Source organism: Akebia trifoliata, chromosome 11 (assembly GCF_017979445.1).
Source record: "Akebia trifoliata isolate Shusen 1 chromosome 11, ASM1797944v1, whole genome shotgun sequence".
In the NCBI taxonomy this organism is placed as follows: domain Eukaryota; kingdom Viridiplantae; phylum Streptophyta; class Magnoliopsida; order Ranunculales; family Lardizabalaceae; genus Akebia; species Akebia trifoliata.
This window is the reverse complement of record NC_141385.1, coordinates 12,009,655-12,081,743: the sequence shown is the minus strand read 5'-3', so window position 1 is coordinate 12,081,743 and position 72,089 is coordinate 12,009,655. Positions and strand designations below refer to the sequence as shown.

At 36.1% G+C, this 72,089-nt stretch overlaps 2 protein-coding genes across 7 annotated transcripts in view; one reads left to right on the top strand and one right to left on the bottom strand.

The window, feature by feature from the left end:
- Positions 1-21,591: 21,591 nt before the first annotated feature.
- Positions 21,592-63,248, top strand: ATO (splicing factor-like protein). Of its 3 annotated transcripts, XR_015182479.1 has the most exons (14): positions 21,593-21,875; positions 22,020-22,133; positions 23,759-23,863; positions 24,480-24,622; positions 24,790-24,886; positions 26,476-26,640; positions 44,380-44,451; positions 55,289-55,447; positions 55,604-55,681; positions 58,786-58,914; positions 59,352-59,498; positions 61,813-61,964; positions 62,067-62,137; positions 62,283-63,248. XR_015182479.1 is itself a non-coding variant. In XM_086457218.1 (13 exons), exons 1-12 carry the CDS (start codon positions 21,702-21,704, stop codon positions 61,957-61,959), a joined length of 1,530 nt encoding a protein of 509 aa, XP_086313344.1. In that variant the 5' UTR covers positions 21,592-21,701; the 3' UTR covers positions 61,960-61,964; positions 62,283-63,248. The 3 variants fall into 3 exon arrangements, 2 of the variants coding, with proteins under 2 accessions (XP_086313344.1, XP_086313343.1); XM_086457218.1 differs by lacking the exon at positions 62,067-62,137 and having other exon boundaries at positions 21,592-21,875; XM_086457217.1 differs by having other exon boundaries at positions 62,067-63,248.
- A 991-nt stretch (positions 63,249-64,239) lies between these two features.
- The window catches only part of ORG1 (OBP3-responsive protein 1), a 7,893-nt gene continuing 43 nt past the window's right edge, over positions 64,240-72,089 (bottom strand). The window contains exons 1-14 of one of the 4 annotated variants that reach the window (XM_086457213.1): positions 71,987-72,089; positions 71,520-71,842; positions 71,390-71,433; positions 71,161-71,239; positions 70,954-71,070; positions 69,175-69,357; positions 68,987-69,073; positions 67,285-67,391; positions 67,106-67,193; positions 66,562-66,642; positions 66,403-66,479; positions 66,053-66,188; positions 65,443-65,505; positions 64,240-65,077 (exon numbers count right to left, since the gene is read on the bottom strand). The exon at positions 71,987-72,089 is cut by the window's right edge and continues 43 nt beyond it. In XM_086457213.1, the coding sequence (XP_086313339.1) occupies positions 64,445-65,077; positions 65,443-65,505; positions 66,053-66,188; positions 66,403-66,479; positions 66,562-66,642; positions 67,106-67,193; positions 67,285-67,391; positions 68,987-69,073; positions 69,175-69,357; positions 70,954-71,070; positions 71,161-71,239; positions 71,390-71,433; positions 71,520-71,831 (2,007 nt within the window). In that variant the 5' untranslated portion in view covers positions 71,832-71,842; positions 71,987-72,089 and the 3' untranslated portion in view covers positions 64,240-64,444. Of the gene's footprint in view, positions 65,078-65,442; positions 65,506-66,052; positions 66,189-66,402; positions 66,480-66,561; positions 66,643-67,105; positions 67,194-67,284; positions 67,392-68,986; positions 69,074-69,174; positions 69,358-70,953; positions 71,071-71,160; positions 71,240-71,389; positions 71,434-71,519; positions 71,951-71,986 lie in introns of those variants that run through there. The other 3 variants (XM_086457214.1, XM_086457216.1, XM_086457215.1) reach the window with 3 other exon arrangements.

The following is a 72,089-nucleotide window of genomic DNA, read 5'->3' as shown; positions in this document are numbered from 1 at the left end:
TTGAAAACCAATTGGTTACAAGATACCAAAGGGATCCATTTTTTATTATCGATAACCTAGTACGGATTGGGGTCCATTTTGGGAGAGGAAGGGGGGCCAATGAGTGCGAATCTATAAAGGAGTTCCTATAAATCACAATGTAAATTCCCTCTGCCAGCTTAGGGTTGTACTTGGGCTTGTAAGATAGGCCAGTCCGGTAGTACACCCATATATACAAATTTGAGAAAAAAATATACTTCAAATCAGGCCTAACTTACCGGGCTTGAAAACAGGCCCGAGTTCCCGTGGGCTGGGCTAGAATTGGACAAACGTGATTTTTCATGTGGTCCAACCCGATGATTAGACAGTCTTGGCTTGGGCTAGATTCTTTTTAGACTAATTAGCATCAGCCCATTAACAGCCCTATTTTATAGACACCCATTTAGGGGTGTCAATGGGTCGGTTCCGGTTTGGTTCCTATGAATATTAGAACCATAACTACTATACTTTATCGGTTCCAGTTTCAGTTTTAAATAAGTGGAATTGGAATCGGAACTGTCATAAATCACGGGTACCCTTCAATTCCGATTCTTAAGAATTGAATGAGAAAAATTATTTTAAAATCATTATATATATATATAATTCCTTCTAAAAAACAACATATCATTTGTAAAGTATCAAGTTAATAATAATTTATTCCACAAAAAAGATGATTTAATAGGTTTTATTTTTAAAAATTAAAATTTATCTCATTTACAAGTAATAAATTTAAAAGGAAATGACCCATGTTAAGATTAAATATTTAGTTTATATGAAATTTGAAGAATATTATATCATATATGTTAATTTTAAAATATAGGGTAACCTTCAATCATGTATAATGTAAAAAATAAATGATAAAATAAATCGGTGATGGGTACCCATCGGATAGAACCTAATGGTTATAATTTCTATCGGTTTGATTACATATTAGACCTAACTTTAATCAGTTCTAATAAAAAGAGAACCGAACCAAGGTATTCGATTTCAGTTTCTGATTTGTTCTAAATGGGTACCCATTGACATCCTTACACACATTCAATCCACCTTTAAACCGAAAAGACCCTGACACAAACAAATAACAGCTCCACTGGTTGAACCTAGCATACCCAAATAGAGAGTTACCATTGCCATACCAACTTTTACCAGCGCCACACCAACCGTGTGCAACTCTTTAGTGATTTAGATAGGAATTGCTGTGGCATTAGTAAAAGTTAGTGTGGCAATAGCAGCTCTCTTAAAATAAAGCTTCATGAATAACAAGTTGGGGTAAGTCAGGTAGAGTGAGGATGATGGAATGTCATCCAAGTCCCTTAGGTTTAGGTGTATATTTAAGATACTCCTAGATTTTTCAAATTAATGGCATGTCCCTTGATGTCACGATGAGAGACTAATGAAAATGATCAAAATACAATTGCCTTCAATTTCTCCAACCCCGAAGCTTAAGAGGTCGGAGAGGCTATGAATCCTCCTTTATTATCCCCTGACCATGGTTTTCTAATTAATAAAAATAATCAAAAATTTAAAATACCCTAATCTTCAATCTCTTCGATCTTGGAGCTCAAGAGGTTGAGAGGTGGTGAATCCTGCAGTATCCTTGCGCTCCTGAGATCTCCAAGAATATGTTGGGATTAATAAACTAATTAATGAGAATGTTTATACCATAGAGCACTTCGTAAAAAAAAAACTCAATATTGTAGTTGATATGTTTTTTTGTTGGGAAAAGAGGTGATGAGGTACTAAAGAGTTGCTAAATAAATCAAAATTGAAGAGGTTCAAGATAGACAGTTTTTGGGGGGAAAAATGAGTTGTTAAAAAGAGGTTGAAGATGGAGGTATTGCAATAATTTTCTACTTATCTCTCAAATAAGACCATAGTCGAGGGGTATGTGATTAATTTTAGAACCCAGGGGTAGGGCTGCAACCTAGGCGGGTTGGAGGTCAACCCAAGCTCAACCCAAGTTATAGAACCCTCAACCTAAACTCAGCTCAACTCGACCATCGGGTTAGAACTCATTAACCCAAGTTTAACCCGAGATTGAGCTTCTAAAATCGGGTTGAGCTTGGGTTAATTAATTTTAGATGGGTTGGGCTCGTTGAAAATGCCTAATTTCATTTTCAAATTAGGCAATTTTGGACGGTTTGAACTTATTTTTTCTCTTCGAGATTTATTTAAAAACAACTCTTCATCTTCAAAAATTTATAAAAGTACTATACTTAAACATATATAGTAATACATTTAAATATATAATAACAAATTCTCAGTTTTACAAATATATTTACGAAGAGAAAACTTTTTTTTTTAAATATATATTTATATGTAAATATATAGCATTGGATTCAAGTTGAGTTGGATTGCCCAGAGGCTCAACCCAAATTGAATTCGGGTTGAGATTTCCCAATCCAAGCTCAACTCATTTTCCATATAACCTAGCAAAGACTCGCCTATCAATCGGGTTGAGCCCGGGTTGAGTTAAGTTAGCCCACCCAAATTATAGCCCTACCCAGGGTATCTAAAATGTACATTAAATTCAAGTCAAAATTACCCAAAGTTGATTAATTAGAGTAACAAAAGTAGAGTTGAGATGGGTTTAAGAATTTTAATTTGTGATCCATGTAAAATGAGATTTTCAACATAAATCATGAAAACATCTGTGGAGGTAATTTTTAAGTTCCTTCATTAATCAATCATACAATCACAAAAAAAAAAAGTAATAAAGAAAACAACGATTTGTTATGGGGTTCATCGTGGAATCCATCAATTATGTCCTTAGTTTCCACAGGAGCCATTTAACTATAATCCAAAGAAAAACAACTTACATGTCCCTCCTCCTCTCTCTCATCCTCATCTTATAATGAAGAATAATACTAAATGGACTCAGAAAATGACGTTCAAATACACCCATTGACTTGGTAGTGTGCTAGTAAATTACCACATGAGTGAATGCATTTGAGTGTCATTTTTTTTTCTTAAGTCAGTTTAGCAAGGCTATGTAATGACTCATATCTCCTTTATATAAACCATAGTTTTAAAATTTGTTGAGTTGACTCGAATCAATTTGATTTTAGGGTGAATCGATTTCAAAACTCAAAAAATCAATTTAGACGATTCAACTCAAAAACTCGATCGAGTCTGAGGCATTGAGTCAATAATAAAATTTCATTTCCCTAAATCTCTATTTTTCTCCCTAAAAACATTTATTTTTCTCCCATATCCACCATCTTCAAGCTCTCTTATCCAACTTCATTTGCAAATCATTGATATAATTTTCTATAAAACAAAAACCCTTGATTTTTCAATTAAAAGATTCATCATCTTCAAGTTCTTTAACTCGGTTCATCTTTGTCTTCAATCCATCAATTTCAACCTCTTGTAGAAAATCCTTTTGTGCACCAAAAATACATCTTCTTCTAAATTCCTCAAAATCATATCTTATTTGTGAATTAATTTAAAAGTCCTGTTGTGCACCAAAACTACATCGTGCACCAAAACTACATCTTCTTCTAAATTCCTCAAAATCATATCTTATTTGTGAGTTAATTTGAAAGGTTGCAAAAGTAGATTTTAAAGTTGGACAGCATAAAAAGATCTTGCATTGACAAGGAGTAGATCTTAAAATGATGGTTTTTAGATATAAAATACAATGGCATTTTACCTAAGGGTATTTTTAGTCATTAAATATTTTAATTTGACTTAACCGAACCAACTCCCGAGTTCTCGACTTATGGAAATTCTAGCTGAGTCAAGTTCTCAAGTTTTAAAACTATGATATTAAAAAAAAAAACAACTATAAAAGAATCATAATCCCCACAAGATGGAAGGTCCGATGAATGCATTACCTATTCATAATAGTAACTCTTAAATTCATGTTTATCCAAATAAAAATACATCACATGGTACTATTGATGACTACAAACATTGAGATACGCATTAATTGGTTTCATTTGAATAATCCAAATGGGACAGATATTTTATTCTTGCACAATATAAACCTTGAATTTTTTTAAAAAAAAATTATTATTTAAATAAAAATTAAGAAGAATAATTAACATTATACTAATAAAAATAGATTAACATAGTGAAAAAAATGGCCTTACTAAGTCTCATCCACCATAGAAAAGACCTCAAGGTCCTCTTGACGATGGATGAGGCTTAATAAAGCCATTTTCCTATATTATGCTAGTAAGGCTAGTCGGATTCTGAAAAATATAAATATGTAGTGATAAAATAATTTTAAATTGATTTAAATGGTTTGATTCCTCCAAGACGAGATGTTTCAAACAAGTTAACTCGAAATCCGAGACGAGATGGCATTCCTGGTTTTAAAATCATGGTTATAAGTTATAACTTCTGATAGGGGGAGGACTATTTGCACACATCGAAATAGTTCAATGCACCCACTTAAGTGATTTTTGCAATTAAAAAAAAAAAGTAAATTACCATTTCACCATTTTATTTTGGCTAATTGCACCCGCCACCACCTATTGAATAAAAACCAAAATCCACTTTCTTTTTCTTCCTTTATTTTTTTTTCCTCTTCTTCTTCTTTTTCATATCCATTTCCTTTTGAATTTTGTAAGAGGTTGAATCAATGGCGATTAGATTTTAAGATTTTCTTTTTTTAAGTTATCTCATTTCTTTTACTTTTTTTTTCTTTTTTTTTTTTTTACATTTAATCATTCAAGAAGATGAAAACTGTTATTAAAACCTTCAAATGATGATTTTGAATCGAAGAACTTGAAGATTTTTTTGGCAATTCTATTTGATAGGTTCATATCTAACTTGTTTTAGCAAATTCGGTAAGTACCTACAAAATATTATTAAATAGATTCGATAGGTACCTATCTGTAGACACCCTATTTTTGTGACCGTCTAATTCCACAACTCGTCATTCGATTGTTGTGTGTTCATAATGATGAATGTAACATACATGTAACAGCCGACGTTTGTGAGAAGTCACCATCTGATGTCTTCTCAGTCCTACTCTTTTTCTTCTCAGTTTCTTCTCTATTCTCTTTCCTCGAAACACGTTACGCACACTTAGGATCGTCACATTTATATTTGATGTAGAAAGTATGTACGATTAGGATCACTACACATTTCAATGACCTAGAAATCTCGCAACGTTAGGAGAATGTGATATTTAAATTTAGAAAGAATCACATTGTGATCAAACAAAAATGTTCGTCAAAATTCAGAAAAATTGACAAAATGATAAAAATACCCCTCATGGTCCTATACCTCTGAAATGCCTCGAAAATAGTGTCATTACTCTCGAAATGTGATTTTGAGTCTAACAAAATTAAAATCGGTGAAAATGAAGAAATTGACTAAGAATTACAAAAACGAATAAAATGCCCATCGATATTCGATTTCATGTAGAAACCTCAATTCCTATGAAAAAGCGATAAAAAAATAAATTTTGATAACATTTTCACATAAAAATTTAGAGATTCCACGCTTAGGAAGAAAGATTTTTTTTTAATACATAAAATGACAAATTTTCTCACATGGAATGACACCCCTCGAATCACTACAAAATTTTAAACATAAAATGATAATTTTCATCACATGAAGTAACATTAATCACCACATGAAATGATAAAATCAAAATAAAAAAATCAAAATAAAATTAAAGCAATTAAAAATTTCATAAATTTATAGTAGATTCAAAATCAAATGAAAAATTAAAATCAATTCGATTCAAAAATTAAAATCTAATCAATTTGACCAGTTAAGCTCATAAGCGAAATCACAAATATTCGAATCAATATATCAAACAAAATAATCTAAAATATTTAAATGGAAGAGACAATTTATTGTGATACATGTGGGATCATTGTCCCATGAATTTGAATTCATTAAGAATAGTCCTGTTTTAGTTCAACTAAGAGGAAACGTGAGAGAAAGGGGAGTTCCATTGGAACTCAACCTCTATAAGGTTCGACCAAAAGAGGGAGTCCCAACGGAACTCAACCTCTTCCTCGTCCCTTTTATATAAACCATTTTCTCCCCCTTATAATGCTTTCTTAGAGAATTGATAGCAAGATCAAAAAAAAAAAAAAAAAAAGAGAAGATAGAGAATGAAATACATGACTCCTTCTTCTCCAGTACAATTGTATCAACTTCCCCAAATGAAACCAACACTTCATCTCCTTCTTTACGTATTTTTCTTCTTGTAGACATGAGAAATGTTCAACTTTGAACCTCAATGCTACGTTGTTTGGAGTCGCCACCATTCTTTTTTGTAAATGGGTGTGAATGGGCACCCGAATCGATTCTTTTGAAAATCATTTTTTTATGGCATTGTAGTGACTCTCAATCATGGAAAAGGTATGGTCTACCTAAGATCTAAGTAAGGGGATTCGGTTAGAGAATGGGGAAGGTGTTAAGCACCCCATTCTCTCCACCTAAGGTGGTTACCTTTAGATTTGGCCATTTTGAAAATGATTAAAATAACAAGTAGAATGCATGAAATACATGAAGTGGGTGGGTGCATATAGTGTGTATGTACCTCATTGGAAGAGATTTTGATGTTGGTGTTGACATAAGAGATATCTTATAGAAAAAGACATTCTATGGAGTCAACACACTTTTGCATGAGTTGAAAAGTTGGTTTATGATTTTAGAAAAATTCCATGAAAGGAATTCTCTTAGATCTATAACATTAATGCATGCATGTTTAGCTAGAAACTTAGTGTTTTAACCCCATCAAGAGAGTTACACATTTCTTCATCATAGCCAACATGTGTAATGTGTGTGTATAGTGTACATTATGATGCATGATATGAGAATGGGTTAAAAAGGGCTTCAACCTCCATCCTTTCGACCAAACCGCCTCAAGCATTCCATGCCCAAGGTTGAGGTTCAATCTACTCGGGATGAAGGAGGGTTCTCCATTACATCCTAGAGGCTTCTAAAATATAAAAGAAAAGAAAGGGATAGAAGAAGAAGATGCAAAAACAAAAGAAAATAAATAACTAACTATTATCCCACCTTGTCCCTTTTGGAAGTCTTGAGAGAACTTGAGCTTGAGAACTTGAAAGTTGAAGGATGTAGTTGATAGTGGGTTGAGAGAGTTGAAGGTTGAGAGATGAGAGATGAGTAGAGAATTTGGTAGAGTTTTAGGTTGAGAGATGGGGGCTTATGAGGTATCAACATGTGTCATCTTATGAAGGGGTGAGAGAATGGACTTGGAGTGGATTTGGTATTGGGCTTAGAGAATGGATTTTATCTTGGGCTTAGGTTGGACTTGCTTTGGATTTAGGATATGGACTTAGGTTTTGGACTTGGCTTTGGATTTAGGATATGGACTTGGGTTAGGTTGGAGAAGGAAATGGACCTTGGTTATGGTTTGGGTATGGACTTGGTGTTGGGTTTGGATATGGACTTGGATTTGGGTTAGGACATGGACTTGAGTTTGGAATATGAACTTGGGTTTGGACTTAGGATATGGGTGATGGTCATAGGTTTAGGGACAAGGTATGGGCATGATATGAGATGCAAATAGTATGCATGTATGCATGAATATGATGCCAAGTGGCAATGTGGGTCCATTGAGAAGTTTAAGTCTAACTCAAAATCAATTCGAGAAAATTTGGATTTTCCTAACGGGTTCGTGCAAATTAGGGTGTCTACACTTCTTACTTAAGTTACACCCACAAATCACACTAATTCAGTCGAACCTTACCTTACCTATCTCCATTAACACCCTTATAATAGCTTTAAACAAATTAGACTTCACTTTTGTTCATCACATTTTCAGACCCAAGAGTAGCCCCACCTCAGCTTCTATTCTTCACGTTTTTCAGACCTCCATAATAGTCGCACCCATAGCCCTCTATCATTACATGTTTGTACCCCCATTAGTAGCCTAAAATATTACATTCGACCACTCTTCTCGACAACACTCTCACCGTAATCGAAACTCCATTAAAATATACCCAACACCCTCATCGAAGTTTCATTAAAATAATCTCGAAACCAAGTTGAAGCAACCCATTTCTATTTGCATTTTGTAGACAGTCCGAGACGTTTTGGCCAAATACAAATAACTTTATCTAAAAAAATTGAATCTGTAGACATGAGAATGTTCAACTTTGAACCTCAATGCTACGTTGTTTGGAGTCGCCACCATTCTTTTTTGTAAATGGGTGTGAATGGGCACCCGAATCGATTCTTTTGAAAATCATTTTTTTATGACATTGTAGTGACTCTCAATCATGGAAAAGGTATGGTCTACCTAAAATCTAAGTAAGGGGATTCGATTAGAGAATGGGGAAGGTGTTAAGTACCCCCATTTTCTCCACCTAAGGTGGTTACCTTTAGATTTGGCCATTTTTGAAAAAGATTAAAATAATAAGTAGAATGCATGAGATGCATGAAGTGGGTGGGTGCACACAGTGTGTATGTACCTCATTAAAAGAGAATTTAATATTAGTGTGGACATAAAAAATATCCTATAGAAAAGGATATCCCATGGAGTCAATACACTTTTGCATTAGTTGAAATGTTGGTTCATGATTTTAGAGAAGTTCCATGAAATGAGTTCTCTTAGATCTATAACCTTAATGCATGCATGTTTAGCTAAAAACTTAGTGTTTTAACCCCATCAAGAGAGTTACACATTTCTTCATCATAGCCAAAATGTGTGATGTGTGTGCATAGTGTACATTATGATGCATGATATGAGAATGGGTTCAAAAAGGGCTTCAACTTCCATCCTTTCGACCAAACCACCTCAAGTATTCCATACCCAAGGTTGAGGTTCAATCTACTCGAAATGAAGGAGGGTTCACCATTACATCCTAAAGGATTTTAAAATAAAAAAAAGAGAGAGATAGAAGAAGAAAATGCAAGTTAAAAGATAAATAAATAACTATTATCCCACCTTGTCCCTTTTGGAAGTTTTGAAATAACTTGAGCTTGAGTAATGAACTTAAGAGTTAAAGGATGTAGTTGAGGGTTGAGAAAGTTGAGGGTTGAGAGATGAGAGATGAGTAGAGAATTTGGTAGAGTTTTAGGTTGAGAGATGGGGGCTTGAGAGCATGAATTGTTCTTAGAAAATGAGGGTATTTATAGAGTTTTTGAAAAACTTTTGGGGATAAAGTGGTCTAACCCTAAAAGTAAAGAAAATTGACACAAAATTTAGGTTATTTCTTTTTAGATTTTTCATTTGTATGAGGGGCAAAGATTACATTTGTGAAGAAATCCTAAAAACATTATTTGATCCTTGATTTTTTGGTAAATAGAGGTGAGAGAACAAAAGTACTTTTGAGATGGTGAATAAGAGAGTGATATGTGTAAATGTGAAATGGTAGGTGAAAAGTAGATCTTGGTTCATTTGTAAATAACAAATAAAGCAAGGGTGGAAGTATAATTTTGAAATGGGTCAATGGGAGAATAAAAGTACTTTTGGGAGGATGAATAGGAGAATGACATGTGTAAAGGTGAAATGATAGGTGAAAAGTAGATCTTGGTTTATTTGTAAATAACAAATAAAAACAAGGGTGAAAGTATAATTTTGAAATGGACCAATGGGAGAACTCTATGTATGTACTTGAAGATTTCCATCTTTTGAGAACATAATGGGAAGTTCTTTCAACTTTATGGATTATTACCAAAGACCAAATAATCTTTTTGATTTGACTAAACCTTTTGAGAAAGGCATTCTTGAGTTTTCACAAAAGGGAAGTTGACCCTCCAATTAGATGATGCATTGGGTATTGAGAGGTTATGAGGTATCAACATGTGTCATCATATGAAGGGGTGAGAGAATGGACTTGGAGTGGGCTTGGTGTTGGGCTTGAGTTTGAGTTAGGATATGGACTTGGGTTTGGCTTAGGACATGGACTTGGGTTTGGGCTTAGAATGGACTTGGTTTTGGGTTTGGAATATGAACTTGGATTTGGACTTAGGATATAAGTGATAGACATAGGTTTAAAGTGGATTAGGGACAATGTATGGGCATGTAATGATATGAGATGCAATAAGTATGCATGTATGCATGACTATGATGCTAAGTGGCAATATGGGTCCATTGAGAAGCTTGAGTCTAACTTAGAATCAATTCGAGGAGATTTGAATTTTTTCAACGGGTTCGTGCAAATTGGGGTGTCTACAGAATCCATAAATCATTTTTTGCATTAAAATCTAGACACGAACAAGTTTCCAATGGCATATCACAATGCACTCAAACCTTCTCCAATTGGTACAGATTTGTCCGTGAAATTAAGGCAAAATTCAATATGCAATCTGAGACAGTTTGACACCTTTCAATCAAACGCGTATATCTTCTACAAAATTTCGGTTCACAAACTGCCTTTTGTGTTAAAAACTAGACACACAGAGCTTTCCAATGATATATCACACACCCACTAACTCCTTCCCAATCAATACAGATTTTTTCATGAAGTTGAGATAAAATCTAACATTTGGTATCGATTTTTATGCTCATTTAAGTCCAATTCGTTCGATAAATTTTCTAAAGGAATTGCGATAATCAAATTTCTGAGGTAGATTTTTTTTATTTTTATTTTTTAAATATAAAAAATAAAAAATAAAAAATAATTTTTAAAATTCAATCGTGTCAACTCGATGCATCACATATTTCAAAAATAAAAAATGTAAATAAAAATTAATTAGAAAATAAATATAAAATAAAAAGATGTTTTCAAAAACAAGTTATTTTTTGTCAAAATTCAAAAAGACTATGTCAACTTGAAGAGTACTACGATTTTTTATAAAATTCTCAGTTCAAGTGTTTTTCCGAACTAAGTTTTATTTGATCCCAAGAACTTGGGGTACGTAGTCAACCTGAGAAATCATCTTAGGCTCGACCACAACAAAAATAAAACTTTTTTTCTTTTCTTTTTCAAATTTTTGCTAGTTGATTTGATAATTTTTAATTTAATTTGATTTTTAAATTTTTTTTCTTAGCTTTGACTTTGACTGTAGTCTTCTAGTTGACCCTATGTTTTACCCTAGGTTTTGCTTTGACTTTAGTCTCCTTAATTTGACCTTAAGTTTAATTTTGACCATAGTTTGATTTTAATTTTCTCCCGTTAACCATATGATAATCTTGGATCGCAGTAGAAACCGATCATCTCGATCTGCGCGGGCTCAGTGTTTAACACCTTTCGATACCCATAATTTGACCTCTTACCCATTATCTCTTTCGTAGACCAATCTGAATTCCATTCCAAGTCATCTTATAGTTCCTAGACCTAAACTAGGTGGCAATTCCAAAATAAGAGTCGGGATCTACATTCCGCACGCGAATCGCTGAGGACGTTTTCACTATCGAACAAAATTTTCTACCAAACATTACAAAATCAATTCAGTAGGTACCTACCGAATCTTACAAAATAGACTTGATAGGTACCTATCGAACAAAACTTTCTCATGTAAATGACTTTGACTCAATTGAAAGTGCTTAGGATAAGAAAAATAAGTTAGATCAAAATTTAAAATCCTCATAGAAACATTTCTATATGCGAAGAAAAAGAAAAAGACAAATGGTTCGATACTTTTAGGCGGGTAAAATAAGCAATTTAGGTTAAAGTATATTTAATAGGTGTGCCTAGGGCTGTCAATGGATAGTCGAAATCCAAATTTGAATTTGAAAAATCATATATTATTTTAAATTTTCAAATATTAGATTTGGTTAATTTTGAACATCCTATAGCGTTTCGAATGTTAATGGATTCGATTCGATGATATCCAGTCCAATTTGATTATAATTTATATATATAAGTAATCGTATTTTAGGAATCTAGTTTTTTTTTTTCAAAATTTTATCTATTTGAAGTGGAACCTTGAAGCCCATGGCCACAACACTACAACAACCCTCTCACTTGGGTGACTTGTCTCTAACGTAGGAATCTATAGGTAAATTTGATCTTCTTCTTGCTCTCTCCTCCTCTCTACTCTCTTTCTTCACTTTATCTTCTCTAGAAATTGGATTTACAATGAGAAAAAGAAGAGAAGAAATTGATTTGTATTTGTGGGTCCACTTAAAACTAAATATGCTTTAGTTTAATGTTTACATTTATCAGAGAAAAAAAGCAAGAGTTTAATCCATTAACTATATTTTTTCCTATTTGAATTTGGAACTAGTTTCTTTCATGTGCATTTGAATCTTCTAACATTGTTTCTCCAAAGAGAATGCATTGCGACTATTTGATGTAGGCCTGTCAATGGACAGCCGAAATCCAAATTCAAATTCGAATCTATATTCGAAAAATTGGATATTATTTGAAAATTTTGGATTCAAATTCAGACACATTTTAATATTCAATAATATTTCGGATACGAATTTGGATATCGGTATATCTGATTCAATAATATCTAATTCGTTTGAAGAAAAATATTTTTTTAATTAAAATATCTAAAGTTCTAAACCATAAGTCTTCCATCTTCTCCACTCGTTACAGTCTTCACGAAAGAGGCGAGCATTCGGCAACTATATATGGAAGTTTAGACAGGAATGGAGAAAATGTTCACACACTTTTCTATTAGAATAGGATGTATAAATACAGATTTGAGAAACTTAAATTACTCTTAAACTTATGCTGACATATAACAGCATATATGAAAATATAGGAAAGTAAGAGTTGTACAGATTTCCTAAATGAACATATAACAGCATATATGAAGATATAGGAAAGTAAGAGCTGTACAGATTTCCTAAATTAGCTAATAATGTGAGTTGTGCATATTTCCTAAACTAGTTGATCACAGACAATTAAAGGGTCTGATTGTGATGCTGATTTTCTACATGAATGATAGCTGTCCTTATATGCCCCCTCAAGATGGAGGTGCCATCTGCAACACCAATCTTGGATCTTAATAGTTGAAAGCGCTGACGTGGTAAGGATTTTGTAAGGAGATCAGCTAATTGATCAATTGTATGGATGTGATGCACACAAATGGTTCCCTTCTTAACAAGATCACGAACAAAGAGAAGATCAATTTCAATGTGTTTCATCCGTGTGTGTTGGACTGGATTTAGACTGAAGTGATTGGCACCAATATTATCACAGAACAGTTGAGGTGCTTCTCTGAGAGTGAGGCCAAGTTCCTTGATAAGTGAATGAAGCCAAACTGTTTCTGATGTGGCAGTTGCTAATGCTCGAAATTCTGCTTCTGTGGATGATCTTGATACAGCTCATTGCTTGCGTGCAGACCAGGAGATTGGATTAGGACCAATGAAGGTGATGAAAACAGTTGTTGATACTCGAGTGTCTGTATTTGATGCCCAGTCCGCATCACTGAAAGTCTTTACTTGGAATTGATCATGCTTTTGTAGGAGAAGGCCATGAAACATGGTCTGTTTGAGATACCTGAGAAGACGTTTTGCTGCAGTCTAATGGGTTATTGTTGGCTTCTGCATGAACTGGGATAATCTATTGACTGCAAAGGCAATATCTGGGCGAGTGAATCCCAAATACTGAAGTGCTCCAATGGTTTTATGATACTCAGTGCTATCAACATACTCTGAATTGTCTTGAGCTGTAAGCTTAGCTGTTGTGGACATTAGAGTGAGTGTTTCTTTAGCATTGTCCATGGAGGTTCGGGAAAGGAGTTCCCGAATGTACTTATGTTGTGTGAGAAAGAGCCCTCATGGTGTGGGAATCACTTCTATCCCCAAGAAGAAATGCAAGGGGCCCATGTTTTTGACTGAGAATATGTAGCCAAGCTTTCTTATAAAGTCATTTACAAAGCTTAGTGTGTTGCTGGTGACAATTATGTCATCAACATAAACAAGGCAATAACACAAGATATCATGATATTTGTAAATGAACAAAGAAGTGTCAGTGGCCGAGTGAATAAAATCAAGGCTGAGGAGTGCATCTCGAAGGGCCTGGTACCATTGTCGTGGTGCTTGTTTAAGTCCATAAATACTCTTTTTGAGCTTGCAAACATGCTTAGGTTTAGATGGATCTTCAAATCCTGGAGGTTGATGCATGAAGACTGTTTCTTCAAGAGTGCCATGCAAGAAAGCATTATTGACGTCTAATTGTCGAAGAAACCAGCCATTCATAACCGCAATAGTTAAAAGAAGCTGAATTGTTGCTGGTTTTACCACGGGGCTGAAGGTTTGAGAGTAATCAATGCCTGGCCTTTGATGAAATCCTTTGGCGACAAGGCGAGCTTTATATCAACTGATTGTGCCATCTGGATTTCGTTTCTTTCGAAACACAAATTTACACCCAACAAGATTCTGGTTGGGAGTGGGAGGTACCAGGTCCCACGTTCCATGTTGAAGAAGGGCTGTCACTTCTTCTGACATTGCTTTACGCCAGTGAGGGTCTTTGAGGGCTTGACTGACACAAAAAGGTTCGGGTGGTTCAAGTAATGGGTGCTTGGTGGTGTTATGCAGTTGTTTTGGTCGAAAAATATTGTTCATGGATCGAGTAATGATGGTTCTCGGACGTGGTGGGGGTGAGGAAAGTATTGAATATTCTGGTTGGGTGATAGAAGTAGATAATGGAGTGACAAAGGATATATGAGGTACCTGATCTGGATTTGTAGACACCCCATTTTTGCATCTGCCTGATTAATCAACTCGTCAACCCTGTGGACACGGGATTTTAAATATTTTCGAAAACATCCCTCCACTTTGGGGTGTTTTGGAGTCGCCACCATTCATTTTTGGAAAGGGGTGTGAATGGTCACCCGAAATTGTTTTTCTTTGAAAAACATGGCATTTTGATATGTTGATGACTCTCGTATGGATAGGGTACATATTTGATCCAACCTTGATTCAAAGGTAAGGGGGTCCATTTATGGAGTAGGGAAGGTGTTAGGCACCCTACTCCATCCACGTAACGTGGTAACCTCGGATTCGGTATTTTAAAATAAAAATAAAATAAAATTGAAGAAAAATCCGATGTGCGCCCTCAAGTGTGAGGGACTTTTAATGTTGGTTTCAATCATTAAGGGCACCCTTATGAAGAAGGGGCCCTTTGGTGATTTAACCCATGGAGTGTGTGCAAGTGTGTAGGAGAGGGGGAAAGTAGAAGAGGGGATGTGGAGGGGGTGTTCCTTTTGTTGAACCCACCTTGTCCCAATCTTGATCTTCAAGTATGTCTTCCCTTGAGTTGACTTGGACTTGCTTGAGGTTGTAGAAGATTGAGTTGAGTTGAGAGTGAGGTGTTGAGAGTAGAGTGGAGTAGAGAGATGTTTTTTTTTTTTAGAGGATTTTTTTTGTCAAATTTTCATTAGTTGTTGTATGGGGAGAATGTAGGGGTTTTTATAGAGGTTGAGAGGTTTTTTAAGGGTATAATGGGGTGAAGGTTGAGAGTAGTGGTTAATGGCATGGGTTTGAGAGGAAAAGGGTATGAAATTTGAGATGAAAATGAGGGTATTTTTGTAATGATGGAAATGGGTTGTGTTTTAACCCAAATGGTTTGGATCTTACCCAAATCCATTTGGGTAGAGTGTTTGGTGGGGTGAGATGAGTGATGGTTGATGGGAGGAGTGGTGGTGTAAGGGAGTTGTTTGGAGAAGGAGTGTTGAGATGGTTGAAGAAGTATGGTGTTTGATTTGGAGAGATGAGTGGTGATTGGTTTGATTTTGAGAGGATTGAAGGGATGATGACATGTGGCAAATGGAGGGATGGAGAGATTAGTTGATTGGTGATGGTGGTTAGATGATTAAAGAGAAGAGTATGGGAGGTATGGGTTGAGGTGATTTTATGGGAGTGTTTTAAGGGAAAGTGATGGATAGGTATGGGTTGTGATGTGGGTGGTTAAAGAATGAGGGATAGGTTAGGGTGTATAGGGTATGGGTTGAGTTGTGGGTTGTTGATGATGAGAGGATGGGGAATAGGTTAGGTTAGGGTAGGGTTATGGGTTGAGTTATGGGTTGTTGATGATGAGAGGATGGGGAATAGGTTAGGTTAGGGTAGGGTTATGGGTTGAGTTGATTAGGTGAGGGAGGTGGAAGGGGATGATGACATGTGTCATCTCTTGGTGATTGGTTTGATGAGATTGATAGGTTGGGTTGGGTTTGGGTAGTGGATTGGGCCTTGGACTTTAGTAATGGATTGGGTAGGGTTGTGGGCTTGGATAGAATAGTGTTGAGTTGGGTTTACGTTGAATTGGGTGTAGGAAAATAGTTTGGGTTGATTTTAAGGATATATGAGAGTGGTGAGGTGTGCGGGTCCATGGGCTACGTAAATGGCCTCGAACATTTATTAATGGAAAATGCAATGGGTTTTGTGTAGGTTTGGGTTTCAGGGCCCATTCCAATTTTCGATTTTTGAGGGCATCTTACGTCGAGGGCCCGCTCAAATTCGGGTGTCTACAAACCCGATCGCAATGATTCCCAATGATGGATGTGTATTCTATTGCTTTATTTTGTTACCAGTTGTGTTTCAGAAATCCGGATGAGGTATCTCGAACTGACAAAACCTTAGAAACCACGCTACGCTAGGAAAATACGACTCTAGAAACATAGAAATCATCATCTTGCAGACCAAAAAGAAGCTTCACGATAAAAATCACTAAAAATTTATCAAATTACCAAAATACCCCTAACATCAAAATAACCCTAGAGCCTACGTTACGCTTAGAAAAACCCATTCAAACACATAAAATAACAAATCGAAACCAAATAAATCATTTCACCAATTTTAACATAATTCGACAAAATTACGAAAATGCCCCTCATAAAGTTCACGATCATTTCACACAAAATTTTTTATAAATGACACAACCTAATATTTCCATTGAATTTCTTACGAAAAATCGATTCTAAAACATCCGAGAACATTAAAAATCGACTTAAAACGTGAAAAGTCCTCTCTGGGGGTAAAACGGTAATTTCACAATTTTTATAATTAAAAATTTTGAAATTAATAAATAAAATATTAAATAATTAAAGTGAAACATTAATGAAATTAATTTAAAAAGTTGAATTAAAAAAATCGATCAATCGGACTTTCAAGTAAAATTGTTGAGGGTTCGTGAGATATTTCTTTAAGGACCCCTCCATTTGGGGGCCCAAAGAATTAAAGAAATAATGGAGGAAGGGTCTCAAACAATTAAAATCAATCAAGCAAGACTGAAGTCAAGGTATTAAAGTCAATCAAGTGAGACTGAAGTCAAAATTAAAGTCAATTAAGCAAGACTGAAGTCAAGATATTAAAAGTCAATCAATTAAGACTAAAGTCAAAATATTAAAAGTCAATCAAATAAGACCAAAAGTCATAATAGAGTTCTAATTAAATAATAACTCAATCTAATAGAGTTCTAACTAAAACACAACTCCACCTAAAACAATTCTAATTAAAACACAATTCTAATTAAAACAAATCTAACTAAAATACAACTCTAATTAAATATTAACTCTATCCAAATCAATCCTTAAAAAATTCTATAAATAGAGGTGCTCACACCCTATTTTCGTATCAAATCATAAATCCTAAGAGAAGTAGGTCTAAAAGCCCCCTTAGCCTCCCATAAACCCTAGTTTTGGAGTCCCAACTCCTTACCTAATATCCCTTCTTCGATTTTAGCATAAGAAACGCCTAAAAGCCTTTCAAAAACATCCCAAAATCCACAACAAACTTGAAGAGTTCAGATCCAAAAATAAGGAGATACTTTGCCTCGGAGATCCAAAATCAAATCCGGAGACAGAACGAAGCAAGGGAGTACAGTACAAGGAGCTATTTTTTGTCAGATCTGAGGGAACAAAATCGTTGCTATCGGAAATGTATGAAATTTTTTTATTTTTATTTTTATCTAGATTTTTAGCAATGTGATTTATTTGGGAAGTTAGTAGAGACCGGCTTTGGCCGGGCGGGATTAGTGCCTAACACCTTCCAACCCCGTAATGTGGTCCCCAGACTCTTTTTCTCTTTCGTAGATTAGTTTGCCTTTTTTAGAGTCAGTTTGGTTCCTAGACCTTAACAACTAGGTGGCGACTCCCAAACCTCAAGGGTCAAAAGTGGATCCGCGCACCCCGCGGATCGAGGGCACTTTCAGGATTGTATATTGGTGCCTCTCGAGGTTGCACAAGAGTTGGCGTTTCACTTGGAGTGGAAGAAGCAGAGGGGAGATCTCTTTGAGGCCGTGTGATTGATGGTAGTTCCCTAGAAGCAAGCTGCAGAATTGGCCCAGAATAAGAAGATATTTCCGGTGGTGGTGAGTCAATGGGTGATTGTATTGGAATCTGTGTGAAAGGATAGACAGACTCATCAAATGTTACATGTTTGGAGATGTATAGGCGCTGACTTGGGAGATGAAGACATAGGTAAGCACTTTGGCTAGTGGAGTAGCCAACAAAAACACAAGGAACATACTTCTTTTGAAATTTGTTTGTGTTGTACGGCTTCATCAATGGAAAGCATAAACATCCGAAGGTACGTAATTTTTCATACCTTGGCTGCTTCTTGAAGAGAACTTGAAGAGGTGTTTTATGTTGGAGAACAGGTGATGGAAGTCGATTTATCAGATATGTGGCTGTAGCAAAAACATAGGCCCAATATTCTAATGGAAGAGAGGCATGACTAAGGAGAGTTTGACTTATCTCCACAATGTGCCTATGACGACGCTCAGATACTCCATTTTGTTGGGGTGTATAAGGGGCAGTTGTGTAATGACTAATGCCATGGGCAATGAAGAAAGGTCGAAGAACAGTAAACTCACCTTCATTATCGGAATAAACTCCTTTAATTTTCGTGTTAAAACGAGTTTCTATCATTTTGTAGAAATGAGGAAATATTGTTTTAACATTTGATTTGTGATGTAAGGGAAAGAACCACACTTATTTTGTAAAGTGATCAACGAAAATAACGTAGTATCTGTGACCATTGAGATTGGGAGTGGGAGAAGGTCCCCATACATCAGTGTAAAGCAAATCAAATGGAGCTGTGCTTGTTAGATCATGTTTATGAAATGGTAATTGATGAGCTTTATTGATAGCACACGAATGACATTTATTAAAACCAGAATTACATAAACTAGTAGGAAGAGAAAATGAGCTAATTAGCCGATTAACAACTTTGGATGATGGATGACCAAGGCGCTGATGCCAACCAGCTATGGATGTTCGTTCATGAACAAAAGCAACTGGAGTAGCAGCAGGCGGGGAAGGAAAATGATAAACTCCATGTTCACACTGTCCTTGAAGTAGACTCTCCCCTGTTCTCCAATCCTTCACAAGAAAGTAATTTGGGGGAAATTCTACGATGACATTGTTTTGCTTTGTGAAGTGGTGAACAGATATCAAGTTTTTGTTAATAGTTGGAACGCATAAAGTATCTTTAACATGAAATTTTCTTTTTGGAAATGAAAGGGTAAGAGAACCGGAATGAGTAATGGGCAAACCTGATCCATCTCCAATAATAACCTCATCAGTACCATCATATTCAGAGTGAAATTGTAAATTGGAAACCTGAGAGGTGATGTTATGAGAAGCCGCTGAATCAATAAGCCAACGTTTATTCGAACTAGGAGTGGCAGTTGTGCAGTTCACAGTGGCTTCAGAGGGCTTCAATTTTGGGCAGTATTTAGCAATGTGACCTTGTTCATCACAATATTGACATTTGGGAGGATATTTGTATTGCTTGGACTGCCGAGGCTTTGATTTGGAGTCGGTCTTCGATGGTTTATAATTTGATGAAGACTGAGTCTTGTAGGAGCGTGAGTCCCTGCTTTGAGTGGAGTTGGCAGTAAGGACCAAGGATTGGGTGGTGGAGTCAAGACGTCGAAGATAGGCCTTATGACCAAGTAGCAGATCATGTAATTCTTCATATGAGAGAGAAGACTCTCGGGCTCGAATCGGGGCAACTATATCACGGAAATCAGATCCTAAGCCATGAAGAACATATAGGGTGATGTCATCTTGGGATAACGGTGCATCAATGAGGGCAAGCTCATCAGCAATAGTTTTAACAGAGTGGAGGTACTCTGTAATGCTGCGAGTGCCACGCTGCATGAGTGTGAGATCCTCTTTGAGCTGCATGACACGTGTCCTGGATCGACTAGCATAAATTTTTGTTAGTTTAGTCCAAGCTTGATGGGACGTCTTGGAGGTTGCTATGAATGGTATCACAGCTGGGGACATTGAAGTCAGGATGGCACTTAGAATAAGTTTGTCCTGACGGAACCAAAGATGATGAGCTGCAGTGGCTGCTGCATTAGCCGATGTCGATAGAGGTGGGGCAGGTGTTAGTGCCATCGACATAACCAAAGAGGTTATAGCCGAGAAGGAGAGACTCGAATTGAGCATGCCATGAAGGGAAGTTGGTTGGTGTGAGACGTGCGGTAATTTGCTGGGTGGCGTTAATAGCTATTGGAACATTGTCAGAGGAAGAATTAGCCATAGCGGAAGCAAGGAAGACAGGAAATACTCGTTTGAGTTTTTGGGGCGTAATCTGATACCATATAGAAGTTTAGACAGGAATGGAGAAAATGTTCACACACTTTTCTATTAGAATAGGATGTATAAATACAGATTTGTGAAACTTAAATTACTCCTAAACTTATGCTGACATATAACAGTATATATGAAAATATAGGAAAGTAAGAGCTGTACAGATTTCCTAAATGAACATATAACAGCATATATGAAGATATAGGAAAGTAAGAGCTGTACAGATTTCCTAAATTAGCTAATAATGTGAGCTGTGCATATTTCCTAAACTAGTTGATCACAGATAAGGGGTCTGATTGTGATGCTGATTTTCTGCATGAATGATAGCTGTCCTTATACTATAAAGGCGAATCGTCTAGGCTCTCTTTCTCTCTCAACTGAAACAAAAAAGTGCTTGAGAAGCTCCACCATTGCATACATCCCCATTGAAATCTTAGACATTAATTGAAGCCTATGATAGACCAAACTAAGATGAATAATAAGAAAAAGTTTCTTGATTTGTATATCTTCTTCTTCTTCTTCCAGTTTGCATCTCTCTCTTTCAACTTCAACTCAAATCTAAAAACCCTTATTTCTTAGGTCTCTCACATCTTCAATCTCAAGCAAATAAATTGAATCTTCTACATAGAATAGAGGTTGAAGATGTATGACTTTAAGAAGAAAACAATAGGTTTTTTTTTTTGCATGGATTATTGATAAATGGGTTTGAAAAAAAGAGATGGTTTCTTGAGGTTGGCAATGGGGGATTTTGAAATCAATTCTATGGATTTGAGAAATAACCAAGAAGTTGAATCCAAATCAGATATCTGAAAGGTTAATCAGATATGATTTCAGAATTCCTTTTGAATATCCGTCAGATTCAAATTCGAATTCGAATGTATCTATATCTGATCGAATAGGTATCCGTTGACAGCCCTAGTTTGATGAAATGCCTCAACTAACATTGAATGTGTTTTCTCTATATTAGTAGAAACCTTTCTATAAATAAAATTTTGACTAGCAACCGGATTTCGGATAGTATTCGAATCTGATTTGCAATCGGATATCCAATAATTTAATCAGATGGGAATTCGAATTCGAATTCGGATATAGTATTTCTGTTTAAAAAATGGGTGAAATGAGCCATTTCGGTGTGTGCAAATAGCCACCCCTTATAATAACTTGTAAAACCTTAATTCTACTTTTTTGAACGCTGTCCCCCTCTTCCTCTTCGCTTTCAGCTAATATAGAGCAAATAAAACCCTAGTTCAGGGTTCAGAGAAGCTGATTTTCCATTAATCGAAGCCGAGCCAAAAAGGATGTCGTCGACTCTACTGGAAGTAACAAGAGCTTCTCACGAGGAAGTAGAGCGGCTTGAACGCCTTATTGTGAAAGATCTCCAGCATGAACCGGCTTCGAACCGTGAACGCCTCTTTCAGAACCACCGAGTTCGAAACATGATCGATACGATCACCTCCACCACCGAAAAACTCGTAAAATCTCTCAATTTCCTGAAATGAACATCTGTGTTCTATTATTATTATTATTTTTTTGAAAGAAAATTGATGTGTAACTTAGAGATAATTGTTCTTGTGGTTCGCGGATTTTGATTCTTGTTGTTGTTGTTTTCTTTGTAGATTGAGATTTACGAAGATAAAGACAACGCGAGGAAGGATGAGATTGCAGCCCTTGGAGGACAGACCGCGAGTGGAACAAATGTGTTTAGTGCTTTTTATGACAGATTGAAAGAGGTAATTTTTTTTCTAAATTTTATGAATATCTGTGAGTACTTGCTTCAACTACTTTGAATTGTTATAATTAATAGATCAGTGAAACATGAAAGCTTGAAATTTGAGATGTTAAATTGGTCTTCAACCTAATTATCAGGAATTCGATTGGTTAGAATTGTTTTTGTTTTTTGTTTGTTTTATTTTTTTAAATCGTGAATTTTTTGTATGTAACAAGGTCTAAAATAATGAAAATTATGGGATGTAACATGGCGGTGCAGCTCAACCACTAGAAAGATTGGTACTTTTGAATTAGTCATTGTTTACAAACTTATATTAAATCGGGTTTACTATACTCTTAGTGTCGGAAATGTAGTTATGGTACTAAAATACAAGGATGATGGTCCTTACAACAAGGGAAAATGGGGAAAAGAATTGTTTTTTATATTTGAGTAATTATTTACATCTATACTGGTATGAGAATGGTACGAAATCATTATAACCAAAGATACCCAAATATAGATATTGATAAAAATGTTGGTACAATAAATGGGTGTAACATTTTAACAAGTGAGGATGGGGTCTTTTGCTTTCCTAAGCTCATTCGATTATTCTTTGAGGGACGGTTGATGTTTGGTAAGGGTTTTGCTGTGATCAAGATGTCTTTATGGAGTTTAAACCCATTTGTCATATGTTGGGGTATCTAGAAGGAAATGATTTTTTGTGTCTTTGTGGATAGGAGCATTCAGTACAAGAGATCATTTTTCTTATGAAATTTATTTTCTTTTGGTGTAAAATTTTCAAGGAATTTTAGGGAGTATTTACTAAGGGTACCTCATTTACTATTTTGCTTTAGCTTGTAGTTTGAACATTTGAGGAAATTTAGGAATAGCCCTAAAATGATATATATATATATATAAAGTAATGATTGAGATGATTTAGGCATGTACAACAAGGTCCAATGGCAATAATTTGAGGAGTGTTTTTTTTCTAGGTAAAGATCAATTTATTTATGCAGTTAAGCTGACCTGCTAAAGAAAATTACAAGAAAAGCACACGATTCAAGAGGTTCGACCCCCCCCAATTTGTTAAAAACCTTACACCAAAAAATAGCTTACCTAGCACCGACATAATAAGATTCTCAAGAGACTCACTCCTTCCTTCAAAAACGCAATTATTACTCTCCTTCCAAATGCCCCAACAAAAAATATACTTTATGGTGATGGATGTCTCAACTTCGAACTTGTCAAAAAAAAAAAGTCTTTAACTTCTAGATTATTTAAGCTACATATATAATAATTCTACATTTAACCGTGCCAAATGGAAAGTAACTTATAATGCTGCAATGTTTGTTGAGACATTACGGTTGGGATGTGTGCATGTGAAATCCAAGGGTCATGATAAAAAGTATCCCTAGAATATAACACGAATCTCGAAGATAAATCTTGACAATTGGATTAAATATTTACATTGTTGGGATTGTGCGTGAACATATGAGTTCACTTTCATGAGTCTATGGATCCAACCCATATATCTATTTTCCCTTAAGCAAACAATGAAATTGATAGTAGCTTGGACACAATTATTGATTCCCGAGTTGCTTCCATGTTTTTTGCAATTTCTTAACTCGATTTGTATAATTTGTGCAGATTCGTGAGTACCATAGACGACACCCAAATGCTCGTGTCATGGATGCAAGTGAGGAGCATGAGGAATTACTCAAAGAAGAACCACGCATCGAGTTTAGTGGCGAGGTATCTTTTTCTTGCCATTTTTTTTTGCCATGTCTAGTTAGGCATTGGTTTCAATTTAAGATATCTTGACCTTCCTTCACATGGCTTTGTTACCAAATTACATATTCAGAATTCATAGTCACATTCTTCCCCTTTTCATATTCCTTGAGGTAAACACACTTATTAATGTAGGATATCTACAATCCTAGTAAGCTACCCTTGATAGTCCATTGTGATGCTTCCTTACTTTGAAAAATTTGGTACTTCCTTACTTTGGCAAATTATTTGAAGTCCATTGTGATACTTCCATGGAGTAGGAGCTATTTTATCTCAAGAAGGAAAGTTTATTAAATTCCTTAGTGAGAAGCTAATGAAGGTGAGGCAAACGTGGAGTACATATGAACTCGATTCTATTCTGTTTGTGCTCTTAGAAAGTGGAGGCATTTCTTGATCCAAAATGAATTTGTGCTCTATTCGGATCATCAGGCCTTGAAATTCATCCTCCAGAAAAATCAGAATTGATTCACACGTTTCCACTACGTCATTTATCCCCTCTTAAAACAAGTTGTTGCATGTTTTTCTTGTATCAACTTATTCATTCCACTTTTTTTATGTATGTTATTATTTTTATCATCAGGAAGCTTTGGGAAGGTACCTAGACATGCATGAATTGTACAATGAGTACATCAATTCGAAATTTGGGGAACCCATTGAGTACTCTGCATACTTGGATGTTTTCTCACAACCTCATAAAATTTCTCGCAATCTAAAGCTGACAAGGTAAACTTTTGCTAATCAACTTATTAGCCTAATTTATTTGTGAAAATTATTTTTCTCTTTTTACTTTTATTAAAATTTTTTGTGACAAGTGCTTTTGCTAAAATTCACCTGAACACCATATTCAACCTTAATAAATGTTCTTTATTTTATGTACTGTGTTTCTGCAGACCCTACAGGGAGTATTTAGAGCATCTTCTGGAATATTTAATATATTTCTTTCAGCGAACGGAGCCCTTGCAAGACCTTGATAGAATATTTTCGAAGGTACGCTAATGATTAATTGTTTTTGTGGTGGTGGTTTTGTTTTTATTTATTTATGTTTTCTTCTATTAGTTGGTTTTCTGTGTTTGCATTTTCTGGAGGTTATTATTGCAGTATACCATATTCCGTCAACCTATTTGCTAATTTTAAGACCTCCAGTACGAGTGGCTGCTTCATACACAGAATGAGTTGGTAAACTCTGCTGGTCTGAAGATGTACTTAGGAATATCAAATTACTCATAGGATGGCCCCAGAAATATAATGTTAAAAGCATGTATCTCTTACATACTTTCTATGCCTGTGCTATATTCTGCCTTGGGCACATTTTGAAGATTCCGAATTCTAATTCATTGATAGAACGCAGAGAGCATTCTATGTTTTGAAAGGATAAATCACGTACAGACAACCCCAAAAAATGAAACTGCTAAGAAAAGAACGAATAAATCACTACTCCCTTTAACACCCCCCCCCCTCTAAAAAAAAAAAAGAAAAAAAAGAAAAAAAAAAGAGGGGTTGGGATTTAATCTTGCTATGAATCTCGATGACAACGTAATTTTTTTGTTTTTTCTCTTCTATTATTTTTCAATAATACCCTTTCAACTTTATTGTCTTTCCTCTTCTACCTCTTTTCCAAGCATACACCTCCAACTTTTGTTTTTCCTTTATATCTCTTTCCCACTAACACCCCTCCAAATTTTGTTAACTTTCCTCTCCTACCCCCTTAATCCCAAAGAGGATTCCGTGCCTACCCTCAAACTTTATTGTCTTTCTTCTACTACCCATTTTCCAATGGTACTCTTTCAAATTTATAGTCTTTCCTCTCCTACCCCCTTGACCCCAAAGAGAATGCATGTGTTGGAAGGCATGGGCAAAGTCTAGTATATATATGTATATACGGCTTGGGTTCAATTGACTCAAGAAAAAACACGCGATCCCGACCATGTAAGCATGAATTCTAATGGTCAAAACTTATCATTGAGATAAGTATCAATGGGATATGTAGTTGGATTTCTGGCTTCCACGACCGGGATCGTGTGTTTTTCATGAGTCAACAAAACTTGAGCCATAAAACACACACACACACACACACACACATCCCACTGATACTTATCTCAATGATAAGTTCTGTCATTTGGATTTAGTGCTTTCACGGTTGGGATCATTTGTTTTTTATTAATTCAACAAAATCTGAGCCTTGTATATATGTATGCATTCATGTTATGGGAGGGAGGGATGAGATGACCTTTTATTGGAAACATAATGTTGCTAGCACTTGCTTGCTTTTAAAGTTTTACTACGTCGAACAAAATTGATATGATTATTGATAGCTGATCTCTTGTCATACAGATTTTAGGGATGTATGCTTTCCTTGGTTGAGGTGTCAATCTTATTTTCTAGGTTTGCTTCTGTTTTCAATGAGACTAGTGTATAGTAAGTGTGTAATGTGCTTACGTTTTCTTAAAATCAAATAATTTTTGGAATTTAAGCGGATTCCATTAAGTGTATACTGTATAATAAGAATGTAAGATACTCTGACAAAGGTCTCAATTTATAAAAATGCTTCTTAGTGAGATTTTGATGGTTCATGGCAGGTTGAAACTGAATTTGAAGAGCTGTGGGCAGATGGCAAGATACAAGGATGGCAAAGCAAGGGTCTAGAAAATGGACATATTTCAGTGCTGGATTCTGTAATTGATCTTGACTACTATGGTACGGTGGAGGAGTTAATGGAAGCAGGGCCCGAAAAATTAAAGGAGGTATGGATATTTCTTGCTAATCATGTTATACTGCTTAGCCATAAAAAAAAATGTCATAGTTTCCATGCTTGCCCTATTTTTGTTCTCAAATATCTTTTGTAAAATCTATTTTAATCTATGTGGTCATCTTGCAGTAAAGCACTTTATATACATAACCTATTTTTTTCATTTTATGTATGTATGTTGCCTACAAAATTTTATATACCTTTAATTGTGTTCTCTAAGGAGTGTGTTTGGTTACAAGGAAATTAGAACTTGAAATGTGGTCGTTGTTTATTAGTTGTTTTGTCATGACTCAGACTGATGATAATTCGCGCCTCAAAACAAACAAAATGATAAACCTTTCATTAATTTAAATAAATGTTTACATGCAAGTCTTTACAATAATCTTTCATTACAGTCGCCCACGATAAACCTAAAGCATTAATTCCAATTGTCCAAGTAGCACTAAGTCTCCTAATCCATAGTGGGGTCTTGTTTTTCCTCATCATTCGATTTTGTTAATAAGCATCGAGCTTAGCAAGACAAAAATAATCACACAAAACTCCCTAGTTTAAGTCTAGAAACAATCGAACAACCAATAAAATTTTTGTAATAAACATTTATGATTTGTGGTATTTGCAGAAACATTCTTATGAGCCTACGTATCTTTGTTCATGATTTTTATCATTTTTCATTGTATTGCTTTTACACTCGGACAAAACCTCCTATCGTCTGTAGAGCTTGGAGAATAACCTTACTCAATCGACTATTGAACGCCTATCCCTCAAATGAGACGCTTATTCCTTCACGGTGTTCGACTGTTTTGACACCTATCCCTCAGAGGAGACACATATCCTTCAGTAAGTTCACTAGTCGACCAGCCTACCATCTTTGGATTCCCTCCCCGAAGGAGTTCACCCCACAAGTAGATTTTGAAATTGATCATTTAGTTTCCACTTTCTTAATCTTTGTAGTCCGTATGTCCAGTCCCACCAATCACGGAGCATTGTCATTTTTGTAAAGAGTTTTAGAAAATAATTTCTCTTTTTGTTTTTGCAAAAGGAACCATATTTTTTCAATTAATTATGCTACCAATCGATTAATATTTTCAAATACATTTTCATGTCTTAAAACGTTGTGCGCACATTATGCTATGAGCATGATGTTTATTATGAAGTAAAATATAGCAAGCACGCAATGAGTCACAAATCCAACGAGTATGCAAGCAAATAAAATGGGTTTAGAATCAAGTATTGGTCTAGAACACACATTATTGTAGATCATAATCGAGTATTAGTCCGAGGACCCATTGTTATACGATTTGAATTAACAAGATATTACTGACAAACTCTTCCTTCATAGATCCTTCTATATAGAATGATGACTACTACGAGGTGGATTTTGGAGGAACTTCCATTGTCAAGTCAAATCATAGATTTTAAAAGATTAAAACAATAAAAATATAATTCAAGAAATGCAATAAAAAAATATAGAGAAAGAGTGTCCCAATGTTGAACACGTAAACTAGAAAATGATTTATGAGAATATCTGCCGAAATCACTCGCCTTGCTCAACCTAATGTACTCCATACCCGTTATACTCTTCTTACTTTGGGATGATTGCACAGTTGAGTGGTTAGGGCAACCCCAACCACTATTTTGGGAGAGGGGAAGGGAGATTGATTTATGAGGGGTAAGAGAATAGTTGAGGGGAGAGGGTATTTATAGTGTCGTAAGGGAGATGCAATAATGATGAGGGAGTCCAATTTGGACTCTCCAATTTTCTGGCCCCCTATGATTCATGTATGTGAGAGTCCTACATTGTTAATCTTACTTTAATGTGGACCCTATACATGTAATTACTTAGTACGTCCCATTTGGTGGACCAACATTTAGATACAAAATGAACTTCATAAATGAGTCTAGAACCTTGGTCTTCTAAATTAATTTTGAACAACAAAATAATGAAACAATAAATGTGTGTCCACAACAAAGTTCGGCTGCCTTTCATTAAATCAGTAAAATATGGGTCCATTAAGGTTCACATAAATGGGACAACCGGCATAGGTTTAAAAAAAAAAAAAATTTCTTTAATATAAAACATGTGATCCACATAAAGGTTCAATTTCCATTCTTACTAGAAAATTTATTCTTAAATAGCAATAGTGGGTTCCACACATGTATATGTGTCCCATTAAATGACATGTGGCACCCAACACCTTAAGGTTTAATTTAAACTAATACTTAATTTAATTAAATAACAATAGTGGGTCCCACACATGCTTATGTCTCTAATTACTTGACATGTGGCACTCCAATACCTTAATATGTAATTAAAACAAAATAATTAATTTAATCAAATAATAAGAACTAAACTTTAGGTAAAATATGATCGATATTGTATGATTGAAATGTTAGGTTTAGTATATTTATCATGGTAATATCCTATATATAATACAAATAATTGATATCTTTATTTATTATATATAAAAAAATAATACAAGTCTTGACATTTAGAGAAAATAATTAGGAATAAATAAGATAAGATTCATTTATATTTGTAGATGATGCAAATTGAATGGATCCATGTGTATGCTGTGTGGACTAGTCATAGGTGAGGTGGAAAAGCACAATTGATGGGAGAAGGGTAATTAAGTCATTTCACATTCGTTTTCCCTATATAAGACATGGGGTTGATTTCTCAAGGGGATTTCTTTTTTATCTCAGAAGGGGACTCCTCTCTCTCTCTCTCTGTAACTTCATGTATTGTAAATCTTGTAATAATTTTGAAAATAGTGGAATGGCTCTTCAGAGCTTAGGGACGGACTCTGAATTTGGACAAATCCCGTGAACAAGTCTTGTGTATTATTATCTCTTTATCTTTTTCTTCTCTTTGATTATCTTAATACAACTTGTACCGAGATAATACCGACACCGAACGGTTAGGGAATATGCTTTAGGTGGTGGTGGGACTACCATAAGTGCCATTCGACACGTGATGCGCACAAAGACCTTATCCTCCATGTACATAACTAAAAATTGGGCATCAACATTTGGCTACTTTGCAAGGGACTACTGTAAATACAATATCATTGTAGGTGGCATATACAATGTCTCAACACAGAATAGCCGTTGAAGGTAGCATGCCACATGTTGGGTTTCACTTGAAGGCGTCACGAAATACAATTTCCTCAAAGGTGGCATGGACAAGGTCGCAACATAAAATGTTGTTGAAGGCGGCATGCCACAAGTCGTATTTCACTTGAAGGCGTCATGGTAACATTATGGCTGAAAGCCATATACCAAGGGGAGAAGGCATCAAACTTGCAAAAGGTACAATGCAAGTTAAATGTGGCATATCACCTGGACCTAACAGTCATCAAGGAATGTTAAATGTTGGAGAGTAAGAAACAAGAAAGAACTTCTAAATGTACTCTTGGTAGGTAGGACATCTCCCCATGTTACTTGCTAACATGATCAAATGTACAATGCCATCCTTCCCTTCCTCAATGAGTGCCATGACTCCAAATTGCCCCCACCAGGACAAGTTTCCAACACTTTTAGGGTTAGGGGGTTGGCTGTGATGTCTCTGTCAAACTCTAAGACAAAGCAAACAGATTTCAAAAGTACAAAAAGGTGGCTACGGTGCCCAAGACAAAGCAAACAATCCACTTTCTAAAGGCACAACAAGGTAGATATGACGCCTTAGCCAAACCCAAAGACAAAACAGCCTGTCACGACGACATCAAATCAAGGGTTGTGAAGCCCTAGAATAGCACAAGAGGTGGCAAGGCTGGTTTGTGCATGACACGACTCAATCGAACAATCAAGTAAGCTCGACGGTCCAAACCAAGGGCCGTAAAGGCCTTAGACTAGATAAACAACCACGACAATGTTGAGTTGTTCGTGGGCATCACTCAACAATTCCTCCTTTAGTCCTGGGTTGTTCAACATGCATACGCTGCCTTTAAACACAAAGACACCCCGTTGGTGAAATTTCGTAATCTGGTGGGGGGTTCGTCCTGGTCATTTCCGATTTTGGCTCTTGAGGTTTTGTACCTCTTGTATCTTTTGTACCAAGTTGGGTAGGATTTCAATGCTAGCTATTGATCTTTTGACTACTTTCTTACCAATGTTGATATCCCAGTTCTAGAATTGCTCGATCATTGTCTACAATTGACCCTCGTGCTTGCCATAGAGTCTATGGACTTAGACTTAAAACATCAGCAACTACATTTGCTTTACCATGGTGGTATTTTAATGTATAGTCAGTTTTTCAAAAATTCCATCCACCTCTTATCACATGTTCAGCTCCTTTTGTGTGAACAAGTATTTTAGGCTCTTGTGATTGAAAATATTGTCATCTTTTGCCCATAAAGGTAGTGTTTCCAAACCTTTAATACGAACACGATCACTTCGAACTCCAGATTGTGCGTAGGGTAGTACTTGACTTCATGAATTTCAATTGTCTAAAGGGGTAGGCAATAACCTTCCCGTGTTGCAATAGCACGCAACCCAATCCCTTCTGATAGGTGTCGCAATAAACTTCAAATCCTCCAGTACCAGTTGGTATGGTAAATATGGGTGTCATTGTTGAGAGATGTTTGAGTTCTTAGAAACTTTGCGTACGAGTTGACGTCCATTCATACTTCACATTCTTCTTGGTTAATTCCATTAAGATCGTATCTCGAACGATCGCTTTCGGATCACGAATGAACTCCTTCGTACCATGTAGGATCACCGTCGTATCATGTACAATTACCATCTTATCATGTGGGATCACCTTCATATCATGTTCAGTTGCCCCTCCACATCTTGGACGATCATCGTCAACTCATGGACGAATCATGAAAGATAGTGACAACGAAACTAGTCAATCTCATGAGGTCACTAGTGCATACTGGCCATCCAATTGGGCCGATCTTTATTGGAATGAGGATGGAAGATGGGAAAGTGTTAGTGACAACCTCAGTATGTACCAAGATGGTTATTGATACTAGTATTATTGTAATTGAATAATTACTCCACTAATATTTATACGATAAATCTTTATGATTATATAATAACTTATCAAGTACATGCTTTCTTGCTTTAGGAATACTAGTTCACACCTTAGCAAGGAAATCGAAGACGACATGGCCAACACATTACCCAGTCTACTCGAACTAATGTGGAACACAAATCAAGTCAATAGTCAAGGGTTCCAACGAAATTTTTTGTAATTATTTAGTTTTTCACTCAATTAGGTCTAGATTTATCGTCGAGATTATTTTAGATTTTCACGTTTTACTGGCTCATGGTCTTAGTATAATATTTAGGGGTAGTTCTGTAATCTTAGGATGTGTTTTATTTAAGTTTATTATGGTGGAAAATTTAGGAGTGAAAGTTACGAAAATTAGGTATTTTAGTTTTATTAGGATTCTTGGTTGATTTTCTTTATTTATAGATTGTATTAGGGTTTATTTATGGAGAATGAGTGGAATAAACACATTATAGAAGTTTCTATTTTCTTTTGAATATTGGTGCATTTAATGTAGTTGATTCCATGGAAATCATTGGGGTGATTCCAAGGTAAATATTATTTATTTTTCTTTTCTTTAATCTTCTTATCCTTTTCTTTTGTTTATTTGTGAGAGATTAAGAAACCATCAAGAACTCTCTAATCCTTTCAAGAACCCAACCCCTAAACTTTGTTTTCTTGATTTTTCAAAAAATCTTGAATACTTGATTCTTGAAGTCTTGAAACCCCTTTCTTGATTCTTGATTCTTGAAACCCCTTTCTTGATTCTTAAAACTTATAAACCTTAATCCTTAATTCTTTCTCCATTCTCTTAACCTTTAATCATTACCCTGTAAACCTTAAATTTTAACCCTTTTCATCTATCCCGTTGTAATTGCGAGAATTTTTATTTTTTACTTTTGGGTTTACCCTATCCTACTCCCTACCCCCTAAACCTTAAACCTTCATCTAATCTCTAAATACCTATAATTTCAAAATGTGGAAAATTCAAATACCCTAAACCTTCTTCTAATCGCAATTTCAAAATATTGTAATTGGAAAATTTTGTGTCTTACATAGCCAATTGGTATTTTGGAAACCATTTTCCTATTGTTGTCCAAATCCTTACCTCAATCCTAAACTAAATTTCCTAATTCCCCTCATTGTCCTGCATCAAACTCAGTAGTCTGAAGTATTACAAACAACTATTGAAAGCAGAAAGGAAAGGACAAAAGGATAGGTTGTTGGAACATAACCCAAATTTTAAGAAAATGGATAGAGTAAAGAGAGATTACTCTTGGGTAATCTTCAAGTTTAGTCAATTTCTTGAATATGTAGAGATGCTCTGTCGAGTTTATTGAAGACTTAAAAGTAATCAAAAGGTTCTCTTAGTTAAGTAATTAATATGGAATGCGGATGGAACTCTGAAGGACGTGTTGTAATAGAAAGTCGTTGGTTGAAATCCTTGCTCGAGTGGGTGAAATAGCTTATCGTTTGGCACTACCCCTTGACTTTGGATCGAATCCACAATGTTTACCATGTATCTATGTTTTGAAGATATGTAGCAAACCAATACCATGTAATTTGTTATGAACCTGTTCAAATACAAGAGGATTTGTCTTATGAAGAGTAACCGGTTAGGATCCCCGATTGGAAGGAACTCACGTTGTGGAACAAAACGATCCCATTAGTTAAGATATTGTGTAACCATCATGGATTCGAAGAAGGTATATGGGAACGAGATGAGTCTATCAAATTATCTCACTTTCAACTTTTCGATAAAACACCAAGTAAGGTCTAATTTCGAGGAAGAAATTCCTATGAGGAGAGAATGTCAAGACTCTTATTTTTTTATATAATAAATAAATATATCAATTATTTGTATTATGTATAGGATAACCCTATGATAAATATCCTAAACCTAATATTAGAATTATATAGTATTAATCATATTTTACCTAAAGAAAAATCCTTTTGTCCATGATGTAATACCAATGCTCTCACCTTGAACCTAAATCTTAATTCTTATTATTAGATTATTATAATTGTTTTATTTTAATTACACCTTAAGGTGTTGGTGTGCCACATGTCATGTAATTGGAGACATAGGCATGTGTGGTGTCACGCCCCGAAATCCCAACACGAATCCCTATGATTCATCAGTCAGAATCTCGAGGTGTGAGGTAATCAATCACACAACCTGATAAAACATTCGCAAATACTAATATTTATGGAAATAAAATATACGCAGCGGAATAAACATTTAACTAATATCTATACGAGAGTCTAGAGTAAGCGGAAACAATCATCAAACACTGATATCATCCAATTCTTCAGTCTCATAATATATGGAATTACAAAAATTTCTAAGATTAACATGTTTCTTATCTACAACCAAAACCGTTAGGATCCTCTACTAGTCTTCAAAGACATGGTGGCGGCAAGACATCAATCTGATCTTCCTTGAGGACCTCCTCAAAAGACTCCTCAAATAATGGCTCCTTAAGAGCTAAATAATCTGAAATGTGAAGGATATGGTGAGTAACAAGGGAATGTTACTCAGCAGGATGAACGCCGTTCTAACAGCGAGTCATACATGCGCGAGTAATCATCAGAACAATTAAATGATGCAAGTTTTCATAATGTAACATATGATAAATGTCTAAGCATACTCAGTAAACAGTTATAATAACTTTAATCTATCATTTTCAATCATTTAAAGTAACATATGCATCTTTTAAATGAAAATATCTATCAATCATTACAAAATAAGGAAAAGATACATAATAAGAACACGGCGGTGTAATCGATAAGAGAGCAGAGGAACACGCCGATATAACCGCCTCGGCTATGGCAATACGATATTCCAAACTTAACCTCCGATGTGGAATCTCATCGTTATAATTTGATTTTGTGGTTGGTCTAGCATACCACGGTTGGATGACCATTTATCCGGTTCAGACTGGCCGTTGACCAAGAACCCAGTACTGAGTTCAACTAACGGTGAGGTCGACCGTTTGACGACTACAGACTAAGGTGCTGTTTGTTAAACTGAAAAAAATAAGTGCTGAATAGCATTAAGCGCTGAAACTTATAAGCGCTGAATTTAAGTATTGAAAAAGTTGTTTGTTTAGATGCTGAATCATATATGTTACACATTGTTGAAGCTGGTAAATTGTCTTTGTTACCCTTACAATCATATTATACATTGTTTGCATATTTCAAATACCTATTTCTTATCAAACACAATAAAATATATTATTTCTTATAAAATTAAAATATAATTCATTTTTAAATAATAAATAGTACTCAAATCTTCAATTTATAAATAATAATTTCTATTTATAAAAGTCCACAAATTTCAAATTAAAAATAATAATGTCATACAAGTCACCAAAATTTGAAATCAACATTAAAATAACTTAATTTTGGATGAATAATTTTCGAAAGAAATAAAGGATGTGTAATTATAAAATCACCTTATGAATTAATAAGGGCAACTCACACCATAGCCAATTTTTGTTTTTGTTTTATATGAGTTAAAGTTTTTGGAATGAGCACATTTTTAGTGAGGAAGGTATAGAGATCATCCTCACAAAAAATCAGTCCATTTTGAAACTTCTAACTCGTCAAAAATAGTTTTTTTTTTTTTAAATGACGATTTACGGTTCTTGAACTTATTTTGATAGGGTTAGGAGTTTCAGGATGTGCTGATTTTTGGTGAGGATGATCTCCTCATTGTAGAGATCATCCTCATCAAAAATTAACTTATTCCAAAACTTTTAACCTATATAAGACAAAATAATTTAGCCATGGTGTGGGTTTATTCATTTGTGGGGTGCTTATATACTAATGAGGAGATCATCCTCACCAAAAATCAACTCATTCCAAAACTTTTAACTCATATAAGACAAAATAATTTAGTCATGGTGTGGGTTTATTAATTTGTGGGTGCTTATATACTTATCTATGAGATATAAGAGGTAATATCCTTTTAAGAATAAGGGCATACTTGTCCATGCTCAAAAAACGAAGGGCATACTTGTTCGTGTCGAAAAAAGCAAAGTCCTTACCGCTTCATTACTTTTTTTCAGTATCAAAATAGTGCTGAATTTTGTTCACTTATTTTCAGCAATAAGCGTTGAAAATATAGAGTAAACAAATGCGCTATTTTGATAAAAAGTGCTGAATTTAATTTTTTCCAGCAATAAGCATTAAAAAATTGCGCAAACAAACACTGCCTAAAAGTGATCACTAAGGTGCTGATTGATTCAACTTCTTAAAACTGCTGTCAGAATCTGAAAAGCTGAAAAACTTGTTTGATAGAGTTTTTTAAAACTGCTGTGCTGTTGACTAGAATCTGACTGTGGACTGTTTGATACAGCTTCTAAAATCTGCTGTAGTAGGGTAAAATGACCAGAATGCCCTTAAGGTTGATAATGCAACCAGAATGCATTAAAATTATCAGAATACCCCTATACATATATAATTACACTAAATATATATAAATATAATAAAATTATATAAAAAATTTAAAAAATTATTATTTTAATATTAAAATGTTTATAATTCTAAAAAAATTATAGAAAAATTTATAATTCTATAGAAATTTCGGCAGCATCTCCTCTTAAAAATAGACATATAAAATTTTCCTGATAAACAAAATACCTGCATAATACACAATCCAACATAATGTATGCAGAATGCATCAAAAATTACTAAAATACCCCTATAAATATATAATTACACTAAATATAATAAAATTCTATAAAAATTTCGACAGCATCTCCTCTTGAAATTGAACATATGAAATTTTCCTGATAAACAAAATACCTGCATAATATTCAATCCAAATTTCACATTTTACATAACACATTCACATTACATCGTATATACATAACACATTCACAACCACCACATTTAGATTCTGACATCATTTAAACATAATAATCATAATTAATATAATAAGTAAAATTGAAATAAATAAAAACATAAAATTTGATATTTGAACATGATCATCGAATCATCGAAGATAGCAAATAGCCCATGAAAACAGCAAACCCAATCAAACACATACTAAGAGAGTGCAAGAAAATGATATTTGAACATGATCAAATAGCCCATGAAAAGTGGACTAATGGCCATTAGGAATAGTAAAAATAATGCATTGTAATAAGATATGTTGAGATCGTCTAAGATTTTGACAGAATTAAAGGGTAATAAGAATCCTATATTTCCAGTCAACTCTATAAAGAGTATAATATTTTTAAAACTTATGTTACCACTTGGGGGAACATGTGCCCCTTAACATCAGTATAGAGTAATAGACTAACAATGTAATTCAAAATGATATACAAGATAGGCCTTAACATATATACCGAACATTTTTCCATTAAAAGTAGCAAACCCACTCAAGTAGATAAAGATGAAGATGAAGAAAAATAGAAATTTATAATATGGCACAAGGTTAGCCAAGCAAAACAGACTCGCACATGCCTTATTTATCTATAAAAGATGTTGAAAAGGATAATTGTTTAAAGAATTTTAAAAAATTATTAAGAAACAAGAAAACCTAAGAGGTGAGATGCCTACAAAGGAAGAAAGGAAAAAAAAAATGAGAGTATTCTTCCCCATTATCAATGAGAACTCATTTAAAGACAAAGAAATCTCCTAAAATCTATATAAAAAATAAATATAAAAATCAACAACCGCCTCTGATTCTGATTCAAAGGGTACATCTTTTCTTTTTTATAAGTGAAAGTTTTATTAAAACGAGAAAAGGGTGGTCAACTAAACCAGCCCAAAGGGGCTATATTAAACTCATGCTTGTGATGTTCAAGCTACATTAGAAGTACATCATGACCACGAGTTATAAGTGAAGCTTTCTAAATGCATATGCAGCCAAACCAAGATAGAATACCTAGGCCATCTCATATCACAGGATGGAGTTGTTGATCCACAAAAGATTGCAAACATTGCATCTAGCAAATTAATAGAGGCTATTTTGATCCAAAATGAACAGCCCCTTGCATTCAAGAGTAAGGCATTATCTACACAACATTTGGTACTATCTAATTACAAGAAAGAGATGCTTGTAATAATACATGCTATAACAAAATCATTGTAGTTTCAAGTATTTTGTGGAGCAACGAATCACCGTTGTTTTTATTATTATGAAATTCTTTATGGAAAGGGGACTACCAACACAGTTGTTGAGAGAAAGTCATTAGGGTGTTACTGTAGAAGGGTGTAAAATAGAAATTCTTTAAAAATTCTAAGAGCATTGAACCTGAATTACACCCAAACTATTATCCTATTGCATTTTTTTTTTCACTCCTTTTTTCCCCCAATTTTTAAACAGACTACAATCATAAATTCCAAATAATGAACCCAATTACAAATCTTTGCCCTAAATTACTAACTATAAACTAAACCATCCAATCAATAAACCCTAATTAGATGTTTTGGACTAGAAATCAGTAAAATCAACTAGTGTCACTAATCTGATCCAGAAGAAACTAAAAAATAAATATCTAATTAGATAAATCATCCAAAATTTGAAACATTTTCTCAGAATTTTGAAACATTTCCTTGAAATGTCACGTGTAATCTAATGGAAAGAGAGTTTCTTCAAAATTTTGAAATGGGTTACCCGCAACAAACAGTTTTTCCCTTCAAGAACTAATCCAATAGTCTAAATTTATTAAATTCAAAAGAAGCAAGATTTATCCTTATCAGGCATAGACATGCTTCTGAACCATATATATACAAGTAAGAATGAAAGTCAATTTTAGAATATTTTATAAGATAGGGTGTTTTGGATACACCTTACATATTTTAAAGAATATTTGAGATACACCTATTTTTTTAAAACTGATGATATGCCCTCCTTGAGTTCAAACTTCCATGATAGATTAATAGAAAATGACCTAAATTCTATCATGTTCAACTTATATTCGAATATTCTAAAATTACATTATCATATTCTTATATTGTTTCCTAGAGATAATATTTTTGAATTTTACCAATGTATATTGGTTAGAAATTTTTTATCAAATATTATCAATATTTGATTTAGGTTTCTAAAAGATGTCTAATTTCCTGTCTGTTCTCCAATTGGAGTTCCGATGTAACCAAAATCTCCTACGATCTACCTCTATAAAGATAATAACAATTAACTTATATTTCTCATCATTTCCGATCCAAAAAAATTATATTAAAGTGAAAATTATCCCTGAAAATATTAAAATACATAAACAAATCGACATCAAAATCCAGATTCATTGTAGATCTGGGTTAACAAATCGACATCGAAAACCCAATTTTATAAAACCCTAAACTATATGAATCTATTGAAGTTGTGGGAACTAAAACCTGAGAAGATATGAAGCTATTGTTCGTTTGGGGTTCAAATCTTGGTGAGTTGAGTTGGAGATCGATACTGTGATGGATATACAGGTAAAACCCATTCTCTAAATCAAAAACCCCAAACTAAAAATCATATTCGATTTACAAAAAAATTGAAATTAAATTAATTTTCGATGTAGAGAGAGAGAGAGAGAGAGAGAGAGAGAGAGAGAGAGAGAGAGAGAGACCTGTAAGAGTTGATGCAGAGGTCGAACTCCTTGCAGATCTGTGCGAGGTCTGTTGCGAGAGAGAGCTTTGCAAAGATCTGTGCGAGTTGGAGATCCAACAGCTGTGCGCAGCTGTGTTAGACGATTGAAAACCAAGATGAAACAGAGAAAGAGGTGTCCGAGAGCGAGAGAGGTTTGAGAAGGCTATTGTGTGTGCGAGAAAGTGGTTGAACAGAGGTTCAATAGCGCTTCTATCGTCATGCTGTGAAGGCTGCTATGTGTGCGAGAAAGAGGTTGAAAGAGCTTCTGTCGTCGTGGTTGAACAGAGCTTCTGTCTTCGTCTATTCGATGGAGAAAATAGGGAGGGGTAGAAACGTCTTTTAGATGAACCGTTTATTCGGTATCTCAAACTGCAAACGCAAAATAAAAAAGCTCCCTCAAACCGCTTCTCTCATTTGCGTTCCAAACCGCAAAATTTTAACGCAAATTCAAAACGCAGCGGCTGGATGCATTTGATTCAGCTTCAAAACGCGGCGTTTTGACGCAAACGCCGGTAAAATTGCGTTTAGAAGCGCAATCAATCGCCCCCTAACTAGCCCAGGAGACCCCTCATGTTGAAGCTTATCAAGAGGCAATGCATGTGAACTCCGCCTAGCTCTACACTATATAGAGACCATCTTTACACACAACGTTTCCCAAGAAATACATAGGAGAAATTCCCGGATTTCATAAGCTGTAATATATTCTAAGGTATCCCATACCACCGAAGAGCATATGACATCTAGTGTTATCTTAGATTGATTCGCCGCTTCCGGATACTGAGCAACGCGTCACTCTATATGGGTTTTTTACAAACCTTTGCTGGTAAACAAAATAGTTTATTTTGTATATAATATATCATTTCTTTTAATCGAAAATACAAACAAAGTCTGGTAGAGCCCTCCAGTGACAGTTATCTGTCATTTCTATCCTTCAACCATCTCATCCCTCTATCTATCTATCATGTTTTACGTGGCATAGCCACTACGTAGAACTGGAGGTACTGTCCCATCAATCAGTTGAGAACATATGTTATCTCTATCCATCAATCAATTTAATCGATCAATCTATCATTTAATTTCCTACATATCTATCAAAGTAATTTCACTTTTAAAGTAATTCAAAATCCATAAAACATCAACCAATTCCATTCGATGGATTTGGTTGAGTCGAAAGACTCGGAAACAAAGATAAAACCATAAGACGTAAAAGTTGGAAATCTGTGAAAATTTGGCTAAATGTTAAAAAAAAATGATTTTTTTTCAAAGTCGAAAATTAAAACTGGTTATTTATTTATTTATTTATTAAAGAATTTAAAATAATACTTAACTGTTTTTAATGAAATAAAGGTAGGAAATGGGTATACATACTATATGGAAGCAACACAAAAAAAATTAGAACCAAACTCAACATTCGGATACTTTTCCGAATTGCTGATTTTTCGTCGAAACTTGACCAAAATCGATCCAAATATTATACAAACTATAAAAAGTTTATATTACGTCAAATGAACTAAAACCAATCATAAATAAGCATGCAAACATGATTCAAATCGTTCAAATATGTATAAACTTAATGAAACAATCGATTTATCGACAATCACATGGATTTTCTATGAAATTATCGCATAACTAGAAGGTAGAAGGGAAGGCAACCTACCTCAAGCTATATTCAACGGTTGAACGGAGTTTAAAATCGCCTCCGGCCAATCTCTAAATTTTTCTTCTGGCGAAAATCGGATTTCTTTGCGTCCACACGTAACCCTCGGCGAGAGGAACAACTTTCCTTCTTGCGGTTAAGCTCGGATCGTTCTCGTTTAGCATAGATCTAAGTTTCAAATATCGAGGAAAATGGTTGAGATTTGTTTGGAGAGGAGAATAAGAAAAATCTGATTTTTCTAATAGAATTCAGATATTTATATAACTTAAGTTGGGACATACTTGTCATTTTGGGAATTATTTTTCCCGAATGCTGAATTGGACAAACTTATACTCTATTTCGGGTGATTTTTCGACATGAATCTAATGGTATGATCGATTTCCTCAAATTACCTCTCTAAAGTGTCGTTTACCTAATGGGAAAGTATCTAATGCGAAACTCGAGGATTTGATAACTTTTTCAATCGACTTCAGATTTAGGCGTACTTACAGGCTAAAGTATGTTTCTCGATCCTTCTAAATCTATTGGTGAAGTTAATTTTCCTCAAATATTAAAAATTAAGAATCCATACTCTTAAATCAATGCACGGATCTAAAATTCTTTCCTCGAGATACATTTTAGGATTTTCAGGTCATTGCATGTGGGATCCATTATTGTTATTTAATTAAATTAATTATTAGTTTAAATTAAACCTTAAGTTTGTTGGGGTGCCACATGTCATATAATTAGACACCTATGCATGTGTGGAACCCACTACTGTTATTTAAGAAATTTTTTTTTATGGTAAGAATGGAGGCCAAACCTTTATGTAAACCACATTTTTTATAATAAAAAAATTGATAAAAAAAACTTATGGTGGCTGTCCCATTTATGTGAACCCCAATGGACCCACATTTTACTGATTTAATAAAGGGGGTCGAAGTTTGTTGTGGACACAAGTGGGCCCACATTTTATTATTATTATTATTATTATTATTTTATTTTTCAAAAATTAATTTAGAGGATTAAGGTTCTGGACTCATTTATGAAGTCCACTTTGTATCTAAATGTTGGGCCACCAAATGGGACGTGCTTGGTAGTTACATGTATGGGGTCCATATCAAAGTAGGATTAACAATTTGGGACTCTTACATACATGAATCTTGGGGGACCATAAAATTGGAGAGTCCAAATTGGACTCTCCTACTAATTACTCCCCATCATTCCCCCCTGACAACATTAGAAATATTCCCTCCCCTCAACCATTCTCTCACTCTTCAGATATCAACCTCTTCCTCCCTCCCAAAATAGTGGTTGGGGCTGCCCAAACTACTCGATTGCGCAATCATTTTAAAGTGCGAAGAGTGCAATGGGTGTGGAGTACATTAGGCTGAGCAGGGTAAGTGGTTCTGACATAAATTCTCATGAATATTTTCTAGTTTACGTGTTGAACATTGAGACACACACTGTTTCTCTATATTTTTCTATTGCATTTCTTGAATTAAATTTTTACCTTTTTAATTATCTTGAAGTTTATACTTTGGCTTGACAATGGGAGTTCCTCCAAAATCCGTCTCATGGTAGTCGCCATCCTAAATGAAAGGATCCATCTAGGAAGAGTTTGTTCCGGGATCAATATTTTGTTAATTCAAATTGTACAATGATGAGTCCTTTGACCAATACGCGATTTTGATCCACGATGTGTCTTTTGGACCAATGCCTTATTTTAATGCCATTTTATTTGCTTGCTTACTCGTTGCATTGTGACTCATTGCATGCTTGTTAAATTTTACTTCATAATAAATATCATGCTCATGACATAATGTGCACACATCTTTTTAAGACATGAAAATGTATTTGAAAATATTAATCGATTGGTAGCATAATTAATTGAAAAAAGATGATTCCTTTTGTGAGAACAAGTTGGAAAATTATTTTATATAACTTTTAATGAAGATGACACTGTGCACCGTGATTGGTGGGACTTGATATACGGACTATAAAGATTAAGAAAGTGAAAACTAAATAATAGATTTCAAAATCTACTTTAGGAGCGAACTCCTTGGGAGAGGGAATTCCAAGAAAGGAGGTTGATCGACGGGTGAACTCCGCGAAAGGATAGGTGTCCTAACAGTTGGATAAGCGAGGTAAAGATTACTGACAACACACCGTGAATGAATTGGCGTCTCCTTTGAGGGATAGGCGTTCTAATAGCCGGTTGATTCAAGGTGTTCTATGGGTAGGAGGTTTCACCTGGGTGTAAAAGCATTAAAATGATATAAGTCATGAACAAATATTGATCCATTAGGCTTATAAGAATGCTTCCTCAAATACCACATAAATACCAAAAATGTTTATTACGAAAATTTTATTGGTGGTTCGATTATTTCTGTACTTAAATTTGGGAGTGCTATGTGATTATTTTTGCCTTGCTAAGCTCAATGGTTATTGAAATTTTTTTGTCAACAGATGATGAGGAAAAACAAGACCCCACTATTGATTAGGATAGCTAGTGTTGCTTGAGCCATTGAGATTAATGCTCTAGGTTTACCGTGGGTGACTGTAATGAAAGATATTGTGTAGGCTTGCATGTAAACATTTATTTAAATTAATGAAAGATTTATCGTTTTGTTTGCTTTGAGACGTGAATGATCATGAGTCTAGGTCGTGACAGTTGGTATCAAAGCCAAAATGATAATCTTCATTACGATCACCTCGATGACCTAAGAATTAGTTAAAAAATACGGCTCTTGACATGTTTTTTGTTTGTATTAATGTGAGAACCATGCATGAAGAAATGTGAGAACCTGTAATGTTCTGTCAAAATATTCTATAATGAATCAGAACTTTGAACTATACTAGTTGATGCATTTATAATTTTTGTACAAGTCTTTTATTTGATTAAATGAATCTTAGCAGTTACAAAAAATTCTAATGTCTAATTTAATATTTGAAACATTATACTTCAGTATGTTTTGTTAAATGTTTCGGAATATTTTGAAACATTCCAAAACATTTGACATTCAATTTTCAGCAAAAAAGGTTTTTTTTCTGTACACTGGAATTTTTCATTCTTGTATGTGAAACAACCGGAATGTTTTGCCGAACATTCCAAAATGGAACAAAACTTTGAATAATGATTTTGCACCTATTTTTATAAATGGGCTGGCTAGTTCCTGTGCTTTGTTGCAATTGCAATTCCTATCAGTGTTAATTGTTCACCACTGATGGAAAATCAAGTCCATCCTGAATATTCAAAGATTTTGAATGGTGACACCACCTATATGATTGGCGCAAAGATGAGTGCTAAACAGAGAGTGAAAAAGAGCATTTTTTTTAGTTCAACATATTGGGGTACCATCAGATGTTTTGCTTCCTCACAAGCAATTATAATTATGCTATCTAACTATGATTTTGACCTAAAATGTGACCGATGTGACCGTCTGTTTGTTATCTTTATTATTCAATTGCTGCATCCTTTGATTGTGCTTTTCTATTATTTTCGCAGGCCTTGGCTGCTTTGGGATTAAAAACAGGTGGTACTGTTAAGCAGCGTGCAGAGAGGCTCCTTCTTACAAAGGTAACTGATTGCACCAGCTTTTTTTTTTAAATTTTAATTTTTGCTCCAGTTCCAGGGTAAAACACTGTCACTCGTACTTCAATAATATTAGAAACTGCTTATGTATAAATCTAAACTGCCTGAGTTGCTCTGGGTTCTTTTTTTATCATAACTTTATTTCTTTTCCTGTGACCTTGGTTCTTTGGTCGTTTTATATGTATAAGCTATATCTATGATTACCGCATTTTGCTAATACTGGCCAAACGGCTTGGTGTTAGTGACCCTACACGTTGGTATTTGAGTGAGTCTACAATTGTTTTGTATCACTGGATGCTGGATAAATGTAGTAGATTTGGAGTGAAGTACTGAACTTATGGAATTATAATGAACTAACTTAGAAAGTTGTAGGGAAGTTCTGTAAAATTCGTTTGATTAGGCATGTATAAAGAATTATTGAATGTAACTGAATGTGCTAATTGTTTTAGAAATTTACATTAAAAGATGGGAAGATGGGGTGAAAAAAACAATGCTAAAGAATAAGGTGGTAGAACCTAAAATGAGATAAGATGTTGTCTTTTGAAAACAGATTGATAAAAGAAGAAATGTGAAACCTAGAGGCAGATGTCGCAGAAGTTGCTAAAGGTATTAAGATAGTTGCAAAAGAGTTCATAGGGAGTCCATGTGGAAAACCACAACATAAGGAAACTTGGTGGTGGAATGTTAATGTCAAAGATATCATTAGATAAAAAAGAACCATTACAAATTGTGGCAAAAAGCCAGAACTGAAGAAAACTTAGAAGAATGTAAAAATATACAAAAATAAAATTAAATAGAAAAGAAAAACTAAGAGAGGGGTAAGTGAAGCTAAGCATAGGGCATGTGGCGATTTATACTGTAAATTGGTTGATAAAAATGGTAAGATGTCTACAAATTGGCGTGAATTAAGGAAAGGAAAACTGAAGATTTTGATAATGCTACTGATCAAAAAATGATTTTGATAATGCTAGGTGCATTAAAGGCGAAGATAAGAGAGTGTTAATAAGAGATTTGGGAAATGTGGAGGGGTTATGTTTAGAAATTATTAAATGAGAACCACTAAAGACACTTGGGGTAAGCAAGAGATACCAACTTTCGATGTATTAAAATTATGAGCCACGCTAGGAAAGTGAGGAAATGAGAGATTGAGGCAATGTTTTTATTTAGAAAAATAATAAAAAAAAAGTATAGAGAAAAGAGGACAAATCTTTATATGATTTTAATTGATTTAGATAAATCATAGCTAGAGAGCTAATTTGGTGGGTACTAGGAAAGAATGAAGTTCTGAATGGATACATTGCCATAAATAAGGACATGTAGGAGGGGCTGTGACTAGTGTGAGGGAAGAAGTTCCCAGTCAACTATTATCCCTTCTACGTGCTTCAGGGTTGCTTGCATTGGTTTTGGAACTAGACAACCTCATTCTCTCTTGATGCTTTGAATAGCGTAGCTTCGTACTCAAACAATAATCGGATCCGGGTTTCTCTCTCTCTCTCTCTCTATATATATATATATATATACACGAGAGAGAGATGGGTTTTTTGCGAAAGGCTGTCAACGTATATCAAAGGCGCTCAATTCGTTGCTTGTTCCTTAGCGCAACAGTGGTCTACGATCGGGTTAGGAGTTGTGCTAGCTAAAGTTATTTTCTTGCTGGGGGCAAAGGGGCTTGAGAAGTAGGGGGTATAAACGCAAGATTGATTGGGCATCCACCGGCCATACAATTCGTTTGTGAAGAGAAGAATGAGTGCCCAGTTTCAATTGGTATGCATCAGAGATCAGATTTGAATCCATATGTTTGCTCTAATTATAGATGAAGTAACTACTCATATTGAAGAGCGCGTATCTTGGTGTATGTTATTTGCGGATGATGTGGTATTATTTGATGAGATTAGAGAGTGATTCAACACAATTATTATAATTGAGAGATGTGTTGAAGTTCAAGGGTTTTAGAATAATTAGAACCAAGACCAAGTATGTTAAGTGTAAATTTAGTATTGACACCCTGCAGGCACCTAGTGAAAAATGATGGTATAGAAATAACTGAAACAATCGCTTTCATTATGTTAAATGAAGATCTTATCATAAGTATCACTTAATCGGTCATCTCCATCTTTAAAGCTCCTCTCACATCTTTTAGATCCTTACCAACAAAACAGTAATCCTTCCACTGGTGCCTCCATTTTTCCGTAGAATGTGACCAAACCCTCTAAACTATCTTTCTTTTATTTTATGTTGCGTGGATGGATTCTTCTAATGGACTAATTACCCATGTCAAACATGTATTTGATTCCTACATTTCACAGATTCCATTGCTACATTTTGAATTTATTTCTGATTTTATCTTTCCTTGGTTGCAAGATATTAATTATAGCATTGACCACATATTACGAGTTCTACCTTCGTCCATTTGAAATTATCTATGCAGTTACAGAACATTGCATGTATTTATACATGTTCTTTTCCTTTCAAATTCCCTAGCATATTGCAAATGATAGGAGACTCCATAAAATTTTCTTGCGCAATCCAGAAGGAAGTGAACTCCATCCTTATTGGCTTCTAGAAAAGAAATTAGGGGGGAAAAAGGCTAGCAGCAAATTGGTGTTATAATTTCAACAAAAATTTGTGGTCCATTATAAGGAACCATGGAGCGAAAAATCTCAGTGGTAATGGTGGAACGAAAGGTCTTCGAGATTAAGGAGGTTTGGATTCAGCGTAATAGAGGTATAGAGATCAAGGAAAAGGGTAGAAAGATGGTATCGACACTTCAACTGTTGGAGGATGAAGCAAGATGGGCTTCGGAACAACTTGAGTTGGCAAGAAAATCAGCGACAACATTCAAGGCGAAATATTCGAAGGGTGGTAGAATCTTTTTGATTCAAGGCGAACAGAATTCATACGGAAGATTTCTGAAATTTCAGCAGTTTTCGGAAAAACTTCGCTCACGTGGTATTGTGGTCCCTGAAGACGCGGAAGGTAGAGGTTGGGGGGAAGTAAGTTATGCGATTAAAACCTGGTTCAATCCAGTCGGTAAGTTGAAGGCGCAGCTGGTAGAGGGCGGGTTAAATAATCCATGGGTGAAGGTTATCAATAAAATCCCCGTCGAAAAACAACAGTTTTTGACTTCGTCAAGGGAGGAGATGAACTCTGGTACCACGTCCAAGCAAGCTCAAAATAATGGCGCAATGTTTGGGAGATGGAGATGGGCTTTTATTGTTAGCTCAAGTTCTTTGGAGGCGGATTGGGAAGAGTTCTTGTCGGATATGAAGAAAGTCATGCCTCAATCATCCAAAATCAAACTGTTAGCATGGGAACCTTGTACTCGGATCTTGATGGTGGGTAATAGAGAAGAATTTCTAAGAGTTCAGTTGAAGAGGACAATCTCGATGGATAATGTATCCTTTAGATTGCGACCTTGGTTTGCGGATTGCAACATCTTAAAGCCAGCATGGAACGAGGAGGGTACTTGGGTGGGCATTAGTGGTCTACCGTTCCATTTATGGATCAACCAAGTATTCCGGAAAATAGGTTCCCAACTGGGTGGTCTTCTTGAGGTGGATCCAAGCTCCACATCTTGTACAGAATTAGACAGGGTGAAGCTTCGAGTCAGATGTTCACCATGGAAGATGCATAGAGGTTTGCACCTATGGTTCGACGGCTTTCATTACAAACTAGGGGTGGAGGTGCTAGATGAGGCAGGTAAAGGGCAGGAGTCCTTAATGGAACTGAAAAGTAGGATTCATGGAGAGAGCAGTAGCTATGAGGAGGAAAGTACCCAGGTGGCTAAGGGGTTTATTCGGCCAGAAGGAGAAGTAAGCCTGTTGGAGAAGATGATACCTGGTCATAGTGACTCAGGCCAGGCAATATCAAATCCTAATGGAGGTGGCGTAGGTAATAATCCAAGATTCAAATTTCGTCCCTTTTTAGGAACACGTGTCAAATGGGATCTCCTCAAGAAGCCACGTGGACGGATTATGCCAAAATCTCGTACGCTGCATTTATTAGGGAGAGCAGCTAGAAACCTAGCATACACTAGGTGGCTGCGAGTAAATGGGATGATGGAGCCTCGAGGATCCAATGGGCTGGTGGAGCCGAGACAGCCCAATGACTGTGGATCAGGCTCTAAAGGGTTAGAAGCCCACGGTAATGCGAATGGGGCTGGAGATGTTCAGTCTTGTTATACAGGAATTATTGGGCTGGATAATGAAGGCCCAGTTAGTGAGTTTGGGGCCTTGAAAGTAGTAGATTCAGAGACCAACCCAGGGCCTTTTAAGAAACCAAAAAACAAAATCAGAATTAAAAAGCCCAAGAAACGCATCAGCCCAATTGCTGGTAGGAAGGGGCTGAAAGTGAGAAAAGGCCATGGAGGGTTAAAGCGTCCTGAAGAGAGGAAGAATGAACTCGACAGGGAGCAGGCGATGAAAGGAAATCGAACGAGAACTTTCTCTCCTTCATTCCCAATCGAGCAAAACGTAGTCATCACGATGGACCAAGAAATATCGAGGGACTCTAAAGTCAACGATACACCAAGTCTTGTGAGCAAGGTAAGAGTGGGTGCTGGAGATCGAGGAGTGGAGATGCAAGTGGAGAGATGTATCGTTGCAGCTCATACCGATTGTCAGTTAGAAGAATACGATGATCTTTTCCGGCAGAGAACTATTAACCAACTGCGGTGCTTGCCGATAAGCGTGTCCGAACAAGATGTGGGGGATGCTGACGAAGAGTTTGAGTCTGGGAAGATTAAAGGGGGGGCGCAGCAAGAGAGTGGGGCTTTAGAAGGTGCTTTCATAGAGGCCTCGACCTCACGGTTGAAGTTACAAACAGATTTGAACAGACAGGTTCGAGAGGTCGAGACGAAATCAGTACTGTCGAGGCAGAATAAAGTAGAAAAGGATAAAACCGAGTACCATGTAGTTGCGGTGTCAAGGATATGGGAGAGACTTCGAGCTGGACTCTGGCGACACCCAGTTAGATTGGAATGTGCAGAAACCTTAAGCAGTAGTACGAAAGAAGACAGAAACACGGGTACATTAATGGTAGAAATCCTAACTGATCCCTTCTATCTTTCTCAGGTATTCTTCCTGCTCTCTTGTGAGTTTTCTGGCCAACCTGGCTATAGTTCTCATGTAACTGCGTCATGGTTTATTTCTTTGGATACTCCGTTGTATGGTCCACGTGGTGTTTCTTCATTTTACAGGTCTCGACTTCCTTCAGCATTTATCGATTCCCGGCAGTCCTTCGAGCTTATCCGAGAGGGGGAAGGTAGAAGGGAGAACAGGAAAGATGGCAGTCAGTTAGCTTTGGTTTCATTTACTTCTGCCCAGAAATCAGTGGAATTGGATGTTGTTAACAGAACAGGGATGTATAAGGGTGGAAATCGGGCTCACAGAGATACAGGGGAGCGGACAATGGAAGATCGCGAGGTTGAGATAGTGAGGACAGAATTGGAGACAGTGGAATGGCTAGTTAGAGAAGCTCTGAATTTAGCAGAGGACTTTGGTATAGTCCAAGAAACAGAGGATAGAGACTCTTCACTAATTTTGAGGGTGGCCGTAGGGGATCTAAGAGATACTACTAGTTTGGAAGAGGAACTTAAACGTATCAATGAAGTGTATGGACTAGAGGAGAAAAATGAGGAAGTAGAAGTTGCGAGCACTCAGGAAATCCGAAGTTATAGGGATGGGGAGAACAATGAGTTAGTGGTGGTAGCTCCCTTGGAAATGACTAGGAGTTTAATTAGACATAGAGCGGAGAAGGCGATGGATAGGTTGGATATAAGGTAGATTGGTCTTGTCAGTTCTGGGCTTTCTATAGGTTTTTAATGTCGTTCAAAGTTCTTTCTTGGAATGTTAGAGGACTGGGTGATAGGAGAAAAAGGGCAGCAGTGAAAGCTTTTATTAGAAGTAATAATCCACTCATTGTTACGTTGCAGGAATCGAAATTGGCTTATTGTGATGATAGGATCATTAAGGAAATTTGGGGGAAGAACATTGAGTGGATAGCCCTTCCGGCGTTAGGTTCAGCCGGTGGGGTTATTATGATGTGGAACAAAGATTTGATCCAAGTGACAGACAATCTAGTAGGGGCCTTCTCGATTTCTATTATGTGCAGTAAAAGGGATGAGGAGTTCCAATGGGTGTTTACTGGGATTTATGGCCCAACCATAAGTAAGGAGCGAACTCAATTTTGGGAGGAACTTGAAGATGTTGCAGGTTATTGGGATAAACCTTGGGTCTTGGGTGGGGATTTTAATGTCACCAGATTTACTCATGAGAAGAATAGGGGATCGAACATATCTAAGGGGATGAGAAACTTTAATGACTTTATAGGAAGACATCGCTTAATGGATTTTCCCCTCCTGGGAAGACGATTCACGTGGTCCAACAACCAAGGCAACTCTAGGATGTCCAGATTAGACAGGTTTCTGGTTGATAATGCTTGGGAGGAAAAGTTTCAAAATGTGATTCATTCGGCTAGTCCTAGCCCTGTCTCTGACCACACGCCCATTTTTTTGGAGGCAGGCCACCCTAGACAGTACCCTCTTCCCTTTAGATTTGAAAATATGTGGCTGGTTCAACCCAACTTTTTAGATCTAGTTAGGAAGTGGTGGAATGAGTGTTCGACCATAGGAAAGCCGGGCAGTGTGTTCAAGAAGAAGCTCAAATTCTTGAAGGATAAGTTAAAGGTGTGGAACAAAGAGGTTTTAGGGAGAATTGAAGGGAAAAAAAGAGAGATTTTGACAAACATCGATATCTGGGATAAGAAGGAGGAAGAACGGAATCTAAATTTGGAGGAAAGGAGTAAAAGAATGGAGTTGAAATTAGAATTTCAAAGAGTGGCGCTCATGGAGGAGATAAGTTGGAAACAAAAGTCGAGGGTCAAATGGTTGAAAGAAGGGGATAACAACACAAAGTTCTTTCACAAAATTGCCAATTTCCATAGAAGAAGTAATCAGCTTGGGCAAATCTACATCAATGAAACCATGGTGGTAGGAGAAGAGAAAATTAGGGAAGGGGTGGTGAGTTTCTACAAAGATCTTTACAAGGAAAAGGAACCCTTGAGACCGAGGCCGGACAATCTAGACTTTAATTCTTTGAATCAAGAGGATAGGGAGTGGTTGGAAAGACAAATAGGGGAGGAGGAGGTTAGATCAGTTCTTTTTTCAATGAGTGGGGATAAGTCTCCGGGTCCGGATGGTTTTAATATGGAGTTCTTCAAACATTGTTGGGACATCGTCTCGAGAGACCTCATGGAAGTCATCAAGGAATTGCAAGAGAGGAATCGACTGGATTATAGTCTTAATAGCACATTCGTGGCCTTGATCCCTAAGAGAGCCGGGGCGGATAAGCTAGGAGACTTCAGACCCATTAGTTTGGTGGGATCGGTGTATAAGATCATATCCAAAGTGCTAGCGATGCGGTTGAAAATAGTCCTCCCAAGTCTTATAGGGGATGAGCAAGGAGCTTTTATCAAGGGTAGACAAATTTTAGATGGTGTTTGATGGCCAATGAGTGTCTAGATTCTAGGATCAAAAATAAGGAAAAGGGGTTGATAGGAAAAATTGATTTACAGAAGGCTTATGACCATGTGAGCTGGGAGTTCTTAGAATATATGATGAGGAGGATGGGTTTTGGGTTGAGGTGGATAAGTTGGATTATGAAATGTGTTACAACGGTTTCGTACTCGATTCTAGTCAACGGGAGCCCAGCTGGTTTTTTTAGAGGGTCAAGAGGCTTGAGACAAGGGGATCCGTTATCTCCGTTTTTGTTTCTTATTGTTGCTGAAGCTTTAGGGAGGTTGTTTAGAAGAGCGGTTGATTTAGGTAAGCTTTCGGGGTTCAGGGTGAATGAAGGACCGTTGATCTCTCACCTTCAATTTGCCGATGATACCTTAGTGTTTTTGGAGCATTCTAGGGACCAAGTGAGGGTGCTCCGTGTGTTGCTGTGCTGTTTCGAGGCTATGTCAGGATTACATACTAACTTGCAAAAAAGCAAACTGTTTGGAGTAGGGGAGGTAGAAGATATTCATTTGCTGGCCACTACTCTTGGTTGTGAGTATGATACCTTGCCCACTACCTACTTGGGCTTACCGTTGGGAGCACCTTACAATAGTTCTAAAATTTGGGATGACGTGATTGAGAGGTTGGAAAGAAGGTTGAGTACGTGGAAGGCTAATTATTTGTCGAAAGGAGGGAAAGTGACCTTGATAAAAAGCACCTTAACGAGTATTCCAGTTTACTTTCTTTCTCTATTCACACTCCCGAGGTCCGTCGAAGTTAGATTGGAAAGGCTCATGAGGAACTTTCTTTGGAATGATAAGATTGGTAAGAAGAAGTATCATTTGGTTAGATGGAAGACGATTTGCATGCCCAAGAAGAACGGGGGTTTGGGCATTAGGGGTCTTAGATTAACCAACAAAGCGCTTCTAGGTAAGTGGCTTTGGGAGTTTGGTGAGGAGAGGGGTAGTCTGTGGAGGAAGGTGATTAAAGCTAAATATGGGGACAGGAGTCTAGGTTGGTACAGCGGTGAGTCTAAAGTCTCGTATGGATGTAGTGTTTGGAAAGGGATTTTGAAAGTTAGCAAGGATTTTGAGCAAGGGATTAGATTCAAAGCAGGCATAGGGGACAGAATCAGATTTTGGGAAGATAATTGGTGCGGCTCTTTGTCTCTGGCGACTCAATTCCCATCCTTATACACTTGTTCTATTAAGAAGAACCATTCAATTCAACAGTGTTTGGTTCGCAACGAGTCCGGTCCTACTTGGGATTTGGGGTTCAGAAGAAATTTTAATGATTGGGAGTTAACTGAGGTTACATCTTTCCTTGATCTCCTGCATACATGTCACCTCAATGAAAGCGATCAGGATAGGTGGGAATGGACTAAAGCGAAGGATTCGAGATTCTCCGTAAAGTCATTCTATAACCAGCTCACTCCTCTTGTTGAGCGGGCCATCCCAGGTTCTATTATTTGGTCAAGGTCAGTGCCCTCAAAAATCTCCTTCTTTGTTTGGTTGGCTTCCCTTGGTAGAATTCTTACGATGGATAACTTAATTGTTCGGGGTTGGATCACTCCCAACTGTTGCCCCCTTTGCTTGTTGGAAGGGGAATCGGTTGACCATATTTTAATTCATTGTTCATTTTCCTATCAAATTTGGTCATATTTCCTTGGTTTATTTCGTATTAATTGGGTTCTTCCTCGTAAGTTTTCTTCCTTGTTGGATGAATGGACCAGTAAAGTCTTCCACACCAGAAAACGTTACCTGTGGAATATGCTTCCTTCGGCTATTGCTTGGGGGATTTGGATTGAAAGAAATAACAGGGTGTTTAACAACAAGATCAGAAGCTCTCATGCAGGTTTTTTAGAGATCTTGGGTTTACTATACCTATGGTCTAAGCAAAACATAGAGTTCACTGGGACTTCTTTTGATGATTTTATTTTTAGATGGGACTCGTTATGTAATTAGTGTTTTTGTTTCTTCTTTCCTTGTTGTTCTTTTGAGGCTTTCTCGGCCTCCTTGTTCTCGGTTCTTCTCTTTGCAATATATTATACTTATCAAAAAAAAACATTGCATGTATTTATTCTTGTCTCTTGGTATATGATGCATAGCATAATTTGTCACATCATATAATTCACTATTATCCTTATTTATATAAAAATGTTCATGTTTTTTACATTATCTAAAAATATCCCAGAGTCTAGGAATCTTAGTTTTTAGTGTTCATTGAATTCATTACATTGTCGGTACAAGTAAGATCTATTCATAGTTGATCTGTCCCTCATTTAACTACCTCCTTAGATGCACTTGTTTCCAATTCTTCTACAATGTCTACTCATCCATCTCAACTTTGTTACACAGTTTATCATTTTAGTTTCTTGGTTGTCAAACATTTTGTTCCATAAAGCACGCTTAGTCTTATTGTTCTCTTATGTCCCCTTTAATTTGGTTGTTACATATAGGTCACACACCACTCTAAATGTGTGTATTTACTTTAGCTCCCAACCTCTAGTTGTATGGGAAAGATCCTCTTCAATCTCTCCTTTGTTAGAAGTTAATGTAGATAATGGAATTGGCCAATATAATCTTTCAGCCATGGATGTTTACTAATGCCTACCTTTATTATCAATTCAAAAGGTAAAAAAATCTTTGAGTACTGGATTATCCCATTCTGTTCCCCTTACTAAAATTTGACCACGTCTATTTGTGTTAGTTAATTTATCTTAAAACGCCTGGTTTCCGGCTTACCCCTCCATTGCTCTTATTTTACATTTACTCCCTCTTTTGTCTCTTCAACAGATGCCTCATTACCAACAAATGATACACATCAAGAGACCTCTCCTGGAATATGAGCAACTAATCCATCAATAACTTCTTGCTCAATGCAAGTCAATAACAAATACAAAAGACATAACCAAGGCTGACACCTGATGTAGACCCACCATAACTGCTCAACTGCTTTCCACAATATAGTAATAGATGAAACTGCCAAGAAACAATTTCTCAACAGGACCAGAATAAAGGATTATTTTGCAACACATGGAATCTTGCATCCCGAATCAAAGGAAAAAAAAAACTGGTGTCACCCTACTATATTGTTTAACTATGTTTAGTGTTGTACGATTGAGTATGGTTATTGATTGAATGCAGTTTCATATATTTACAAAATTTAGCGAAGTTTCTGAAAGTGGGGTGGCCTTTTTTTGGTCCTTGTACGATTACACTGTCTATATTCTTTCTTAGTTTTCCTTCGAAGCTTGATATTGAAAATCCATGTTTTCATGTTGTATGCTGTATGCCTAAAGTTTTATTTATTTATTCTATGCAGGACACACCTCTGGAGCAACTGGACAGAAAACATTTTGCCAAAGGCTCGCGTGGTACAGAACAAAATGGTGCCACTGCAGTGTCACAGCAGACTGTTAACTCAAAAGAAATTGCCCTGATGGAGGCCAAGATGATACGACTGTGTGAATTGCTAAATGAGGTGCGTGTGCATTGTTTATTTTAGTGGAACTCTTTGTGTACACAAGTACACATGTTTGTAAACGCATGCAAATGAAAAAGTTTGCTCACATTTTTTAGATTTTTCTGAGCATTGACAAAGTCTGCAAACGTGTTGACATTTTTCTGGCATGTGCAGACAATCATGCAAACCAAAGAAAATGTCGAGAAGAAACAGGCCTTGACATATGAGGAAATGGAAGCAGAACGTGAAGAGGTGATGTTACATTCACTTGCTATCTCATTTAAGGGTTCTATTATTGTGTTGATAGTGCAGTTGTAGTTGGTTGGAACCACCAGAAGCTGGACCATCCAATATATGAGCGACCTCTCAAATTGGTACCATAAGTTGCTTTGATTGGATTCACTTATTATGTCCAATCAAGGTGATAAGCGTAGTTTATTGCTTTCCACAATGGTCTGACAATAAATTTTGTAAACAGATAAAATATAACAACTCTCAATCAAAGATAGGTAGCACTCTTGGGAAAATGCACAATCCCAATTCACAAAAGATGCCTTAGCTCAGCTGTAATTAACAAAAATTACTTATCAGAACATTAAAAATTGCTGTTATTAGTTATGAGGGGAAGCGGTGCAACTTCTGTGCTGAGCAACACTAGAAGACGTTATGTTAGAATTTAGGAACTGAATCAGGTAGGATCTGCAAATTCTAGACCATGATTGGCACCCAAAAAAATTTAGGACTTTACTGCTATTGTCTCTTTTCCATATGTCTTGGTGTTCTCAAGTTTCTCTGATTTCATCCTTGTCTTGTTGGAGGACCAATGTCTATAGCTCTGAGCGGAGGATCTTTTGGTACCTGGTCTCTTTAGTTGCTTGTTAGGGAATTTGGAAGGAAAAGAGTAGTAGAATTTTTTTTAAAGGAGCATTTAATGAATTTGGAAGGATTTTTTTTTAGGATTTTTCAAAGTTGTTGCTTTTGAGGATTTTGTTTTTTAGATGGGAGGCGGTTCGTTTGGAGATTAGATTGTTTGCGATGTTTACTGCTCCTGCCAGAGGGCTTCCAGCTTCCTGTAATTGGTGGTCTTCTTGGGCCTCTTCCTTTTGATTTATAAATTCATCTTTTTCTATCAGAAAAATTATAATAATAATTGAACATAACCCCATTGTAGAACTTAATTCTTAACTATGTTACCTCCGTGGATATGGTAAACTATGAGAAACTTGAAATCTACCAATGAGTTTCATTTAATTTGACATTAATTGTGACTACCGTTAGATTTGTGGTTTTAGGGATCAGGTTTTATGACCTGATTGTTTGGCGTCAATCGTGTGTCTACTTGGCCCATCCACCCGATCCCAACCATATCCTATACTCATGTATCATTCTTTGCACCATCTGGTTAATAAGAAATCCAGTGATTTTTTGAATGCTCAAAGCCTCAGTTTAGCAAGGCAAATGCCAAATAAAGTCTGAGTTGAGTCATAGTCAGACCAAGTTAAAGCCCATTCAAGTCATTTGCCCGAGTTAAAAGCTGAGTCAGACTTGAGTCACTTAATTCTTGGCCAACACACTTTTTTATTTTATTTTATAACTTTCCGAGTTCAGATCCAATCTGACTCATGGATCTGCCGATCCCTTAAACAATGATTGGATAGGATAAAATGTGAATATGCAACCAATGTTGTTAAAGAGCATATGTGATCAGCACCTGCTTTTCACATATGCTATTTCGCATATGTTGCAAGGAAGAAAAAAAAGAGAGGAAAAAATGCAGAAAATGTTCAAATCTTGATTCTTGAGCACTTTTCTTTTTTTCTTTTGAGTCTTGAGAGTGACTTAAGTTGAGACTTGAACTTTGAGAGTAATAATGTAGAGTAGAGATTAGAGAATATTTATAATTATGTGAGAATCTATTAGAAAATGTAATGAGATTTAATAGTTGGAGGCTTTGTGAGGGTAAGAAAGAGATTTGAAGGTAGAAGAGATGTTGTAAAAGGAGTATGGGGGTAGAAGTGGGATATTTATAAGAGAAAAATGAGTTTATGCTTAAAAAAAGAAGGAAATCTGTGTCTGAAAAGTATGCCATCCCATACTACAATATGCCATTGCATATTGTGCAGATAGCATACTTTTATATATGCAATGGTAGCGTATGCGAAATATAGTTTGGAAATGGCATTTGCGATCGTAGTTGACGACACTGTATGCAACCTGATGGACTGTTTGGCCTTTCCCCCCATTTTTTTCATCTTTTTTCCTTTTCCGACAAAGCTATTGGACAGCACAGTCCCAAAAAAGCATTGACGAGGTCTGTACTATTATACAACCATGATGTAGTTATATTAGGATGCTATTTACATTTATCCAGAATCTTGTATCTTCATGATTGCAGAAGATGCTATGCTTGAGGTGGATTGTATCAGTATGAGCAATCTGTTATCACTTTTAGTTTATATCATATTAGAAACTTTCTTATAGGGAATTTTTGATAAATTGTTAAAATTAACATTTTGGAATTTTATTTTGGATTTGTTAATGGGCTGCTTTCTTCTTCTTCTTCTTTTTTTTTTTTTTTTTTTTTTTTTTGTGATAAGCAAAAATTTATTATAGAAAAAGGAGGTCGAGGTGACCATCCAAAAGTACAGAAAAACAAGGACCTTAAACTAACAACTTACAAACCTTGGGCCATCTTACAAGAAAATCCTTGAAAAACACCCCCCTAAACTCCTTTTTATTTTTTATCGTTAACACCCCCCTCAACTCTTCAAACATCTTTCCCCAATAAAATAGCAGAACCAAGACTGAAATGATAAGGTCGTGGATTGGAAGTACTTTATCCTAAAAAATGTGTCTATTCCTTTCCTTCCAAATGCCCCAACATATGGCGAAAGGCAGGAGACTCCATAGAATGCGCTTGGAAGCTGAATACCCTATTCTTTTTTATGGCTGCTTCACAAAAGGAGAAGGAAAGAAACAAAGGATTACAATAAGACATTTTTTTTTTTTAAAGAAATGTCTGACTCCGGGGCTTGGCTTTTATGTGAAATATAGACAGCTGTACAGTGGGTTAATAGATGTGCCAATAGTCTGGATCCCTATTCTCGAACTCATTGTTTTGGGTGTCGTTCCCCTTTGTGTATGTATGTCCTAGCCCACTAGTATATTGAGACATATTTATGAGGTAATCCTCGTAAATATAGATATTTGCTTACTTTTCTCCTGTACCCTATTCATTCATAATTCTGATTCACTTTTGAAATACACCCTGTTTGATTTATATTCTTGGTGTAGCATTCTTTTCACTGTTAATTTTATTGCCCATAACATCTACTTGCTTATTTAAATTCATGCAGGAAGAGATACAAGCTGATACTGAAAGTGATGAAGACGACCAGCAGATTTATAATCCTCTCAAATTGCCGATGGGATGGGATGGCAAACCCATTCCCTACTGGTTATATAAGCTGCATGGTCTTGGCCAGGTTTTTTTTTTTTCTCAATTGAAGGGGCTTCTTGAAGTTTTTTATTTTTTTTATGCTGGGTATTGGCTCCACCTCAACTGATTATGCATGTTTCAATGATCTATTGTAATTTTTCTATTTTTATTTTTGTTTTTATGAATTGATATTTTACTTCTTTTTAATTTCTTGTCAACTTATTAGATAAAGTTAAATCTTTTTTTTATTATATATATTCTTTTTAATTATTCATATTTACTTAAATTCTGTATTCAGTTTCTCATTTATATTTAAGTATGAGTATAGAAGATATGCAAGTAAATGTTTTTGTATGCATGGAAAAATGAGTGGAAGATAAATGTTGAGTTTATGAGTTACTGGTGAATATATGATAACAACTATTTTAGATTAATGAAGTTCTTTAAAGTCTGGGTTCTGTTTTTTTTTTTTTTTCGATTTAGGAATTCAAGTGTGAGATATGCGGGAACCACAGTTACTGGGGGCGCAGGGCTTTCGAACGGCACTTCAAGGAGTGGCGTCATCAGCATGGAATGCGTTGCCTTGGAATTCCCAACACCAAGAACTTCAATGAAATTACTTCGATTGAGGTATGCCTTTCTCTCAATTTTTTGTAAACTAAACTTTACTTAATGGGGAAGCTAATGACCTCTGACATGAAAACTTTTCTCAAGTGGCTTTGTATGTCGATAGGGTGTGTTCTTTTACTATTTTTGTGCTCTCAGCCCATAAACCAATTCATCACCCCGCCTAAAATGTCCGTCTGGTCAAAAATCAGCTTAATCAATGATTAGGATCATCTGATTTCTTCTTTATTAGTGGGTCCGGCAATCTCTGTATTGAGAGCAAGCCTGAAAAAAATATCATCAGCAGCAAGCAGTCCCACAATGGTCAGAAAAATATTAAACTGTTGGATCATAATAATTATCTGATTAAGCTGATCGTTGGACTTGGAGATATCTCTGAGTGGGGATCATCAGTTTTTGGTTCGACCAACCGAGTGTGACCTGGCTGTATGGAGGGTATCTTGGAAGCAATATTTCTTTGTAGCACTTGCCCGAAAGATTTGGGGGCAGCTAAATAAATCCTGCTTTTTCATTCCACTGACCAAAGCCAATTCATCTGTTATTAGAGTTTGGATCTGCTTTCACTACCTCCATCCATGTTTTTTGGGTCTTTTCTCGAGCCATAGGACCTTCAACTTGGAAGATTTCTTGTAACTTGGGCTGTAATCGGCTTTCCTTGAATGCCCATACCATCTCAGCCGATTTTCTATTAGTTTATTTCTGTTTGGAGCTCTTCCTACATTCTTTCGTAGATATTTTTTCTTGTTTTAGCATTCCTAGTCGTTCCACTTATCCATCTCAACCACCTCATCTCTGCTATGCTTAATTTATTAACATGATACTTCTTGACTGCCCAACGTTCAACTCGATGTAGCAAAGCTAGAGATGCCCTAACCATCTTCCTAGCTTGTCTCCTTCGTGAAACTGGGGGAAATCCATCATATTTACTTAAATTCTGAAATTTGAAGGCTGTTGCTTTTTAGCTGATCCTTGGCCTTGGAGATATCTGTGAATGGAGATTATTGGTTGTTGGTTTGGTCAAACTGAGTATGTGGCATGACTCTATGGAGGGTATCTTAGAAACAATATTCTTTTGAGTCAACCAAGGAAGAATCCCTCTTTTTTAATTACTAGAGTTCGCATGTGCCTACAGCATGAGCATCCTCTTTGGAATTAAGGGGGTAAAAACAGAATACAAAAAGTTCAAGGTTTATAATTAAAAAAATTGAGGCTAAGGGGTAAAAGAAGAAAGACTGTAAAGTGGGTTAAAAGAGTAAAAGAGGAAATATAGTAAAGTTAGAGGTGGTCAAGAACAAAGGCATGGGCATCCTCTTTGGCATTAAGGGGGTAAAAGTGGAAAAAAAAATTAGGGGTATTATAAAAAAAAGTTGAGGTTAAGGGGTAAAAGATGAAAAATAATAAAGTGGGTTGAAAGAGTAAAAGAGGAAATATAGTAAAGTTAGAGGGAGTGAAAAGGAAAGACAATAAAAGGGACCTCACAAAAACTGTGGTTGGAAGTGCTGTTTATCCTAACTACATGGAAGTTTGTCCCCCATAAAAGTGGGCCCGACAGTTGTGTTTTATTATATAGATATACTAGAGTTTGCCCGTGCCTATGGCACATGCATCCTCTTTGAGATTAAGAGGGTAATAGTGGAAAAAAGTAAAGTTGGGGGTATTATTAATTTTTTTTGAGGTTAAAGGATAAAAGATGAAAAACAATAAAGTGGGTTAAAAAGGAAATATAGTAAAGTTAGAGGGGTGTAGAGGAAAGATAAGAAAGTTTGGATAGAATGTTTATCCTAGTTGGATGGAAGTTTGTCCCTAAAAAAAGTGGGCCCTATAGTTGTTTTTTATTATATAGATATTCTGATTTTTTTTTTTTTTGTAAAGCTGTTGCTTTTACTGGCTAATTAGGTCTTTACACAATCCATTTGCCCCAAATTATCCATGTCATATAGTTGATGCAATAGTGCATAAATGGTTAGTATACAAGAGTCCTACATGCCATATACGTTTTTTCCTTCCCTTCTTCATTTTCCGATAGTAGCAAGATTGTATTGTATTATAAAAAAGAACAATGCTAGAGTGACTGCACAGTGCACGGCATTGGACACCGAGCTGATGTGGAGTTGTGCTCAGAACCATAGATGTTTTTCACTTGTATCTCAAGGGAAAATGTCTATGGCTCTGAGCACACCTCCACATCAGCGCAATGTTGAACACTGTCGTTGGAAGTCACCAAAGCATTTTTTCTATTAAAAAAAGAAGAGAATATACAAAGCTGAACAATTGGGAAAGGATAGTCTTAAGATGCGATATTTTTTCCACCATGCAGGAAGCAAAGGTGTTGTGGGAAAGGATACAAGAACGCCAAGGAGTGAACAAGTGGCGGCCAGACCTTGAAGAAGAGTACGAAGATAAAGAAGGCAACATCTACAACAAGAAGACGTACACTGATCTGCAACGTCAAGGCCTGATCTAATTATGGTAGTTTCTTATGACTCTAAAAATTTACTAGACTTCTATTGTAGATTGAAGTTTCAACTGTAATAAGTAGACAAACCAATGGTTCCTTTCTTATTTTTCCAGCATGCAGTAATTTCCTGTAATGTCAACAACGGAATAGAGAATGCCTGCCTCCAAACAAGCTGATTCTAAGAGTACTCTATAACAACCATAGCGATCAAATTTTCTTATCTTTGTGCATAAAATGATCGAAAAATCATCTTAAACCTCATTATTTTTTCCTTTTCTATTGCAAAGTCCCTTCATTGTTTTGATTGGAACTCTCAAGTTAATCTGCAGGGCCTATGTTTTACTCTTCAAGGTTCAAGAGGAAGAAATGAAAGAGGGGCGGGTACCTACCCATCAAACACAACTTGTAATGCTTTCAAACAAGTCTCTCAGCCGAAGAAAATATGGAAGAGTGGTTTAGTTGCTGGGTTAAGTTGAAACCTTTAGCATTTTTTCGTCAGAAGTTATGTTACCCAAAAATCGGTGTTGAATGGATCTGTTACACTAATATTCATTAGTGATCTCACAAGTGAGTTCTTGCCACCCAAGAGTGGTTTAGTTGCAGGGTTAAGTTGAAACCTGTAGCATTTTTTCGTCAGAAGTTATGTTACCCAAAAATCAGTGTTGAATGGATCTATTACACTAATATTCATTAGTGATCCCACAACTGAGTTATTGCTACTGTGTGATGTTGTAGTTAGCATTTAACTTTTTATTCAACCGAATACCGATTGCTTTATCAAGACCACCAGTGCTTTATCGTAAATTTTCACTTCAACATGCCATGTCCTATTAATGTTGTTCTTCAGATCCTATTTGTCAGTTTGATAATATTATGTTTGATAAGAGTGATTAAACTCGTTGATTTGATCGCAGGGATAGTTTAGGAAAGGACCTTCATTTCATCTACTAAGATTGGAATGGTTTTCTATGTTAGTATTGAAGGCTTTATACTATGTTAACTTTGGGTGTTTTTTTATTTTTGACCTCTGGAATGCTGATACATCAAATCCAGACCTTTAACCTGATGATGGGCAAGACCATGTTGAGAATAGTTGAGCTCACTCTTTGGCAAGGTCCCTGGAAAAGGAATGTCTAAAACAAAAAGAATCTCATCGTCCAAAATGAAGAATGACCCATCTACATCCAGGATCAGGCTGTAAAACCGGGTATCTCATCTGATATTGGTAGATGCTCAATAACAAAATTTATATTTTACAGACAGAAAACATTTATATCAATAAAATAAAATAAAAACAAACTAATCATTTATATCAAAAGCACAAAACCCAGTTGACTCGGTTGAATTTCTAAACTTCGCAAATATTGGACACCAATTTAGATTTGGGATGAGTCACCTGATTCACATTGACCATCTTCCCTAGTTCCCTTTAGACGGTGACTGAGTTATCTCAGTCCAAGAGAGTATTAAAACCATATCTAGGAACTTGGATGATCTGTTTTATTTGCAAGTACGTAAGTAAAAATTGGGTGGCAGTAGAATTTTTCTTGTTCAACACAAATGCACAGTTGAATCAGTGCAGCAGTACTCCTGTCTACTGATTAGGTGAAGGTCATCTTCGTATGAATTGGAAAAATATATTAGCAGAGAAATATATAGGTTCATTAGTAAATAGTTTTGAAGCATTATTAGTTTGATCAGTGCATGATTCATCACCACCATTTTCCAGTAATGGACTGATGCCCCTAAATGTCGGTTTTTTTTTTTTAATTTTTTCAGGAAAATGCGATACTGATAAATCTGTAAATAAATTGAGGGATGTTGAAAAACCACAATCCGTTTAATTTTGGGACTGACTAGTTGCACATCACTAGTAGTTGGTTGCACACCAACTTGAAAAATACCTTTTTTTAAACCTCTATTTTAGTATTAATTGCACTTCATTATCGGTAATGTTAGGATATAGGGTTATTCACTTTCTTGTGACTTCGTCTTTTCTGGTAGTGTAAAATGTAAATATACTTGTTATACAACCAAGTATTTCTTAAACCATTGAACCAACACTAATTTACATGGACATGGTTGATGAAGAATAACCGAAAAAAAACGAAGGAATGCAAGATTTTTATTTTGAGTGCAACTAGTCGGTCCCTTAATTTTAGGTACTTGAATTATTCATGGCTTGTTTGGAATCATTAATTCACAATATTTTAAAAATTGTCAAATTTAAAGTGTCATTATTCGGACACTTAAATTATCCAAGAATTTATCATAGACCCACACAAATTGAAAATAAGTCCACTACATTTCCCCAAAAGCACATCTCCAATAACAGTTCTCCATGAATTCTACAATAAATCATATTAATGACTCCATATCAACAATCCTTATTTAACTTTGCCAAAGGCGAAATTCAATCGGTGTTAAAAGACTACTTAATTATACAGTTAAATGATACAACAAATAAATTACAAGATCAAACAACATTTTATTATCTACATGAACGTGTAAAGAGTAAAGCGGATCCATTCACTCCACGAAGAACCAGAAGCCTAGAATCCACGTAGGTACCGCACACTAGTCTTGACACATCAAACATTTCAGGTGGGATCTGTGTTCGGACCTCCTGCATCACATTCTGCGCTATATCAATCTTCTGTAATGATGCATCATCAAGGCTCATTGTCACCTCAATCTCACCAGAGGTAAGCTTGGCAATCGGAAGGCTTGACGGGGTCTCCTTAAGTGGGCTTGGCCGCCTCCATTTACTGGATGATTTCTGACCTACTGGACTGTGAACATTCAGTGGCTTTGCTGTGTGTTTCCCTCCAGGCAGTTCTTCTGTAAGATACAACCGCCTGCCGGATGTTAATCTCAATAAAGAACTCACTTGCAATTTCCCTGTGATTCCAATCTTCTCATGGGGCCAATCCAGGCCAGTCATGACCATGAAGTTGATGTCTGAAGTGAGTGCAAGGGTGGTGTTTGTATCTGTTGTCCGTACCACACTGAGGTGCGCACCACCAATAAGGACTCTTTCCGAAGGTTGGCGAAGTGTTAACCCAATGTGCCTTCCGGTAGAGTACAACAAACGCCATCTTCCTGGAAGGAACTTAAGCCAATTCTACAGATTCAGGAAAGAGTTCGAAATCAGAACCATGCAGCAAGAGAGATTAGTGACTGTAATGGGAAGCTCATAATTGCAAAGAGGAACAGAGTATAACGCAGTCATCACGTGAGCCAAAAACAGACACAATCTGACAATTATACCCAAAGTCTGGTCCAATAAATTAAGAGTCTCATTTTACCCCACCTCCTCTTTGAATTATTCTGATCAGATTCGAGGAATTTGTGGTTGCTCTTAGAAAAAAATGATCCAGATGGAAGGGACATGTAGTAATGTACGCACTTTAAACTCCTATCGTCTTGTGAGATCTTGGAAAAGAAGGAACATGGAACAATAACTGCAACTTGAAGAAAAATAGTTACCTTTGGCTTGGGATAAGGATTCAGCATCTCCATCAATTCAATGAAGTGAACAAGCCTGCTGCGCTGAGAACATGAAAAAATATTGTATAAATAAAATTTAAAACCTTGTGCTTTGTTTTTTTTTTTCGGTTTAATAATAGTGTTATCTTTACCTAGTAAAATCTAAAGGTTCTAAACAAAGCCAATTAGCCATAACTGCCATCTACAAATTGAAGTTTGAGGGATCTCAATGAAGGGATCACATACATTGGAAGACCAATAAATTGCACTCTTCCAGATGTTGAAAACATATAGAAAGGGTTCAAAGATCAATCCAGATCAGATGGTAATCATCCTCTCATCAGAGGTTGATTTTTGAGTAAGACAGCTTTGATGGTAACCATCAAATGGTGGACCACACCCGTGTGCGCCTCGTGTAGGATAATAATTGTTCATAGACATTGAAAAAGGGGACCATATACAACAACATATTGGTAAACTGAACACATTAAAAATGTGTACCCCAGGCTTAAACTTATCAGCTACAGGTTCTACCAATATACCTAAACAAGAAGTTATACAGAAAATGCTGACAGAATTATATGAAGCTTCATTTCAGAAACCCATATACCTGATGTTGTCCATAGATATATTCTTCTGTAATTCGAACAGCAGTTGAACCTAGACCCCATCTGACAATGTCCATGGATGGGTCCACCCGCCATCTAGGTCCACAGAGAAATGGGTGCCTCAAAGCTTCTAAGCAACTGCGATGCGATCCAAAAGATCATTATGGATAACATTATGTCTTCGACATATCTATATCTATATATACATATTCAAAGAGGTTTACTTCGGTTTGCAATATTATATTTTATTCCACAAGAGAAGACTTGCCTTGTTGAACCATTGCCCAGCAAACACACGCTCATAGTTTATTTTAAATAGTGAAGTCTTTCCACCAATTTGAAATATGATTACCTTATTCTCTCGTAAGGTTTGGTTGCAAGCATCAAAGATAGAAGATTCCATCCTGCACCCCAGTTCCTGTCAAGTATCTGAAAGAAACTATGTAAATTTGTTAGGTCCTTTAAGCATCAGAAATTGGAGATTATATATATTTATTTAACAAATACTAACTTGCAATCCAACATTTCCTGACGGAGATTTTGGACAGAGAATTGGCAAGAGAAATTCACGCAAGCAGGAGGGATCATTTCCCTGCATTTGCAGATAAGAACAGAAATTTTAATACCAAAAGCACCAAGAAACTGATGGGCACTGTGCGTATAGCAGGAGAGGCTATTCCACTAGCAACCCTCTCCCATTCCTAGTAAACCTACCTTCACTTGTGGTGCAATGGTGTACCCTCGATGCCCACCACAAAAATATACAAAAGAAATTGGGTCTGTGTTACATGGCCAGAAAGTTTGGATCTCAACTGCAAAGGTTAAAGTACCCAACCAACATACATTTAAAAACACAAACACGTGTGCCTGTTTTAAATCATATTTAAATTCTTATTTATTATCCCCATAACTGGCATTGGAGCCACACAACGTCCATGGGTGTCAAAAAAATTAAGTTTGGTTCCAATAGTACACCAAGCCAAATAGAATCCAATAAGGTTTCATATCAGGTCATAGAGAATCTCTTGCAAAAGAGGAGTTTCATCATATTATACCTTAGTCAAGAAAGATTTGACTTTCATGAAGATCAAAGGGTCCATGAGCTCCCGCAACACCATTTTCGCCATCATGAATCCAACACATCTTGGAAGCACACATGAACAGAAATATGCTTCTCAAACAAAATTAACACACAAATTGCTTATACAACTCGGTTAAGTTTTAGCAGCCCTACCTCATATCAAATGCAATCATCATTTGTCGCCTGTCCATGTGACCACCCAGTGTACTATTATTCAGACTTTTGTCATAGAAATCAGCAGCGTTTCCCAAAATCCCTACCTGAGAAAAGTGAATTTTAAAACATACACAACAAAAAGTAACAATAGCAAGAACAAAACTGGATCCCAAGAAGAAACAATGAAACCCCATATCACCCTAACTCAAACAGATCTGCAGACTTTCCATGAATCAAGTCTTCTACATCTATACATCTCCCCCTTTATGTGAACTGACTTCAAGGAAATTTCTGTTCATTTTTTCCCTTTTTTTCCCTTCAAGTATTTCATTTTCCTTGGTTGCTCATCAAAGTTAAAATGCGATCTTGCAATCTTCCAAGGTTAATTAGGTGGTTGACCTAACGCCCTTGTGGGAGGGTGGACACCAAAAGAAAAAGAGAGAGGCCTTCTTTTAGGTGGAATTCCTTGATTTTGTGGGGTAAGTTCAGGGAGATTCTTGTTTTCTGTCTTTTGTCCTTAGGAGGGGGCTGTGCTCTTTATTTAACTCTTTGGTAGGTCTCCTCGACCTCCATTTGATCTTGCCTTTTATGCAATCGTTTCATTAACTGAATGAAACCTTTCACCTAAAAAGCTAGAACCAAAAGATCCCATTCCAGGGCAGCCCAAAAATGTACAAGGTAATACAAGCAAGGAGGGCTAACTGATCTTCTGGTTTCCATTTTTATGCTTTGCTTCAGGTCAAGGGGCCGATAATGGGTGTGGCTGAACAAAATTAGAAGGAAAATAAAAATAAGCGAAGGTCACAGGCCCAAGACCCCCCAGATTGTGACATCCCCATGGGTTGAAAATTGAGTGGGTACAAGTCTACTTTACCAACTAGTCATGTGTTCTTCTACCTCTCTTTCTTGTCACGTGGAAAAGGGTGAAAAAACAAGTGGATGCATCATTATTAACAATAGAATCCATTCTCATTTGAAAACACCAATATTCCTTGCTTCCTGTGGCAAAATCTGGTTCATACATCTTTAAATCTTTTAGTAAATAATGTAAAGTGGTTTCCCATCAACCATTTCCAAGCTTGGCAATTTCCCCCCTTTTTTGGTAGGCCAGCTGGAACCAACCCGTAATTTCAAATTTACAACATGAAACCACATCTAATTAAGCTTAAAGCTTAGCTGTCTTACATACCCAAATGGTGGAAACATGATAACTTTCAAAATATTGAAAAATGAAAATTTTACACATCTATTTTTCCATTATTTCCCACAGTACTAGCAATTCCTTCTCTTTTTTTCTTCCTTACATTATTCTTCCCTTTTGGAGGTTAACCACATAAGCACAATCATGTTAAGCAATTAGTTCATTCCCAAGAGTGTTGCAATGATCATTATCTAAGTACTTTGGATAATCCAACAGTATATTGAATCATTCACAGCAGATGATCATTGTCTAAAAAGCTTAGCTAAATTAACAGTTTAAATGAACGGACCAGATTTTTTCTTTTAAATTCAAGTAAATATTTAATGTGATTAAGTATGTCAGAATGGACTGAGTTTTGGTGTAGAGAGTTAATGCGAACTGAACATTTTTACTGTATTTGTGGTAGCCCTTTCTAGGAAAGAAAAAGTCCTACACAAAGCAATGCATGTTATAATAACTTATAGGTTCCAATAGGAGTAGAGAGAAATTTGAACTTACTTTGATATGTCTATCCATCGGGCTTATGTGCACATTCTCTAGCCTCAATTCAGTATGAGCAAGTCCATGGCTGTGCAAGTAATTCACCTGAAGGAATGAAAAACAGAAACATCATAATTCCCATAAACCATAGCTGAATAAGTTACATCACAGAAAGATCTATAAATACATGAGGGCATAATACGTACTCCAATCAAGAGATCCCTCATTAAAACCCTTATAAGTCGCAACTGTCGAGAAATCGCAGGTCCTCCAACTGAGTCATCACCCACCCTCCTAACATGCTCCTCATCCAATGCAAGGGTTGCTTCTAAGGTTGGAAGCCAGTTTGAAAGTTGAAGCCAATGTCTTAGAGAATAACTACCATGATACTGAAAAGGAAAGAACTGTTAATTTCAATCTGTCTTGATAAGCACATAGAATTCTTCAGCTAGTTCTCCAAATGATGAATATGCAACTATTTAAGTAAACAACCAAAGGCAGAAACTGCCCTCCCTGCCATTACAGCACACATAGCACGTGCAAGGCATAGGAAGCAGTCCCACCATCAGATTCAACCAACCAAAAGTTGACATATGACGGCTCTAAATGATGAGGAAAATATTAGAAAAAAAAAGAAGAAGGATAAATATGGCCATATATCAGGTCTCTTGGCGGGACTCGTCAAATGGTTAAGCTTTTTTTTTGATAAGTATAATATATTGCAAAGAGAAGAACCGAGTACAAGGAGGCCGAGAAAGCCTCAAAAGAACAACAAGGAAGGAATAAACAAAAACACTAATTACATAACGAGTCCCATCTAAAAATAAAATCATCAAAAGAAGTCCTTGCGAACTCTATGTTTTGCTTAGACCATAGGTATAAGCTGCCCGCCCCCCCCCCCCCCCCCTCTTTTTTCTTTGATATGGAAATTTTGAATTTATTAAATAAAAGGCAAGGTGACCGACCAAGTGAAACCAAAGCACAGGACTAATCGACTTGCAAACAACAAACCCTCTCCCTATTCCCTACAAATCCACCAAACACAACCCCTCTAAAATCTTTTTACCATAAGAAGAAAAATCCTAAAATGGAGATAATGATGGCTTGGACATCGAGCAATTTGCCTTCGAACACCCTACTATTTGGCATTGTCACAGAATTTGACGAATTTAAAATAATAATAATAATAAAGTCTCCAAATAAGGAATCAGCTGATAAAATCAACGAATTAATTAGCAAGTTGCCAATTTATCCCCTCTTCCTCCTTTAAGCTCAATATTATAATTCTTCAATTTAAATCTCCAAAACAAGATAAGGTTTTTAGGGAGGTTGAAGTTTACGGGTTTTTGAGAAGAAACTCAAAAACATCATTTGTATGATCTCCGGAATTTATCAGACTAAACTGCCCACACCGAATAATTATCGAATCCAACCTTCTACATGTCCTCTTACTGAACAACTTCAGTAGCTTCTGATTCATTGTTCGTTTTCCAGAGTTATATGGATGTTTTTCTTATCTCGGTTCCAGATGGATTGGGTTTTTCCTCTATCTTTCTTTGAGCTTCTGGAGGGGTGGAGATTCAATATATTTTTCTCTAGAAAGAGACTTCTTTGGGCTATCCTTCCGTTTGCTATTACTTGGGGCCTTTGGAGAGAGCGCAACAACAGAGTTTTCCAAGGCAAGGAGAGCTCGTCTCATTCAGTGATCTTAGAGATTTTGGGATTACTCTTTCTTTGGTCCAAGTTGAAGAAAGATTTCGAGGGAGTTAGCTTCGAAGATTTTGTTTTTAATTGGGAAATCATGTGTGGCGCTTAGCCCCCCGTTGTTTTTGTGTTTTTTTGCTTTCTTTTTTCTTCGTTTTGTTGTTTCTCCTTTCTTGTTGTTTGGGGGCTACCTCAGCCTCCTTATCTTCTTTTAATTAATACAAGTTATATTTATCAAAAAAAAACTTCAGTAGCTTACTAGAATTCTCAGAGAGACTTACTCCATGAACCAGAGTGAATGAATCGCAGTCGCTACTATTAAATGGTGTCACGTAGCCATGGACTTGCATTGAGTACGAATGATAAAGAAGCTTGCGACGAGCAAGCTTCTTCAGTACCTGCAAACCATTCCATCATGCAAGTTTAAGAATTACAAAAGAACTCAAACACATGTATAATAACCAATAAAATAGTTTCAATCCATCTACCTCTATGGCTCGCCTCCCTCTACGCTGAGCTTGAGAACTAGAAAATCTTCTAAGAACAACTCTCTTGTTATATAAAGGACTGCAATGGAATTTTCACAAACTATAATTAAATATTAATCAAAGGGTTAAAAAAAAGAAAAGAAATTATCACAAAAAAATTCTTCAAATTTCAAATTGCAGTTTTTTCTAAAATTTTCAGCACCAATTTTGAAGAAAGAGTAAAACTAACCTGTGAGAATTCTTCACCATAGCTTCAAAAACCAACTCATCCCCCTGTACAAAATCTCGAATCAAAGAAAATTAGAAACTCAAATTTATAATAATCTGACAAAAACATCAACAAATTCAATTTAACGTACTCTCCCACCAAGGCCGATGCTGACACGATCACAGATCACAAAATCAGATATCTTGAACTTCATAACAGGGCCTAATTCTTCCTCGAAAGAAAGAATTCCACCAGTTTGGGAACTCCCCTTCGAATCCGACGGTGATACAGCTTTTCCACTCGAACACCTTATCCTCCACCCTCGTCTCCTCTGCAAATTAGTCGGTCTTCCATTCAAATTTGCAGGAGTAGATACAATTAGTTTTGTCGGCGAATTTTTGCTTAAGCAGAGTAACTCAATCCCCTTAATTCCCGCTTTGAATCCAATTCCGCAAAACGCCATTTATTTGAGCTCTGAAGATCAAAGAAAATGGCCAAAACTTAATCCAATTAATCGAATTTCTGCCAATTCGACCGGATAATCGAAAAAAAAACACACACACGAAATTAAAACCCTAGAAATTGGGGGAAATATATATTTGGCGGGAGAGAACTAACCACAAATCGAAGAGCTCCCGCTTGATCAATAGAGAAGAAAGCGTGAATAGGACTGAAGGAGAGAAGAGTAAGACTTGATTTTATATTAATTTTTTTTAAACCG

What these genes read in the sequence shown, in the direction of transcription:
- ATO (XM_086457218.1), top strand. Translation starts at nt 21,702, where the DNA reads ATGTCGTCGACTCTACTGGAAGTAACAAGAGCTTCTCACGAGGAAGTA. An exon ending in TTGATAGAATATTTTCGAAG is followed by an intron (nt 24,887 to 26,475) that starts GTACGCTAATGA and finishes GGTTCATGGCAG; the next exon opens with GTTGAAACTGAATTTGAAGA. An exon ending in ATGAAATTACTTCGATTGAG is followed by an intron (nt 59,499 to 61,812) that starts GTATGCCTTTCT and finishes TCCACCATGCAG; the next exon opens with GAAGCAAAGGTGTTGTGGGA.